This window comes from Delphinus delphis, chromosome 9 (assembly GCF_949987515.2).
Source record: "Delphinus delphis chromosome 9, mDelDel1.2, whole genome shotgun sequence".
Classification (NCBI taxonomy): Eukaryota; Metazoa; Chordata; class Mammalia; order Artiodactyla; family Delphinidae; genus Delphinus; species Delphinus delphis.
The window spans coordinates 81,892,564-81,964,652 of record NC_082691.1 but is presented as its reverse complement, the minus strand read 5'-3'; the positions used below and the strand labels follow the sequence as shown (position 1 = coordinate 81,964,652).

Genomic DNA, 72,089 nt, shown 5'->3' with positions numbered 1-72,089 from the left:
TGACTCCTTCTTCAACCTTGAAAGCTTCTTATTATTCCTGTATCTACCTTGTAGGAGAAACTGGTTTTGAAAAATATTTTTGCCTTGAGGTTTTCCTAATAGCTTATACTCCAGTTACAGGAAAATTCTGTTTCTTCTTCTCTAGTCACAGGAAAATTCTGAATGGTTTTAATAAAACTTGTCTGCTTCAGAGATCATATTGCCTTTTCAAATTTAGCTTCAGAAAATATTTGAAGACTGAGGATTACCAGATTCTATTATTTTGTTTGCATCCAGAATGAATATTTAAATTACTTAATACCTACCATTTTAATACTATTCCCTAATTCTTAGTAACTAAATTTTTCACTAGATGTTGTTTTAAAATACTATAAGAATTAATTGATTTGCATTATACCAAGCATTTGTGTAAGACTGAGCCCTCGCTATGTAACAATTTATTTTTCTGTATTTCAAGCATCCCCACACGGTTAATGCCATCTGTTGTAACTACCAGGATGCTAACGGGCTTCTTCCTCAGTCTTTATTTACTATCTAAAATGAACACTTGCAAATGTGTAAAATTTATAAACAGAAACAGGAGACTCTATGCAGGATGTGCAAAAAGGGAAATCTCTTTTGCTCTCGTCTTCTTTTACGCACGATGTGCCTACTGTGTGGTATTCCGGAGCTCCGGGAACTCTGTGGATAGACCCTTTGGCGATTAAGCAGTAATGTGATGATGAAGCTCATCATAATAACCCTGAACTACTAGGGTTGCTGATTCAACAAAGAAAAATTATATTTTGTTTGGTACTGGGTTAATGTCAAAGGTATTTACTTGAATTCTAGTGTTTGGAAATTTAATTATCTGCAAAATATGTACAGTTACTATTAATCGGGAGACCTGCTTAAACAGAGCACTGATTAGCCACCATCTGATCATATCTGATGAAGAGAATGAGGAAAAAAATGGGTATGATACAAGATTCACAGATGGATTCTTTTCATATACCTGTGAGTCCAAAGATCTGCATCTTATGAGAGAGAGAACACTCCTTCTGTTTACATAACAAATGTGTGTTCTAGCTGCAGTCATATCTATATTCCTCAGGCAATCAGCTGGGATTCATGTTCTGCCTTTGAATACCATTTATTATTTTCCTCCTTTCACTGCCATTGCTCCTCTGCCTGCCTCAAAGTAGAGGAAGGAGGCCGGCAGCTGGGAAAAGGAGTCCTTGCCCCAGCTCTGCCAACAACTAGCTCTATTACCTCCAGCAAGTGACTTTACCTTATACTTTACTTACACTTCAATATCCTCATGTAAAAGTGTGTTGGACTAGACCACTGTGTGGTTTAACTTTTTGAAAAGCAGTCGTATCCTTAAAAAACCTTACCTGAAAAAACTACACTCAATGCCTGAATGGAAGGCAGATAACAGGAAAACTGCTCTAGGTTCTAGACTAAGTCTGGAGTCCTGCCCTCTCAGCAGCACATAAGGTACATCTGCAAAGCCCTAAAAACATAATTTTAGAACTAGACTAGATTTTCTCCAAGGTCTTTTTCATTCTTAAATATTATGATTCAGGATAACATGCAGAACAGTTATTAAACACTTGAAAAGGAAAGTGGTTGCAGTTAATGATGAAAACTGAATTTTACATTCACTGTATATTTCTTTTAGTTATACCTTGACAATACTTCTTGGAACACATAATTGAAAATTACTTGGTCTCTATTACCACTGGTTTTGGACTCAGTTGTGTTATCAAATGCTCTTTATTTTGGGGTTAAAATAATATCATTTCTATGTATTATTGAATAATATATTCTATTTTTTCATCTGTTAAGTGAGGAAAAGTGGATTAGATGTCTTCGAAGGTCTTTTCAAAGACTAGTAGTCAATTTTTCTCTGAATCGATGATAAATTTGGCCAAATTTAAGTACAGATTAATCGACTAAGGATTTTTCAATTAAAGTGAATTCAATTAAATCCATATTTAAATAAAATTCAACTACAATGAATTTTAGTAAGAACTTTAGTCTTCCTATAGCCAACAATTTGCCCAATCCTCTTTCTTTACCAAGTCTGTTTTACGACATTAGACCAACCAAACTTCAGCTATTTCATTCATCTCCATACTCTAGACTCTTTCCACTGATAAAACCTACCTGTTCTCGCAAGAATATTCTTTTTAAAGTAGTCCCATTCTAAAATCTCAGAAGGGCCCTCTATATTACCATTGCAGCTGATTGCAAAAGGAACCACAAAAGTAACCCTTCTCTGTGATCGCGTTTCTTGAAATATGACTTTGTAATCATTCTTAGCAAGAGGTTAGTGTCTACAACCTGATCCCTTAATTCTGGGCTGGTCTTGCAAGAGATTTGTGTCTATAGAATGTAGCGGATGTGATGTTGTGCCAATTTCAAGCCTAGGCTTCCAAGATGTCTTGTTTGTTTCTGCTCTCTCTTGCAACTCTGCCACCTCCACATGATCAAATCTGGACTAGCCTGATGGATAAGGAAACACACATGCCCCAGTTACCCTTGTCTTCCCAACTAACAGGTAGCCAATATTTGTGAATGAGGCCATTCAAACCAGGGAAGCCCAGCCTACCTGTCAGCTCATTACAGATGCATGAATAAGTCAAGCCACGATCAGCCAACACCACCCACTTTACCTGATTCATGAGCAACTACAAATGGTTGTTATTTTATGCCAATAAGTTTGGAGTGATTTTTTTTATTTAGCAATAGCTAAAACCCACTTCCACTGCCCAATTTTCTGTACTAAACAACTTTTGTCTGGACTAATATAAAAATATTCTCTTGCTCTGTCTCTAGTCTTCATATTCTCCATTGCATTGTCCCTCAGCAGTCTTCAAAATGCTGTATTCGTATTGATGGGAAGGGCAAGGATTTACCAAGAAAAAGGCCAGATAATTTTAAGGGAATCATTTTCCACATCCTCTAATTCCATGGGTTCCTCTTCCCAAAACTGACCTGCCTGAGAATGCTCCTGTGATCAAGGCATCATGCTGGTTTTTCTTTCCCATGTCCTCTTCACAAGATGCCAATTCAAAACGTTGGTCTTGAGAAAAGGTCTTTATGAGCTGCCATATTTTTTTCAAAATACTTTTTAGGCAATATTTACACAAAAATGTTTTAAAACCACTGCATCGGGCTTCCCTGGTGGTGCAGTGGTTGAGAGTCCGCCTGCCGATGCAGGGGACGTGGGTTCGTGCTCCGGTCCGGGAAGATCCCACATGCTGCAGAGCGGCTGGGCCCGTGAGTCATGGCCGCTGAGCCTGCGCATCGGAGCCTGTGCTCCGCAACGGTAGAGGCCACAACAGTGAGAGGCCTGTGTACTGCAAAAACAAACAAACAAAAAAACAAACAAAACAAAAAACCCACTGCATCATTGCCAACTGTACTTCTTGGCATGCAAACATGACCACTTTTCTCTCTAGTTTAAAATACTTCAACAGCTTCTCATTATTCATAGAATAAAATCCAAAATCCTTGGCTTGGTGCTCAAGACCCTCCAAGACTTAGCTCAACCTAATTTTCTGGTTTTACTTGCCTTCAGGAAACCTTGTTTTAGTTACACTGCACCACTTGGACCAAGGTGCCTCCTGAAGTTGGCTGCTATTGGAGTTAGGCTCGTCCTATCCTCCCAAAGAGACAGGGTGATGGAGCATCATCTTCCTTGATGATCAGGTTTCAAAGGGATCACTCCCATGTCCTTGAGAAAGGCAGTCCTGGGTTGTAAAACTGACAGGAGGCTTTAAAAAGCTTATATCTCAAAGGGGCAGAATTTACAAGTACAGTTTTCCAAAGTAAATGCTCTAAGGAAAGGGAGGCCAGGGACCTGGAAGTAGGAAGAAGCCGTCTAAAGTTTGGTCAAGCTGAGGGAAACGTTAAGTCTACCTTGGTCAGTATAAAATAGTATTTTGAAATGTGACACCATACCAAGTTATCTAACAAAGCTTTAGAGCTGGTTCTTACACTAAACTCTCTTTGGGAAAGGCTAAGAATTTCAGATGTCATCTACTCCAAATTTTCTCCCAGTGTAGGAATTCCTTCTTGGTTGACTCTGAGAGTCAGTCATTCACAAAATTCTTTATCAGCTCTGACAATTAAAGTGATTATCTCACAAAGCAGTTATTCTATCTTTGCACGGTTCTAACTTTAAAAATAATATTTCAGTATTGCTTTCTAATTGTAATACAAAGGCTTCTCACTAGAACCTTCTAAGTTGACTATTCCATGAGAAATTAGACAAAAATAATGTAGTTAAGAAATCCAAGCTTCTATTTTCAGAATAAAATCAATATATTACCAGATACTAGTTTTCTTAATTTGGGAGCATATGTGAAGCTTATTTTTGTCAAAAAATAATCTGGTGATAGATATTTTAGAGGCATGTGAAGCAACTGTGGATAAACGCTAGCTTTTATAATGCTTTAATATTTGATAATATATGAAACACCAACAATTAGCATAGAAGTGTCAAAATATTTGATAGAAATGTGGAATCATCATAGTCATCAGTGAAGTAACTTGCTGATGTTCGTTACACCTTAGTTTCCTTCATACATTTTTAGGCAGAAAAGCAAAGGCATCTAGAGAAATGTGCCAGGCTATAAAAATATGTTGCTGTTTTAATGTGCCTGAAACCTCTGTTTGAAACGCAGTTAAATTTGCCTGTCTATGAAGCATTCTTTTTCTTACCTCTGTTTGCCTCCTTGAAAAGACTTAGTAATGGTTATAAATATTAACTAAGGTCAGCTCCCCCTTCTCCATCGCTAATTAGCTGGAATTCCTAAGACTAGGTAGATAGCTATAAGCTCCCTTGACCTACCTGGGCGTCCCTTGACCACAGTAGGTATCACATTGAAACCAAGTGCCATATACTTTGGTAGAGTGAATGATAAGTAATGCAGGATGGGATGCTATGGTTAACTGGTAAGTAATGCAGGATGGGATGCTATGGTTAACTGGTAAGTAATGCAGGATGGGATGCTATGGTTAACTGGTAAAGTGAAAGTTACTGATAGGAAATTGATCTTTGAAAATTCTCTAAACCTTCAAAGACTGAAAGATAGTTCCATTTCTTCATTTGAGTACCAGGCCAATCAACTTATTTATGTTTATAAGTCCTAATTTATGAAAAATACCTTAGATTTGCGAATCGTATGTTCAACATACTGAGATAACTGAAGGAATATCAGAGTTATGTTCTTCATCTCAGTAACTCTCAGGTATAACTGGGAGATGATGACTATCCACATTAATTAAATTATAATTTTCTCTCAGCCTCTCTCTGTCTCTTTCTCATACACACACACACACACACACACACGCATTAGAATTCACTTCTTCTAGGCTATGAGAATTGAACCCAAGATAATTCCCTCTCCTTGTATTAAATTATGCTGAAACCAAGCAAAAATAATTTAGCCAATTGCTCCAGGAAATACCTGTTTCTAGAAGATAAGAGTAAGAACCAACTAAATGGATTACTTACCAAGTCTAACAGCTTCCTGATCAAGACTTGCCTCTATATGCCCAGCAATCCAAGGTTAGTCGTAAATGCTACCAAATTCTAACTAATTTCTAGTTTTGCAAGACCCCTTTAAGATCACCCAGTTCAGTCCCTAGAACTCTATAAATCCCTTGCCTTAATTTCCCTTTTGAGACTATTAAGACTCTGTCAAGGTTGTGTTCTCCCTTACTGTAGTAAATCTAGTAAAATTAACTTGATCAACCAATTTCTCAGGACTTCCGCAGTGGTTCAGTTGTTAAGAATCCGCCTGTAAATGCAGGGGATACAGGTGCAATCCCTGGTTCGGGAAGATACCACATGCCGCGGAGCAACTAAGCCTGTGTGCCACAACTACTGAGCCTGTGCTCTGGAGTCTGCGAACCACAAATACTGAGCCCGTGTGCCACAACTACTGAAGCCCACGTGCCTAGAGCCTGTGCTCTGCAACAAGAGAAGCCACCGCAATGAGAAGCACACTGCAACGAAGAGTAGCCCCCGCTCACCGCAACTAGAGAAAGCCCACACGCAGCAATGAAGACCCAATGCAGCCAAAAATAAATAAATTTATAAAAAAAATAAAAAATAAAAATAAATTTCTTAAAAAAACAAACAAACAGATGTCTCTGGTAGCCTTTTTGAGGAGTCAACTATTGAGAACCAACTGTTTACATGATGTGTCTCTACCACATTAGAATAACTGAAATTCCAACCTCTCTTATTTTCCAAATATTTGTACCTAAGTATGTGGTATACCTTCTCCTAACTCTCCATGGTCTATTTTCATTCAAATTGGCTTCTGATTTTTTTTTTTCAATTAACACCAATGTACACTGAAAACTCCTGAGACCCAAAACATTCTGATGAGGCCCAGACTCCTAGCTACCTATCTCTCCACTCCTTCACTCTCCCCTCTGATGAGCCCTGCTCCATGATGCTGCTATCCACTATACCTCAAAAATGCACCTTTCTTAGAAATTCCAGTTAGGGGCTCTGTCTGCCAGACCAGATCCAATAATTTAAGCCCATTTGTCATGGCTTTCCGGTGCAATTGTAGGGACAGTGTCCTTAACCACAACCCACTGATATCAGATGTTTTCCCTCTGTCTATATCTTAATTACTGAAGACCTAATTTTCAGCATTATTTATTATATGGATATGGTAGAGTTATTATAAATACAGATTGAATGGCATATTTGTATCAATAACCTGATACTACTAGTCTTATAAAATAAAGAACTACAGAACTTCTCCAAGCCTGTTTCCTCAGTTACGAAAGAAAAGAAATATTGTCAAACAGATTAAATGATATTCTACACGTGAGTGTATTTTACAAATATAAAGTATCGAAGATGCACTGTTTAGGTAGGAGCCTATCCGTGGGCTAGAATGCTTTGTTTGCTACAAAAGCACAAACAAAATTAATAACCCTGTGCATTTGGATTAATAAACTACCTAGATAACATGAGCTACCTTCTTCGCTGCAGACAGAATATGGGTATGTTCATACTTGATAACCTAAAGGAAAAACTTGAGTGTTCAATAACCATCTATTCAAATCTTCTCATCTAGGACCCTATTCCGCATTCTCCTGGCTCTTGCTTCTGACCTTTTGGCCACTGCCATGCTCATTAGCATCAGAGTATAAGCAAGAGGGAGGGATGTGAGCTGAGATAAAACTCCATTCTGCATGTGACTTCTTGTTAGCAACTCTGTAAAATATTTGCTAGCGAAAAGGCTTTACTTTTGCATTTACCCTCTCCTCATTCAGGAGAGGGCTCAGAAAGGCATAGACCATAAATACTGAACTTTATGGTCTGTGTACTACGATATCAAATGGCTTCAAAGGGATAGCTATGCCAAAATGTGTTATAACTAGCATCATTAATTTCTGCCATTGGGGCTATAATTTTGACTGTTAAATCTTTGCCATTTACATGTACATAAGATAATATATATTTATGCATTATACATAAACAAAAATATGTGTATACTTCATACGTATATACTTCAAAGAAATGGAGCTGTAAGGTTAATTGTTCTAAGAGTATATGGTGCTTTTTTTGCTTTGTTTTTTCTTTTTTTTTTTTTGGTCTTAAGAGTAACAAAGATACTTAGCAGTCACTGTAGCTTAAAAAAAAAAGAAAAGAAAAGAAAAGAAAGAAGGAGAGAAATATGTAGGCTTACCGTTTCATTTCAGGCTGACCTGACCCTGACTTTCAAATTGAAATGGATAAAGACAGAAAATGGAAAAGCCCTAGACATGGTAGGGACTTCTTAAAAAAGTTTTTAAATTCTCCATCTTCAAGTAGCTAAAAGAGGATTTACAGTAAATAAGAGTTTTGATTCAGCCATTAATATCAAATGAAGCATCTTGGGAGGTTTACATAGCTGGAGGCATTATTCAGAGACAGAGCTCCTCACTGTTCCCTCAGGGCACACACTGTTAGCAATCAGAGGCAGTTAACAAGTTCTATGCTGTGTTCTCCCCTGGTTGCAGCTAGGGAAACTTAACAGAAGCTCTTCAAGAATCCCTTGATTAGAATTCTTCACCATAGTCCAGCTTGGAGGACAAAGGGCAAATTCACCTGTGACCAGGGCTATACACAAGAAAAAGTTTAGTGATTAAAAAAAAAAAATCTAAACCTATGTCTAAACCTAATCCCACAGAAACCCAGAGATTTACTAGTACACACCTCACATTCCTTTATTCTTTTTGGTTACGCAAAAGAAAAGAGGCTCACTGAAAACAAACCTCCTCCACATCATTTTATTCATTTCGATAATATACAGTGTATAGTTATAACAATCAATTAACTGTAAATATTATAACTGCATAAGCGGTGCTTTAAGACTAGTAAATTTATTTTAGTGATTCAACAGTGAAGAAAGGTATACACATTCTCTGTCATGATGAGGGTCTCTTGGGCAATACTAGGAGGTCAGCACTTACTTTAAGGTCAAGGCAGCTTGAATGGAAGTGATTCTACACCTCCAGGATCTATCAGGAGTGAACCCATGCTCCGGCTGCCCTTACCTGCCCTTCTTTGTTCTGAGAAGCTGCCAAGATGTTTGCACTATGTAATACTCAATGGGAGAAATCTAAACCAGGCTTTCAGAGACAAAGCAAGCAACTGAATTAAAATATACCATAAAGGAAATAAATGAGTCAAGCCACAGACTGGAAAAAAGATTCACATTACATTTATCTGACAAAGGATTTGTACTTAGTCTATATAATGAAATCTTACAGAACAACATTAAAAAGAAAAACTACCCTCAAAGACAGGCACAAGATTTGTACAGATGTTTCAAAAAAAGAAGATAAATAAAAAGCAATAAGCACGTGAAAAATATTAATCATTATTAATTAGAGAAAGCAAATTAAAATACACAAGTATGGCTAAAATTAAAGACTGCCAATAACAAATGTTGGTAAAAAATGGAATGGCTAGAATACCCATACATTGCTAGGAGCATAAGACAGTATGTATCATTTTGGAAAGCTGGAAATTTCTTATAAATGAAACACATTTCTATGATATAATGCTTACATATCTACTTCTATATATTTATTAAAGAGAAATGATAATATATGTTCTCAAAAAGTCATATTAGCCTTATTTATAGTAGCCCCAAATTGGACATAAATATCCATCAATTAGAAATTAAATCAACAAACTGTGTTATATTCATACAATGAAATGATACTTAGCAATGAAAAGGAATGTATTACAGATGCACATAGCAACATGGATGAATTTCAATAACACTATCTTGAATGAATAGGAGTGGAATATGAATATACACACTAACAGTTATAGTTCAAAAACATGGTGCTAAGTGAAGCCTGAAAGTGGTTGCCTCTGGAAGGGGGTAAATGTCCCAGAAAGGAGCATGAGTGAAATCTCTAAAATGATGGAAATGTTCTATATTCTGCATTGGATAATTTAAAACTTATTGAACTAATAATCAAGGTTTTTACATTTTATCATATATGCATTTTACAAAAAGAAAGATGAAAGAAAAAAATGATAGAAAATCTAAACAATGGCAGGAAAAAAAACACCCTTTGGCACATTTGCTATGTATTAAAATGTGTCCTCCCCAAATTCATTTGTTGAAGCCCTAACACCCAATGAAATTGCATTTGGAGACAAGACCTATAAAGAAGTAACTAAAGTAAGATCATAAGGGTGGACCCCTGATCTGATGCAATTAGTGTCCTTATAAGAAGAGACACCAGGGAGTCTAATATCTCTCACTCTCATCACACATGCACAAAGAAGAGGTCACTGAGTACGAAAGGTCATGGTGGCTGCCTGCAAGCAAAGAGGAGAGAACTCCGAATGACAGCTACTTGGTTAGCACCTTGATCTTGGACTTCCCAGACTGCAGAACTGTAAGAAATAAATTGCTGCTGTTTAAGCTGCCCATTGTGTGGTATTTTGTTATGGCAGCCTGAGCAGACTAAGACACCACCAACCTTACTTTTAGGAACTTGTTATAACTGACACATCCAATCATACAAAATATATCCACACATATACATGATGGTATTTATTGAGGCATTTTTAAAATAATCGCAAAATAGTGGAAATAACCTAAATGTCTAGACATAAAAATAACTGATTGAACTATTTCACTTTCATGTAATACAGTGCAATACAGCTATTAATAAACTGATGTTATTTCCAGTGTGTAGGTGTGCAGAAATGTGCTTGTGTTTGAAAAAACAAAAGATGAATAAACGAATAAAGTTTGTTGGCAACAGAGTGGAACACAGGAAGAGTGTGGAAGAGACATAGGGAGGAGTGACAATACACTGTGTATATATGTGTATATTTCTGAATAGTTATGTCTTCTCAAGCCACCATTTTGCTAAAGTTTTACTTAGTTTAGAAATAAACATAATCAACAGGGATGGTAACAAATATACATTTAAAACAAACAGATAAAACATGAAACTAACTGTATATCCACTTGATAACACAACCACATGTCAGAACAAAATAACCTATTCCAAGTAATTGCAGTATAAGCTCGGTCTAAAGACAAAAAAAAGTAGAAAAACATCTTGAAGTGTACTTAATGTCTTTGCTGTTATCCAGCATTCTAAAGCTGTGTGTGTATGTGTGTGTGTGTGTGTGTGTGTGTACCACTGGATTCAGCAAATGAGTAAATATATTGCTGCTCTTCAGAGTCAGGGTTTTCATTGTGGGAGGAGGGGGATATAACTAAGGAAAGAGGGAAGAAAAGAACGTACCCTGTTGTACTGGACTGAAATTTGAGGTATCAGGATGAACTAGTGATTTGAATATACATATACTAGCTCTGTTTTCTAGAATCTATGACACCCCTAGGCCAATGAGCACAGCTAGTTCCCAAATCTTGGTTTCTATCAACATAATTCCCTTACAGGATGATTCTAGGGTTGGGGAAGGGGAAGGGGAAGGGGAAGGGTCTGGGAGATCTTTTTGTTCTATAAAGTAAGATATTGCTCACAAAATGATGGGGACATTTCAGAAGTACACAGGAGTCAAACTGTAGGAGTTCACACTGGCAAAATTAAAAAAAAAATATACACACATACAAAGAGAGGAAGAACATCAAAATGAGTAGTACAATAATGGATTGAAATATGTTGAATTAAAATACAATCCAGGAATCTATAGTGTTACTTTAAAAATGCTGTACACATATACACATATATACACACTTAAGTGGAGGAATGAGAAAAGCTCTTCCTTACAGTAAAATGCAAAATAAGAAATGTAGAAGGAATAACAGAGTGAGAAAAACACCATTTTGCAACTTCTGTATTAACAATTGATTCAAGTAAAAATCACACGTGGTTTCTAAAGATTCTGACACCAATTCCAATGTGTGTAGGTGTGTTCTTCCCCACACCATCAAGCAGTTTTTCTGGTACCAGATTTGTATCCTACAACTCAACACAATTCTTATACTATTTGCCCAGACATAGCAACAGAACCCACAGGTTAAGGGCTCAGTTCTACAAGATTACCCTCCACTTCAGATATCAATTCCAAGTCCAGGGTGATACCTGTGCTTCTAACCAACTGGCTATGAATCAGAGGTTCCCACAGCCTCTTCTTTGGGTTCTATTAATTTGCTAGAGCAGCTCACAGGACTCAGGAAACCAGTTTACTGACTAGATTAACAGTTTATTACAAAGGATATGAAAGGATATGAATCAACAGTCAGATGGAAGAGATGCATAAAGCAAGGTATGTGGGAAAGGATAGGGAGCCTCCTTTCCCTCTCCAAGCATGATGCTCCTTCCAAATCTCCAGAACTAATATGCTATTTTTAGTGTTTTTCTCTCATTATTGTATTGCCTTTTCTGGAATTCCACATGAAATATGTACTCTTTTGTATGTGATGTCTTTGACTTAGCAACATCACTATCTTAACAGTATTGAGTCTTCCCATGCATAAACACAATACAGCTCACCATTTACTGGTTGGCCAAAAAGTTCATTCGGGTTTTCCATAGATGTTACGGAAAAACCCAAACAAACTTTATGACCAACCCAATATTTAGATCTTCTTTAATTTCTCTTTGCAATCTTTTGTAGTGAGCAGACCATTCACATCTATCATTAAATATATTCATAAATATTTTGATGTTATTATATATAAATGAGGATGTTTTAACAATTCATCTTCTAATTGCCCATTGCTAGTATAGAAATATAATTAATTTTTATACTGACCTTATATCCTGCATCCTTACTAAATTCACTTATTAGTTCCAGTAATTTGTGGCCTTTTGTAGATCCTTTTGGGTTTTCTATACGTGATCATGTCATCTGAAAATAACGACTGTTTAAATTCTTTCTTCCCAATCATTTTTCATTTCATTTCATTTTCTTGCCTTATTGCACTGGCTATGATATTAAATAGAGTAAATAAGAATAGACATTGTTGCCTTGTTCTTGAAGTTAGGTAGAAAGAATTTAGTCTTTCATTGTTGAATATGATGTTAGTATTTAACAGAGATAAAGATGAGGAAGATTAGTTCTATATCTAGTTTGTTACTGTTAAATTGTAGAGATTCTTAATTCTTTTGCTCTGAAGAGTATGTTACTGTTTCTGACACAATGAGTTTAATATTTCTTTAAGCCAATTTAAATAGGAGTTTTCTTTATTTAGAGGTGATAGGTTCTCGCTGATGTTACACATTTACTATAAACAAGTGGGCATAAATAATGTGGATTCTAGAAGAGAAAAATGTTTGAATCACTAAAGAACATACACTTATAACTTAACCAAGTTAGTTAATCCTTAGAGAAAACATACTTTTGGCTCACCCTTGTTTTTTTTTGTGTGTGTGTATGTGTGTGTACCTGTAGGTACGTGTGTTGAGAAAATGGGTTTGTGGGAGAAAGGAAAGGACAGTATCATTCTGAGTGTCATGAAAATTCAAGACTGGAAACAGAATTTTAAAAAGCACTTTAATATATACACATATGTTAATATATACTTATGTCTACTAGTTATATATAATTTGTTACATGAAATTATATATACATATGTATAACGTGTATAATAATGTACTTGTGCTATATATTTCTAATGTGTATAGCACTAGTGTTTATAATGTACATAATTCAAATATTAATCTATAAAAACTTTTAGAATGTATATATACTAGGTAGATTAATATAATAAAAACATGAAAAGGTGTAATGGAATACATAATTTGATTTTAGCCATATGTTTCCTCATTCTGTAAATATTGGAGGTATTGGCACAATGTAAAGGCCCCCAAATATGTTGATGTTTGAAAGGGGTTCCAATTAAGGTGAATGATACTTTGGAAAGCACAAGATTAAGCCTTTCTGGTTGTATTGTCTGGCTCTGGCAATACCATCCCCATACTCTCTCATATATAAATAACTAGATAAGCTCTTAAGTAGAATTGAAGCAATTATCAGCCTGTGAATAAATGCGACAGGTGTAGAAGAGGATAAAAAAGGGACAAGGTGCCCAGGCTTGTTTTAAAAGGCGACAGAAGAGAGGAAAGAGCATGGATTTTGCAGTCTGACCTAGCAACTTAGGACAAGAAATTTCTCTCTCCAACTTACAGCTTCTTTACGTTACATAATAGCATTTAAAATACTTATCTCCTAAAGGTATGCAAATTAAAATGGATTATATTATTACCAAATTATATTTAATTAGTGATAGTTATTTTATGACTCTAATAATAGGCAATCTACATTACAAATTAACAAAATAAAATTACAAGAAACAATGAAATATATTAAAAGAAGTTAGAGATGATAAAAAGCAGTTAGTTTCAAAGAGAACAAAATGGGATTTGTATCTAAATTAGGCTACTTAGATGGAGGCCTTGCTAAAATCTCAGACTTAGTGTATAAAGGACTTAAAGATTTCAATAATGATAATATAAGAACAGCCATAATAATTTTATTATGTATTATATAAACAAAAACAGTAAGCATCCATGTTATTAGTTTGGAATTTAGCTATTCATTGCTTTATTAACATGCCTTTGCATCAATTATTTTTTTAATAATGCAATAAAATATAATAAATATATGTGGTTTATGCTTAGCAACATCCCACAGTCTCTGTGCATAAAATATATGTTAAGATCATTAATTTCAAGTCGAGTCCCAGTGGGTTATCCCTATGGTTCATGCCACCAGACAGGTGTAAGCATGAAGTATGGAGAAATTCATATCAGTGCAACTCCATCAGGGAGAAGGGATGATCAGAAACCAGGGTGGAAATCTGCCTCTAGGAACAGATCTGGAATAACCAACCCAAATTCAAAAACACAGCCAAAAAAGAGCAGAGACAGGCAGTTCAGCACACAGAGAGCTGTGATATGAAAAGTAGGTAAGAAGGGTTTAGTAGGCAATCTGGGTGACAGCTGAAAGTTTGACAGTTTTGTGGATAGTAATCATCTTACACAAATTTTCCCATGAGGATTTCTCTGCCAATGGTAAGTCTAAGGTCAGAAGTAGATAGAAAGCAAATTTAAATCAGAATCCAAATTACAGAGAAGGAACATGACAGAAGCTAGTGGTGACTCCAGGTTCTAAACCAATAGGCTATGGTGGATGATAAAAAGTAAAGACAAAGGTAATTTCAAGGAGAATTAGACACCCTGTGAAATGTGGTTAAAGATAGACACATTATAACCTGTGTGGCTGGCGTCAAAAGAAGGGTGAGCGCAGGAAGTACTGAATCTCAAGTAGGCACACTTAACTTTCTCTAGGCAAAGATGTGGACCATTCTTATAGGGGTGGATCTAGTTCATAGTTACATGTGTGAACACTTTCAGAAGAAAGTCATGATTCTATGGATGCTGGAAGAATATTCTCTGTTGAAGTTATACACTCCAGTTCTGTAGAATAGACATGTAGTAGATACATCACCTTTATTGCTCCGTTATAGTTTTCAAAGTGACAAGACAGTAGTATCCTCGACCCAAGAGAAATAATTTAATGCATTCCAATTTATGGATAAAGAGATAGAGAAAATTTAGAAGTTCTCTAGAAATACTTTAAGAGAGAAAATACTACCTTCTCATATCGATTCAAGTTTATGAACAGTGGAATATTGCCATAATTAATGAGGAAGTTTTAGAATTATTTTTTTAAAGCTACATGTCATTTACATGTATTTATAGTTTGTTACTTTTAAGGGACGCATCAAACATATGGATCACAGCTGAGTAATTGAGGACTAGGTCTCAAGGATAGACACTGTTTTACATTGATGAGGTGTATAGATTATTTTTAGACTTCATGAAGAGCAGCAGATAAGCTTTCATTCATCTGATGACAAAACAAGGAGATACATTTGGGTATTCTAACTTTGCATAAAGTGTGTGATCAATCCATTTCAGTGGAAAACATCAATTAAAACTGTGATTACAATCACAGTTGCTACAATGATGAAGGGGGTTCCATAAGAGATCTTTCTCAGGTATACAGCATGTTATGACATTTTGTGGAATAGGTATTTACTTGCTTTCTCAGCTTAAAAATTTAGATTACTCATCCATAACCCATTACACCACTGAAGATGGAGATTTATGTCTCAGAGCAATGCATGTTTTCTGGCAACAGACTGAAGAGTGACAGCAGCCTAGTAGACATTTTCACAGAAATGGTAACACAGAAATGGATTGCAAAGCACTTCTCAAATATGCAAAAAGCAATCTTCATAAGCTTACAAACAAGACAAACCTACAAATTCTGGAATCGCGTATAAAAATAACAGATCATGATAGAAATCACAGCTGTGTTTGATGGTTACAATTTTTTCTTATATCTGGATAAACATGAAAAATACCTTAACCTTGATTCTACCCATTTTTGGTAAATTTTAAGTGAAGAGACAGATGGTAGTCAAGAATGATATATCGAGGGGCGGAGCCTTGGGCCCTCCAGGATCGTGATGAGTTGCAGCGGGGATAGGGAAGGATGGGGGGCTCAGCTGCTTCTTACAGACACTAGGGAATGAAGTTGGACCTGGATCCAAAGCAGGCTCTCCATATCAACCAGGCCTGGAGGACAACAGCTGGCTGGAGGACCGAGCGGAGCAAAGAAGGCCGGCCACCCTGTGCCTTTGGATTGGAGAATTTAACCCATTTACAGGTAAGCCATGTGGCTGAAAGGGTCTTGGTGCTCCGGCCGGGTGTCAGGCCTGAGCCTCTGAGGTGGGAGAGCCAAGTTCAGGACATTGGATCACCAGAGACTTCCTGGCCCCGTGTAATATCAATCGGTGAGAGGTCTCCCAGAAGATATCTGTCTCAATGCTAAGACCCAGTGCCACTCAACAACCAGCAAGCTCCAGTGCTGGACATCCCATGCCAAACAACTAGCAAGACAGGAACACAAGCCCACTCATTAGCAGAGAGGCTGCCTAAAATCATAATACGGTCACAGGCACCCCAAAACACATCACCGGACGTGGTCCTGCCCAACAAAAAGACAAGATCCAGCTTCATCTACCAGAACACAGGCACCGGTCTCCTCCAGCAGGAAGCCTACACAACCCATGGAACCAACCTTACCACTGGGGGCAGACACCAAAAACTATGGAAACTACAAACCTGCAAAAGGAGACCCCAAACACAGTAGGTTAAGCTAAATGAGAAGACAGAGAAATACACAGCAGATGAAGGAGCAAGGTGAAAACCCACCAGACCAAACAAATGAAGAAGAAATAGGCAGTCTACCTGAAAAAGAATTCAGAGTAATGATAGTAAAGATGATCCAAAATCTTGGAAATAGAGTGGAGAAAACAGATGAAATGTTTAACAAGGACCTGGAAGAACTAAAGAGCAAACAAACAATGATGAACAACACAATAAATGAAATTAAAAATTCTCTAGAAGGAATGAATAGCAGAATAACTGAGGCAGAAGAACAGATAAGTGACCTGGAAGATAAATAGTGGAAATAACTACCACAGAGAGGAATCAAGAAAAAAGAATGAAAAGAATTGAGGACAGTCTCAGAGACCTCTGGGACAACATTAAATGCACCAACATTCCAATTATAGTGGTCTGGAAGAAGAAGAGAAAAAGAAAGTGACTGAGAAAATATTTGAAGAGATTATAGTTGAACACTTCCCTAATATGGGAAAGGAAACAGTCAGTCAAGTCCAGGAAGTGCAGAGAGTCGCATAAAGGATAAATCCAAGGAGAAACATGCCAAGACACATATTAAACTATCAAAAATTAAATACAAAGAAAAAATATTAAAAGCAGCAAGGGAAAAGTGACAAATAACATACAAGGGAATCCCCAAAACGGTTAACAGCTGATCTTTCAGCAAAAACTCTGAAAGCTAGAAGGAAGTGGCAGGACATATTTAAAGTGATGGAAGGGAAAAACCTACAACCAAGATTACTCTACCCAGCAAGGATCTCATTCAGATTCGACAGAGAAATTAAAACCTTTACAGACAAGCAAAAGCTAAGAGAATTCAGCACCACCAAACCAGCTTTACAACAAATGCTAAAGAAACTTCTTTAGGCAGGAAACACACAAAAAAAGGAAAAGACCTACAAAAACAAACCAAAACAATGAAAAAATGGTAATAGGAACATACATATTGGTAACTGCCTTGAATGTAAATGGATTAAATGCTCCAACCAAAAGATACAGACTGGCTGAATGGATACAAAAACAAGACCCGTATATATGCTGTCTACAAGAGACCCACTTCAGGCCTAGGGACACATACAGACTGAAAGTGAGGGGATGGAAAAAGATATTCCATGCAAATGGAAATCAAAAGAAAGCTGAAGTTATTGGTGATGAAGGGAGAAGAAAATAAAAGCTAGACAAGAAGAGAAATATTTTCCTTAGTCATACCTTGGTAGATTTTCTCTAGTTTATAACGTGGTAAATATGGAAATGTGGTAAATTATATCGGCCTCTCACTATGTATTATTTATGACTTGTTGCATATAAACAATTGCTTAGATTAACTATATTTAATTAATGTTATATTTAGTAATATAGATTTTATCATTCTGTATTAACCTCATTTGTTTAAATATGTTTCCACATCTATAGATATGACTGATTCAAAGTTTAGTCTCCAGTTAAACCTTGCTCTATTAGTTTCCAAGTCCTCTGAAATTTTTCTCAAAAAGATTCATAGAGTGGATAGAAATGCTAAAGTTGGGAGTTAAAGCCACAAAAAGAGTACAGGTTAATACTGACATGTTCTCATTTTCTCCCAACAATTAGGGTTATGAGGTCCTACTTGCCACGGCAGCACAACATTCTGTGTATCTTGGTGGAAAGTCTTACACATTCCACAAGCTGCTCTGCCCTGCACTACCTCATCTAGTCTCTCTCATCTTAGGCTGTGACTTACTTGTTCTTGTCCACATGAGGCTCTTTGATCTTAAGGGCTACATTACACCCGTTTTTGTAACCCTGAGAACTGTATAACTTGTGGCTTAATTGAGTTCTTATTTAACTGAGACATTTTAATATTAAAAGTATAATTTAAAAATCAAGAAGCTTGGAGATGTTAGGTAGGGCATACGAGTGCTAATTTTTTCCATCTTTTATACCAGGAATTGTTCAACACTGTCCAAAAATTTTTAATGTAGTCAAAAGTAATTTTTACTTATGCTAAAAATGAGTTCAGCAAAAGTGATTTTCAAAAAAGAAGTCCAAGAATAATTCAACACATATTTACAAAGAGCCTCTTCACCATGGTCTGAACTGCATGACTGAGGGCTTTATAAACTGATAATGCAGGAGACACTGTGACAAAGTGGGTGTGGTGTAAACACTGCAGATGACTCTTGCCCTCTGCTCAGTTTTAGTCATACATTTTGATCATCATAGGAGAAAAGTGGAAAAATCCCCTTGTAACTTGATTTTTCATTTTATTGAAAATGACCTTGTGAGGATATCATATTATTCATATTGGGAAGAAAAGGCTTCTTTTCCATGTCAAAGGAGCTTAGAAAGCATGAAATTTTGTCTATGCTTTAAAGGTCTGCTTTTGTTTGGTTCATGCAAGAGCTGCACAGCTGTTTCAACTGAACCTGGATATGGAGTTTGCTGGAAAAATTCCACTTGCTAAATCAAAACAGGGTGATATTATTTCTCTGCAATTATATAACAATTGGAGATACAGAGATTTCTCTCAGCTTCAGGAGAACTGGCTCTGATGCACTAAAACCCACGAGCCAGTTCTGCAGGGTTTTGGCGTGATGTTAACCTACAAAGACATTTGTCCTACATCTTGCCTCCCACCCTGGATCTCATCACAGCCTTTGGATTCAAGCTACCAAAATGTTCATTATCTTAAGGGAGATATAGTAAGTACAATGAAAAATATGTCCTACTGATGTCTTAAATTTTATTCTAATGTCTCTTGAGATAAAGAAAATCTTTCTGTGCCGAATTTTATATATACTCTTCCAGAAACACTGTGGTATGGTATAAATTATCAGATAAATTTGATTAGTTCATTTGCAAAAGACAAGTAGATCCAGACTGGTTTTGTTTTGTTTTTTTACCAATTATGACTTTTCCAATAAGACTTTTAGGTAAATGGTTATTCATCCTATGTTTTTACTCTTTTATTCACAATTATATATTTATTATAAAATCTAAATATACCTTACTTTTTCACAAGATGCACTTGACTATTCTAACTCTGTATTCTTACAAGAGGATAAAAATTTGTATAAAAATAGGTATATGAAACAACATAAGTCTTCAAATTCAGGAAATACTTTAAAAAAAGTACCTTTTGACATTATTTGGAATTCTCATTTATTTTTTAGTAGAATTTTTGAAGTGTATTTACTTGTTTAAATGGAGAATCAAAAAATGAGAGAGAAATTGGACACAAGTCATTTTTTTTTCTCCCTGTGCCATGCTTTTATTTAGGACCTTTCATATTGTGCCTCTCAGAGAGTTTAATTCTGCAGAGATCAAGCCTCCAAACGTTTATTTAGGAAGAAGTCTAAGCTACTTTGAAAATAATCTTCTGTGTGCATTGGGACTGCATGCCTGATGTGAGATTGTTCCACTGGCCAGTAAGAAATATTTCAAGTCAGAGATGACTGTACCTTCCCCAGCCTTATGTCACTTTTGGGCCCCATCCTATACTCATAGGAAAATCTTAAAGTTTATGGTTGTCTATTTCTGTCACTTGGCAAGTGTGAAGAGTTAGGGTGTGCAGGGAAAGGTGAGGAATAAAGGTTATAATTAAGAAGTTGAAAAATCCAGGAAAATGTCTTGCCAGTGTTTTTATCCTAAAACATTTTTATTTTTCAAATGGACTTAGGTAAGACCTTTGTACTTGGCATTATATGCACCAACCTCTGATTTATTTCAAATTAGAAATACCAGTTAGAAAAATGTACAACCCAAGTTTTCATTTTTAATGATGTGCATATTTGTTAGGAGATGAAATTATATTGTTTTAGATAGCAGTTTTGAGATACCAGTGAGGAAAGTGTCAATTGTTTCAGTTAGATCTAGAATAGAGTAGTTGTAACAGGTATAAGATTGAAACTTCTGGTGCTATGTTACCTTCTTCAACTTTCATATCTCCAGCCTTCTTCAATTTCATTTTAGTTTATGCAAGTTCAGGATACAGCTTCCACAGCCTAATTTCCAAATTGCCCTCTATATGACTGGTGAACACTAGTGATTGGGTTAAATCCAGCATTACAACAAGCTCAGGGATTACAAATGAAGAAGTGTAGACAATTATGGAAGAACTGGGGAAGATATTTCAAGCATCCCTAACTTGAAAGTACTGAGTATTTGTTGTACTAGTAAGAAGAAGATCCATTACTCTTTACTATTTTAGGGGTTTTAGCATCTAAGTGTGGTTGTGTTTTGTCTTTCCCTAATTGAGGTAACTGCAATATATGTGGATGAATTATTTTTTATAACATTTCTCTTTGAACCAGAGAATATAAGGTAATCAGGCATCCCTGACTCCAGTCTTCTAGGGTATGGCCTGTGAGGATAAAGTCCAAAGGTGCCAGAAGTTTAATAACTCTTAAATAATTAGTATTGAGACATTTTATATATTTGAATGAAAATTTTGAGTATGGAGAACATAAAGGTAATACATCATTTGTTATTACTATCTATATCTATGCAAGATAAAATAAAATAGGTGGATATCCTGTAATTAAGAATGGTATTCTTTTTAATGATGTAGGATTATAGTGTTTTGATAATAAAATCAATATTTTATATATTATAAAAACGTAAATAGCAATAACAGTTGATTTATCAAAATAGGTTTCTTCTATTGATGGCGCATAAAAAGGAAATCTTTTAAAATGAAAAAATAGTTCAACACATTATAATTCTTCTGGTGTTCTCTTATTACTGAGACTCAAGAAAGAAAGGTGTATTATCAATTAAAGAATACATATTCTTTTCCTTTCAGTGCATTTGTAATTATATAAAACTACTGGTTCATTTTTGGCTTCCAAATGTGTAAATTTATCAGTGATAATTATCCTTAACATAATACAGCCTACTTATTATGATCAAAATATGACTCCTAAAGACACCTTTGTAATGAGGGTAGAGTGCGTTAACTCTTTTACAAAGCTGTCTTAAACCTGAAAGACATTAAAGCCAATACAAAGTAAAATTAAGGGCTAGATAATCAGAAAAAAAAAGAGCATTACTAACGTTGCCCAAATAGCAATTGTGAGCATTCCACTGAGGCTGTGTATCAAGTAAGAGCCTGTTCTTTATATCACTTCACTTTCAACAATGGATCTTACTAAATAAAATATGTTCATGATAGTTCCCTATAAAATCCTGCAGAGAATTTTTTCTGCATCACATCAAATATTCTATTACAGAACCATAAATATTATTTTCATGAACCGTATATCTGACCTTGAAAATAAGGTCAGAATTCAAAGTTATTATATTTTAATATCCTGAAAGAATGCCATGAAAATATATAGTCTCTTGTTACTGCCTGATTGTTAAATCTGATAGGGAAGTCATGAAAATAAATGTTGTATTGCATCACCAGAGCTTAAATGAATTTGCACGGGTCTAAAAAGAACCCCTCAGAAGTCAAAATGAAATGCAGTGAATAGCATGAGAGATTCTCTTTGGTTTGCTTCTGATTTTTATTTGTTTTCACAAGAATGGGTGTTTGTGGGGCAATTCCTGGGCATATTTCATATAAGGCACTGCTTGTGTTTGTGTAGAATAGAAATTAATGGAACAATAGAAAGAAAGAATATGGGTCACTGATTTGGTCTCAACTGTGTTAAGAGTCATAAGACTATTAATTGTGTGGTATACGTCTACATGTGTGCATATTACGTAGATTTTTGAAAAAAAAAATCTACATGGTTCCAATATGTTTTTTTCTTTGATCACACTATTTGTAAAATCTTATCATATATGATACTACTTTATGTTACGTCCCACTTTAAATAAGTGCAACCATATGAGATCTCCGTAGACTATAAAGAAGATGCAAAGTCCTCTTCTCAAAAATCTTCAGAAAACATAACATCATGGAAGTGGCCATTGTTATATCTTAGGCCTACCTCAAGATTAAAGGATTCTCTAATCCAATCACATGTACATAGATAAAATGCATAACATGTGCAAGTTATATGTAAGTTATGAATCATAATCATGACTAATGATAAAACAAACATCAACTTTAGAAATAAAACATTACTCTTTGGTGAAGATACTGATTTCTTCCCTAATTCCATTCTCATGCTTTCCCCTCAGAGGTACTCATGATTCTGAATTGTTTCCTTGTTTACTGCTGTGATTATCAGTTGTCACAATACATATATCCCTAAACAATATTTCGTGCAGTTTTACCTATTTTTAAACCTGATTTTAACATGGCATTATACATGTTATTAAGCAATTTATTTTTGTTCAGCCCACAGTACTTTTGTGAAATCTGTATATGTTGCTGAACAGCTTTTGGTCAATCTTCATCAGTGCTATATAATTATATTCCATTGTATGACTATGCTATGTTATATTTTATACATTATTCTATGATGGGTATTCGGGAGGTTTCCAGGTTTTTGATATTACAAACAATACCACTGTGAATATCTTCATACCTGTCTGTACGGGCACAGGTGTGGAAGTTTTTTCTAAGGTCCATACCTGTTCCATTTTAAAAGATAATGTCAAATTGCTTTCACTGTGTGCACATAGCATTTTTCCCCTCACCAGGAATGCTTACCAGGTCTTACAGCTTTATATCTTAGCCAATGTTTGGTATCGCATGCATGGGTAATAATACTAGATCCATTAAAAGTGCAATGCAACAATACAGAAAGTTGATTTATAGGGTTTCATATTCTACAATGTAACTCACATTTAAGAAACTATCACTTGAAAAGGCTATAAAATATTCCTCACAATTCAAAATACTTGCCTGTGTAAGACTAGATTTTCTTCATAAGCATATAACAACAAATTAAATACAGAAGTAGACATAAAAATCCAGCTACCTATTAAGTCAGACATTAAAAAGATTTGCAAAATGTAAAATAACGCTATTCTTCTCATAGAATTTTGTTTTGAAATATATAGTTTTTTCATGAAATCTTTTTTATGTTAAAGGGTAGTAGACTTATTTTTTGAAAGACAGTGAAATATATTTTTATTTCTGTTCATAATCTCTGTACATTATGTATATTTTAATTAATAAACTATTTCAGAACACTGTTTATAGAAAAAACTGTTTTCTAATAAATTAATATATATTTAAATTTCTTACAGTATTAATTTATAATAAAATATCAATAGATATAACTCATGAAAACAAAAGCTATTTTGCATCCTCAATAATTTTTCGTTTTCCTTTGTTTTTTGTCAGCTTTATTAAGATATATTTTACAAAACTAAAATTTATCAATTTTAGCCATATAATTCAGTGATTTTGCCAAATGTGTACTGTTGTGTAACTATCACCACAATCATAACACAGAACATTTCCATCACTCCCAGAAGTTCCTTAATCTCCTCTGTAACAGGATAGATAGTTTTGCCTTTTCTAGGATTCCATATCTTTTGCACTCTTTGCATCTGGTCTCCTTTCACTTAGAATGTTTTTGAAATTCATCCATGTCGTTGCATCTATTTGTAGTTTGTTCTTTTTCTTGCTGAGTAATGTACTATTGTTTAGCTATAACATAACCTGATTACACATATATCAGACGATGAACATTTCAGTTCTTTCTAGTTTTTTGGCTCTTAAGACTATAGTTTCTAGAAGTATTCATGTGCACATCTTTGTGTGAATATATATCTTCCTTTTGGGTAAAAAACCTAACAGTGGAGTTTCTGGGACATATGGTAAATGAAATGATAACATTATAAGAAATTCCCAAAATGTTTTCCAGAGTGATTTACCATTTTGCATTCTAACTAGCAATGGATGAGCTTCAGTTCAAAACATCTTTCTCCAACACTTGGTTTTGTCAGTCTTTTTCATTTTAGTCATTCTAGTGTATATTTAATAGCATTTTTAATTTCAAATTTACATTTTCCTGACGACTAATTACGTTGAGTATCTTTTCGTGTGTTTATTTGCCATTTCTCTTTGTGGTCTGGTGAAATAGCGCTATAAATCAAAGTTTTTATTGGACATTCTTGAGTTTTAAGGGTTATTTATATATTTTGGATGTAAGTCCTTCACTGGATATATGGTTTGTAAATACTTTCTCCCAGTCTATTCCATTTTTTTAACAGTATCTTTAGAAGGACACAAGTTTTAAATTTTGATGAAGCCTAAGTTACTTTTTGTGTCCTACTCAGGAAATCTTTGCTCACTCAAAGCCACTTAGACTTTCTTCAGTGTTCTCTTCCAGAAGTTGTGTTGTTTTCCCTGTTACGTTTAGGTCCTTGACACATTTAGCGTTAACTTTTAAACACTATGTGTGATAAGGCTGAGAATTTATGTTTCTGCATTATTCAGTTATTCCACCACGGCTTTTTGAAAAGACTGTTCTTCCCCATTGAACTGCCTCAGCACCTTTTGTTGAAAATCGATCGGTCATATATGTGTGTGTCTATTTATGGATTCTTTATTCGGTTCCATTGATCTACATGTTTTCTTGACATCAAACTACATTGTCTTGATTATTATAGTTTTTAGTATAAGCTTTAAAATCACAGAGTATAAAATTTCCAACTTTGTTGCTGTTTTTCACACTTGGTCTGTTTTAGATCCACTGCATTTACATGTAAAATCTTAGTTTGCGAGTTCCTACAAAAAAGTTATTTTAATTGGAATTTACTTAATCTATAATTAATTTTGGGAACAACTATCATTTTAACAATATTGAGTCTTAGATCCATGTTTGTTATTATTTCTATGTTTATTTGTGGTTTTTAAGATTTCTTTGTATATTTTATTGAACAAGTCAGGCATATATTTTGTTAAATTTACCCCTTTAAAATTTTTCTATTTTAATGACATTTAAATGATACTTAAAATGTTTTAATTTATAATTTTTTGTTGCTGCAATATGGGAATTCAATAGATTTTATACATATATTGAACTTGTATCCTATAAAATTGTTAAGTACATTTTTTTAGATTTTGTAACATTTCATAGATGTAGGATTTTCTATATAGACATTCATGTCATCTGTACACAAAGACAGTTTATGTATCTTTTTTCAGTTAAATGTCTTATTCCTTTTTCTTGTATTATTTCCAGTGCCAGGACCTTCAACACAATGTTGAAGAGGTGGTGAGAGTAAACACTCTTGCCTTTTTTCTGATCTTAGGGGAAAGGCTTTAGTTCTTCACCACTGAGGATAATTCTTTCCGTGTTGGTTTTTGCAGATGCCTGGGAAAGAGCCTGCATTAGTATCTCTGTGGTACTGAGTCACTGGCTGGGAGTGGACCGTGAAAAATCTAGTCTCTGTCTCAATGAGATGATGGATTTCAGAGGCAGAAGCTGGGGCCATCATCAGTCCATCATGATCCCTGCAGTCAGGGATCTGAGAGCTGCAATCTGACCGTCACCTCAGATGGAAAATTTTGGGGAGGTACTTAGCATTCTATGATCTAATTTATATTTAAAAATCAGGACTCTGTGGAGAACAGATTATAGAAAGGCTACTGGGAGGTGAGGACATCATTCGGTTGCTGCAGGTGAGAGATAGTGATAACCTGAATTAATAATAATGGTGGATGTTGTAAGATTCGGGATAATTGTGAAGGTAAGGCTGAAAGGATTTCCTGATGCACTGGATGGAGGATAACAGAGAAAGTAGAAGGTCAAAGTTAAATCCTTTTTTTTTTTTTTTTTAACTTGAGGTGGAGGACACTGGAGGATAAGTAGGTTTGGGGGCAACAAATCAACAGTTCGGCCTTGTACATGTAAGTTTTAAATGCTTATTAGAGATCTAAGTGGGGCTATTTGAAGGCAATTGCGTACATCGGCGAGAGTACACATCTAAGCCTCGTGGGCCTATCACAAATGAACGAACAATAATAGAGGATGTACAGCATTATGCCCTCCTGAGACCAGGGTAAGCACAGAAATGTCACCTCACAAGTGTGGATTCCAGTTTAACTTACTCTATTTTACTGAATACTAGTTTCATAACATTAATGTGCAGAAAAACTGAATGCAAAAAGTGACATTTAAATAATATGCACAACCCCCAATTTTACAATGACCACTGTGTGAGGAGTTTGGCGAAATGTTTTTAAAATAAAAACAATTTTTTTATTTCCTTTGGCCATGCTCTGGTTTGAAACAGTAATGAAAAGCTATATAATTGTATTAACTATCTCAGGGTGGGATTTAAACTAATTTTAAAAAGTCCAGAAAAATCTGGATATTGCCTTGGCTACATTATCTCACTTGATATTTCAGCTGTAAAATGTTTTACTTGCTCAATATTAAATTCAAGAATGCAAGGATCACATGGTATTTAGTTCAAGGGAAGACCCCATGGTATTGTGAAATGCACTCTCCTGCTTCAGAACAGCAGCAAAATGTTTTGTTGTAGCAAGTTCAGAAAAATAAACTCAAAGGGTACTTTAAATTCCCCTTTAAGCATGGCAGGATGGAATCAACAGCTTCACAAATGTAGGAATTGATGTAAATATGGAGATTTAAAGGCCACCATAGCACAGTTAAAAATTTAAATTAATGTCTAACTCACTTATTTAATGACAAATCACTTAGTAGATTGGGCAAATTTCCATGTGGCAGGTAAGAATACAAGACATTTCTTTCTTAACAGTATGCTAATTATTCTAAAACATTATGCACCACATTGCGTGGGAACACAAAGCAAGACTATTTTCTCCAAAAAAAATTCAAATCCTGTAAGTTAGTGTTAGTCTAAGCCTAAAATATACTGCATTCTCATTTCCTTTGCTTAGTTCTACTTCAAGTTCACGTAGTTGAGTGCTGATGGATAAAATGTAGATGATTCCACCAAAACATTACTTTTATTGCCATGTATGATGAGACCATCATTTTTGTTGAAACACTGGAGTATTTAATGGATGCGGACAGTGGTAAAGCTTCATCACCCTAATATTATTTTAGGAAATCCAATTCATTTTAGGTACTTTCACATCTGTGATATCATTTTCACCCTTATAATAGACATCTGTGTTAATATTATTCAAGTTGTTAAAACCTATACTCATGTAATGAGAAAACTGAGACCCAAGTAGTTGAAGTAACTTTCTGAGGACATACTTCTATCCAAGAGTTGAATCAGTGTCAAAGCCAGAACTTACTATTTCAAGTATGGCTCTGATTCCACTACACCACTTCCAACACTTCTACAGGGAAAATTTTCCGTATTGTTATTAAGGTATAATTTTTATACAGTACATTTTTTTTAGTGTACGGTTCTGTTAAGTTTTGACAAACTAATGCATTCAAGTACCCAGCACTATAATCCACATGTAGAATAGTTTCATCATGTCTCCAAATTTCCCTCTGCCCTTTGTATACAATCGTGCTTTCCATTCCCAGTCCATGGCGACTGCTGATCTGTCTTCTGTCCTTACAGTTTTACCTTTTCTAGAATGTTGTATACATTAACCATATAGTATACAGCCTTTTGAAGCTGGCTTCTTTCACTTAACACGGCAGATCTGATATTCACCGATGTTACTGGTATAACATTAGTGCATTCTGTGTTATTGCTGAGAAGTATTTCATCACTGAGTGTTTATCCATTCCTAAATTGAGGTACGACACTAGGAACATTCACATAATGTTTTGTGTAAAGAAATTTTTCTTCTCACTTGGGTAAAGATCTAGGAATGGAATTTCTGGATCAGATGATAAGTGTAGGTTTAACCTCATAAAAGACTGAGAAACTGTTATTCAAAGTAACTATACCACTTTATCTTCCCATCAATGATGTATGTGAGTTCTAATTACTCTGCATCGTCACTAGCACTTGGTTCGGTCACTTTATTTTTAAAGACATTCTGAAAGGTGTGGGGTAGCGTCTCCTGAATTTAATTAGTTACAATAAAATTTTAATTGGCTTCCTGAAAGAGGCTGTGGGTAGTCCATATATGGAATTCTTACACTGAAATCTTTCATTTTAGTTTTGGAAAGTTTGGTTAAATGCCATGTTAATCAGTGATTGAATACTGGGATTAAGTTTGTATTCCATCTTCTTCCCTGTTGCTATGGGTGTGTCATACATAAAATGGTTACCACACTGAAGAAGGGGAGAAAAAGGGTGGGACTTTCATAATAAACAACTTATATAACTGGATTTTGAATATTCGGGAAGTTGTCAAAGGGACTGTAGATTTTCTTTATATACATGACACATATAAATATAACTTACTCAAATAAGAATAGTTTTCCCTGACAATGAGGGAACATACTTAGGGAACAGATCTTAGAAAAGACTTCATAGGTAGACACATAAAAGAACAAACACCCACTAAAAGTTTCTCTTCTTATGAACTTTAAAAAGAAGATTTTTCTTTACATTAAAATCTACTAAGTTCTACTATTTGGGAATGGATTACCAAAATTTATGGTTGTATTAAAGGCTTGCAAATCTTGAGAGACATCTTAATGAAAGCATAGCTCATTATAATCCCCCAGAAGAGAATACAAAGAGAAAAACACTTTTAAAATTATCTTATAAAGAATTTCTTTAGGATCCATGGGGAAAAGTTTATAGAAAATGCAGTACAAATGCTATTAGCCACCTATTGAATTTTTAGTCTTGCATCTGTTTTGTAGTGAATACACACCAATAATGTAAGCATAACCCAAATCACTGTGCTTAAAGTACGTCTTATACATATAAAGCATAAGTGTATGTAAATTATACTCGAGTTGACCATTTTTTGAAATATTTATGTATGAAGTGGCGTACAAAGGTACCAGAACAAAACAGGTAAAGAGGTGGAAAGTCAGATTTTAAACAAATGCTTATTTTAAATTTAGTAAGAGAATTAATACAAAAATGATTTCACCAAAATTTAGTAAAATATGACCGCCCAAAAAAAAAAAAAAATATGACCGCCCACTCTCATAACAAAAACTGTATAGGTGATTTAAGACAATGTGTCACTCCTTTTGTTTCTAGAAAGTGCCAGGGTATGTATCTATGGGTAGGTTTGCTTTTAGTTGATTGCTTGAATCAGTGTTTAAAATTTTTCTTAAAAGAGTTATTATACGGGTGCACTCATAACTTTTATACTCAGTTCTATTCCAGTTAGTGCAATTGTGAAGGGGATAGCAGAGGGGAGGTGGTTTATCCTCCTGTAACAGAAGGGCTTGTACTAGAAGGCAGGTAATTTGACTTGCGTTTGTAGTTAAGAGTTTTGCTAAATTGTGTGAATCATCTAAGAATGGACTACATCTGTGTTTCTCTGATATCAGTTATTCACATATCATCTTCAAGATTTTCGTCATATCTATGTGCCATTTTTGCTATTACTTAATGAATATTATTTTGTCAACAGTTTCGAAAACTTATATTCTAACTTTCTCCTCATCCCAAATAGTAGTAGCTATGAAATCATGAAATTTGACTCATATTTTTCTCTAATTTGGATTAAAATAAACACATTTTGCTTATATAAAATGTGTTTGCCTATGAACAAACTAATCTCCCATATCACTAGTAATACAGCACGAAATTTGTTTCAACGCTAGTATCTTTCCAAATTACGTTAAAACCTAATTGATATTATAAGATATTTAAGATTTAACTATGTAGTCTGTTATTTCAAGGAGTAAGTTATTTTTATGTGTTCAAAATAAGAGTCATAATAGAAAATAAAGTTTATATGTTTTTTATGTTCACATGAAATTACATGTGTGCAATAAAACTTTTTATTACACACGTTTTTTTACAACCTGAAAAGATGCTTAGGTGAGTGAAGAACAATTTTCCCAAATAAAGAATGGTTTTATAGGGTAACATTATATTGGTATTTCAATTTATTAAGATAAAACTTATGTTTGACACATTCTTGGAGAACGAGGGATTCCCAATTTTGATGAATTTTATTAATTAAAGATTCTCCATATTTTATGTATATTCAAAATCATGATTATGAGTACTCAAACTATTAATGTAACATACAGATTTCTAAATATGATCATGAGCATTTTTACTTAACACCTAGTTTTAATTACTTTTATTTAGAATGCAATATTCTTTTGTAAAGCTTGTATTTTAATGAGAACTTCAAACTCTGTGAAATCTTAGGTAATCATTTTTTTTTCCAAATCGCCACATAAAAGCTAGAACTGTCAAGGGGAGAAAAGATCATGAAAAACGTTCAGACATCCCTGGGAAGACCTGATTTTAATGCCTTAATAAACAATTGAGTATAACATAGTAGCCTTCAAATTTTACTTAGCACCACACTTCTAGTGCCATAGCTCCATGTGACCCTATAAAAATGCTGTCGATAGCTCTGTTTACTAGAATTTATTGCTACCACGATGGAAAGCCACAACGCTATGAAACGAGAAATGCAGCAATATGCAACCTCAAGCCCAATAACGTGGCTATATTTTGAAATCATTAAAATGAAGATGAGGTTACAAGCTAAAGACTGATTTTGTGATTGCTATTAAGATATCGAGTAGTTCTTAAAATATACATCTGGTGAGTGTGTATAAATAACTTGCATATTAGTGTCTTTTAAAACTGCTCTGATGGGAAGGGTGTTTTCTTCACCTGGTGATTTCCCAGGTATTTTAAAAATATTCTGTGATTCATCAAGTGATCAGATAAATCTCTGGTTTGCACTATTATGATTATGAATATATAGCCTTCTACATTTTTTTCACTAATTTTCAGGTGTTACTTATACGAGATACTTTAAATGTTTTGAACTGAGTAATGTTCCCTTTATAACTTTTGGCATATATCATGCATCTGCTTCAGGTTATTGTGGGGCATTTCGTATCACTGAAATTTATTGTTCGAGGCAAACTTCTTTAATGGTGTATATTCAGATGCACATGGTTAATATGTATATAATCTCTTTGATAGCTAAAATTCTTGATTTGTATTAACTGATTCTATCAAGATGTGAATTAAAACGTCTTTGTATCTATGAACATGTTCATTATCCACAGGACAAAGTACAGGCTTTATCTAGTTTACAGAAATACAAATCCATTGAATCATATTAAAATCTAAAATTTCAGAAGGGAATTTATTTTTTAGGATATATATTTCACACACTTCACACTTGATAGCCACCCTCTGTCTATTTAAAAAGGTTGAGACTTTATCCACCTCTGCTTCCTGCCTTTACTTAGTGCACATTAGTGGCACTAAATGGGCAAAGAGTGCCCTTCACAGACCACTTGGCTCACCTCCATTGCTCTATGCCCATTGATCCATATAAGTTATATTTTTACAAAATGTTACGGAGAGGTTTATTATTTGATTTTCCTTACACTAGTTAGAATTGATGATATCATTCTGGGGACATCCTGACATTTTATTTCTCTTTTCACTCTAAATTGTCTCCACCACACCCACGGCTTCAACTACTATCTATATTAACCAAGGGCTTTCAAAAGTAAAATGTTCTTTTCTGACAGTGCTTAAGCTACAGACTCTCTATTCTGCACTTCTCCTTTGGAGCAACTTAAACTTAGTATTTTTCTAAACCCACCACCTTCTCTCCTCAGCCTAATCTACTGCTGCTCCCCTGTTCTCTTTCTGAATTAATGGTATCCCGCTGCCCTTGAATCCTTTCTCTTTCCTGCACTAATGCAAAAGTCTTCCATTGGTTTCTCTGGTTTGTTTTGCGTTCTTCAATTCCTTTACCTATACTACAATTGGAATGTGATCTATCTAAAACACAAATCTTAACCCACCGCTTACTACTTTAGGAAAATCACGACATTTTCAAACATCTATGGATTAAGTCCAACCTGGGCAATACTGGACACTCCCTTTCCCTGTTTCTCTTACCAGCTCCCTCTGCTTCTGGCTAGGCTCAGTCATTGGGAAACACTGGTTGGGGGGCGGGTGGGGGGGGTAGGGGCATGACTTGGAGGCATGTTGGAAGAAGAGGAGAAGTCAGGAGATAAATACCTCTTCTTTTGTCTTTAAAATGACTGCAACTCCTTTGTGGTGTCAGCTGCCAATGTGATAGCCCTGACTTTGCTGTGGCAGGGGTCCCTCCTCTATTGGACCTCCAGCCCTAGGATAGTAATGATTTCTTTCAATGGCTAATCTCTGGACTACATCCCATTTGTTTTCTGTCCTCTCCTCTCCTCAATCACCTTTTGAATTAATTTGTTATCCCTCAATTTAACTAACTGGAATGAACGCCCTTTCACGGACTGAAACCTGCTTAATAAAATCTTTGGGCATCTCTCAAACTTATCTCAGTGGTTAAAAAGGATATGGCGTCTTGAGAGCCATATGTTCCTCTTCTTTATAATCATTAGTGATCTTGGACAGAGGAAACTCTCGGAGTCTATTTTTCCTCATCTCAGTGTCTGGGAATTGTAATATCTGCCTCACAGGTTGGTGTGAGGATTAAAATAGAATTAGATAATTTGAGAATATGCTTTCAGCACAGTACCTGGCACCTGGTAAACACTCACTACCTGTCAGCTGTTGGTTCATGAGGGCAAAAATGGAATCAGTGATATTTCGCACTAAAGTCCTAGTGCCTAGCTGCATATACCTAATAAATACTCAATAAATTTGTTCAATGAATCATCAACCTCTATATTTAAAAGATGCCCCTGTCCCTCCATCCTCAATGACTTTGTCTGAGGCCATCGTGTTCTCCTACCTGAATGACTGCAATGACTTCTCTACTGCTTTTCCCGCTTCCCATCTTTGAGTCCCCTCCCATCAATTAGAATAATCTTTCAAGTTAACAGATACCATCTATATATTTTAAACATTTTCTGAGCACCTTCAAGATGAAGTGTGAACTTCTCAGCATGACTTATGTCCATTTTTTCTTCTGAATTCTTATCATAATGCTAGGCTCACATTTTTTTCCACCTTCTCCCTTGCTTTATGCTTTACATGCAATTTCTCCTGTGAACTGTACATCCTTTTGCTATTATTTTATTTGTACTTGCTAATTGTTCTCCCAGTGACACTCTTCTTAGTTTGCAAGTAATCCTAACTTTGCTTTTACTCAATAACTCAGCTCAGTATATGACTTTCTACAGACGTTCCTTGAATCCCCTCCATGTGCCCCCAATGTTGTCATTTCCTGATTACATGCAAATCTCCCCCAGTTGACGGTATGCCCCTTTTATCTAGGTGTTTAGTATATTGGCTGGCATATAGCTGTCACGTGATAAATGTTTGCTTAATAAGGAATCAAGAAAGGGCTGAGACTGGGCTCTTATATAATGCCAAAAGATGCCTCTTTTCTAAGTAAATCAGTCTGTTAATCCACCTCTGAAATGGGTTATTCAACCAAATCTTCTCCCTTACTTAATCATATGGAATCTTTTGCTGAAATTCAGATAAACTGTTTTTACCACAGTTCTTTGATATATTAATCTAGAAACCCTGGCAAAAAATGGTAATAAACCTCTTCTTGTTACTTGTTCCTAGTGAATACATTCTTTGGTCTTCATGAATTTTACTGCATTCAAAGTGCTCACAAACTATCCTTTTACTACTTCACTTTAAAATCTTAGTTTCAAAAAAAAAAAAATCTTAGTTTCAATTATACAAGATGAGTAAGTCTTAAGGAACTGCTGTACAACACTCTGTGTATAGTTAACAATACTGTATTGTGCACTTAAAAATTTTTAAGAGGGTAGATCTCTCAAGTGTTTTTACCCCAATAAAAAATAAAATTAAAAAAATACAAAATTAGCACCAAATTTCATTAGCTTTTTTTTACCCCATCTTCTTATTCCTTCTGTAATTTAAATTTTCTCGATTTCTTTGAGAAAGTTTGTGATTTCTTAAGAGTAACTGACATCTCCTCATCTGTGTCTTACCACAATGCCTTGGAGTAAATTTGCCTTGGCAGTGAAAGTTAAACTCATTTATAGCAGGGAAGTGGTCTTACAAAATTTCTTTGCTTTTTTGGATTTCAGTTATTTTTAATCAATGTTGATTTACACTTTAGTCCAAAGTTCAAGTCCTTCACAGAGAAGACTGATTCTAAACCTTGTGTTGTAGAAATGATGCATCCTGACTTCTTTCCCTGCCTGTGATACACACACACACACACACTCTTGACTCATTTAACCTTAATATTGGAGAAGAGTAGTGGAAGACAACTTCTCAAATATTTTTCCTCATTAATGGCAATTCTAAAAATTATCAAAGGAGCAGAGTGTCAGTTTTTCCTTTGATTTTCCTTCAGTTTCAAGGCACTTATGAAAAGAGCTAACAGACTGCTGAGCTAAGAAGTACTCACTGATCAAGAATTTCAGTGCAAGATCTTGATGACCTAAAATATGTAAGATATTTTTTACACCTATGTAGAAGAAATGAATTTTGCTTCTAGATATCACGTGTGTGTGAACTGAATAGCTGCGAAAAATCTCATATCTTTCCTAGAGTGATTACATGCCTTAAAGAATGAAGATGTGAAGGAATTACAGGAAAATAAATATAAACAATACTATTGTCTTATATACTCTGGGAACTGCAAAATTTTGGGCATTCCGTAAATATTGTCGACTGACTAGAGAGTGAATTTCTATCAGTGCCTGGCAACACAGTCCAGCTCGTTTGATTCACTGAACTATATAAAAAGATTACATTTGAATCTTTTTTATTATACTTAATGCTTTGTTTTTTGTAAGCACCTCAAAGTTTTGCTATAAATAAATTTTTGGCTATAAATTTTTTCCAGGGAAAAATAACCAGCTCTATTTAATTTTCACTAGAGATAAATAATACCACAAAGCTAATTAAAATAAAATTGAATCAAAAAGGTTTTTAATGAATTAAAACTTAGTATAAAAGTGAATGATTCCCTGTTTGTTTTTTTATATTTTTTTTGCACATGAAAAACCTGTATGTGCTTCAATTTCAGTAATCAATGGAATCAATGTTTGTTTTATTGTCATATGTGTACCTCATGGTTGTGTCATATTTAAGTTGGCAACTTTATTCTATGTTATTAAGGCAGCGTTACAGTTAAAAAGTAACTATCTGAGACTCATGGATCAATACTTTAAGTTGCCTTTGAATTGCATAGTGTCTAGAATGTGGGGATCATTAGAGAATCACCGATCTCTTTATATGAGTAATAGACAATGGAAGGCATAAATTTTAAATTATATAAATACTAAATATTTAGATAATTATTGCTCATTCATAAAATTCATTTTGTGTCTTCTAACAATCCTCATACTAGGACATGTATAATAATTATTAAGATTTTAATTTTTAATATTCAGATAAATTACAGTAAGTCTATACCTTATTTGTTAATTTTCCTGATTAAGAAATGTTTATTCAATGTAGAAAATATGGATTACTGAAAAAGTATTTAAAAAATGAAATCACCAGTAATCCCACTCTTTAAAACTGATTTACAGGTTTAAAATATGTGTTTACTTATACATATATACACATGCACGCAGATATTATTTATATTGTAAAACTTTTTTAGGGACTTGACGTTTGAAGGTTTATATAATTATTATTTAGATATGTCTAATTAATTTTACCAATAATTTATTGAGTAACAATTAGGTACCTTGACATAAAGTAGCTCCAAAGGATGTCAAAAGTCGTAACTTAAAAAGGTTTCCAAAGTCTAATGTTTTTTTAATGCTCTGGGGATAAATACAGTTAAATAGTGTTTCTCTGAAAAACTTCCCAGAGGTGTTAATATGCTACTACACATTGCGAATTTCCAAAGGAGACATAATGCAGTGTTTCCCAACTTATTTTATCATGGAAGCCTGCTCTTTTTCTCCAGGATCATCTGATGTAGGCTTCTGGCCAGTTCTTCAAAGAGAGGTTAGATCCTGAGAGTAAATTGTTTAAATAATTGATTTAAGTGTTAGTGTGTTGTTCAGGCATTCTGAAATATAGTTTATCTTTCCTGGATAGACCAATATTTCGACTTGTGGTTGTAGATTTGGCTTTGGTTTAATTTTAGTCACATCTTTTTTTTTTTTTTTTTTTTTGCGGTATGCGGGCCTCTCACTGTTGTGGCCTCCTCTCCTGTTGCGGAGCACAGGCTCCGGACGCACAGGCTCAGCGCCCATGGCTCACGGGCCCAGCTGCTCCGCGGCATGTGGGATCTTCCCAGACCGGGTCACGAACCCGTGTCCCCTGCATCGGCAGGCGGACTCTCAACCACTGTGCCACCAGGGAGCCCAGAATTTTAGTCACACCTTAACCACTAGTATTAACCCAGTATTGCTCCTGATATGTATTATGAAAAAAAATAAATGTATGTTGATTATGTAAATATATAATAATAGTTATGATTATGAAGAGAATAATAATAATTATGGTGATAAGTAGTAGTAGGAGGAGGTTATCCTTCATTTAATTCACAAATACTACAGTAGGAATCATATATAATGTTATTTAATCTTCTAAATCACTACCCCCTTGGCATAGGTATATTTTCCCAACATACATATACAAAAACCAAGCAGCAATATGCTTAAGTGGCTCCAAGTTACATGGACAGTAGCAAGGTTTCATACATATAATACGGCTGATTCTATAATTTCTGAGTATTTTTAGCTGCTATTTAATCATTATTCGATATATGAATAAATAGAAGGAACGTATATAGAGAGGTTCCCCAGCTATCCAAAAGTAGAGAGTTCCTATGAAACCTTTTTCCTATTAGTTACTATTACTGACTAGTAGATACGTAAAGTTATTCATCTATTATTTAATCATTATTTATCATTTATTACAATCTTAGTCCTTACTGTGCCCTAGGGACAATGTCCTTTAATTTTAAACACATGTACAATAATTAACTGTAATTTCCATAAATACTTTAATTTCTACTGCTATTATTTATGCTAAAGGCACTACAGCAATATAAAAAAATGTACTTCTAGAGAGACCCTATTCACTGGAAATAAATAGGAGAAGGGCACAGCACCATATACTTGAAATGAGAAAAGGCTTTATATTCAGTAAAAAAAAAAAAAAAAAAAAAAATCTCTAAAGAGGGTTGGAACTAATAAATAGCTGCGGAACATTTGGTCAATATCAAAAAGCATAAAGGAGAAAATTACATGCTGGGATCCAGGGTCAGTCAATAATAGTTCAAATTCCAAGCCAACTATTTACTTGCTCTGTAATTTTGGCAAGGTTTTTGGTCTTTCTGGGCCGAAGATGAAAATTAAATGAGTTAACACAGGTAAAATGCTTAGAAGACTACCTGGTAAACAGTAAAATTCTATTTTAGTTACGAGGATCCAAAGATCATTACTTTCCTTCTAAAATGTATCTTAATTCTTGCCCTTCCTCCCTCCCTTTTCTCTAACTTCTTTCCTTTTTGGTCTCTCTCTCCTCACCTTTTATCTATAATGATATTTTGTAGTTCGCTTTTTTCAGACTGCTTATATAAAGTTTACATACATTCTTTAAAAAATCCTCTTGCGAATAAATAATTTTACATGATTTTAATTTTTAGTAAATGAGTAATATTTTAATTATAGATTAAATATAACTTAATTTATTAACTTAATTAACTTAAGTTATTCAGTTCCCCTCCTCCTCATTCCATTGTTGGACATTAGCTTTTCCTCTTAATTTTTAATTACTTTAAACAATGCTGCAGTAAGTACCTCTGTACATGAATCATCAATACTTCTGTAGCATAATTCTGATGTGGAACTACCATTTCAAATATAGTTTGAAATTTGAGGCTTTCAATGTAAAATACCAAATTGTCTTCCTGGAATGTTACTGATTTGTACATCCACTGACAGTGTATGTGCGTCCTACTGCTAGTCGAATATTGTGACATTGGAGAGAAACTGAATATATAATCAGACAATGGCCAGACCATAAATAAAAATAGAATTCTGACCCACAACCTGCAGGAATCATCCTAGGAAGCCAAGCTACTATCTGTAAGTCAGACATGTTAGAAAGTCAGACCTCTATCTCTGAAAGCCAGTCTAGGAAGCCAAACAACAGCCCTGTAACAACTGGCCCTGAATGACCGGGACTTGAAGAATAACCGACAACTTTTCTAACTTTTGTCCCTGCTTCGAACTTAGAACCAACCAGAGAAAGCCAAATATCCACCCATAGCCTATCACGTAGGAAGACCCACTTCTAGTTAGCCTGCCCACAATTCCCCCATGCTAATAACCTCCAACGGGGCATACCTGAAGTCTTCTCTTTTGTCTACTGTAAAGCTCTCCCACTCTTCTGCCTGCCTTTGAGGCTCTGTCAAATGAAAGTGGCAGTGGCTGGATCCCTTCCTCCCTCCCTCCTTCCCCTTTTCTTTTCTTTGTGCCTCCTTCTCTCCCTCCCTTCTTTCCTTCCTTCGTCCTTTTCAGTGAATTCCAAAGTATACCTAACCAACCAGATTGAAGGACCACTGCCCTGCGGGTCCGAGTAGTATAGGGGAGACAAAACAAAGTCACAGTTCTACTCCAGTTATAGATCCAAAGTGCCTCCTTAACCGAAATTCTATCAGTTTGTGTTGCCCATACTGAAAACCATTTGGCTAGGGCAATAAAAAAGCTAAACTACATATAAAGCCATATTTCTCAATACCTCTCTGTTGCCTAATAGCTTAACACCATGATTTTTTTTTTTTTTGTAGATTTAGGGGTTTCTCTGGATTAATATTTTATTAACCAGTTTCACCTGTGCTTCTGTGATTACAAAAGTCATATATTTTCTCTGTAAAATGCCCATAGTTTACCGAAAAGCATTAAAAAAAAAACTTGTAATTCTATCATTCAGAGATAACAACTGGTAACACTTTGTTTTATAGCCTTTCGGACTTTTTCTATGCACATACATACATATATGTATATTACAAAAATTGAATAATACTGTAATAATGCTATTTTCACTTGATCATCTTTCTATATCAAAACTATCATCTTCATGAATGGTCCCAATGAATCCTATTTTATGGACATGGCCCAGTATCATTAATGTGGACCCATCAAGTGATGGTGGCTGACTTCCTTGTTACAGAAAGCTCTGAATAAGTAAACTTTGCTGTTCTAATTTGTGCGATCTTTGTTTATTTCCACACTCGGTATAATTACTTTCATTTTTACTCTCTAAACAAAACAATGGCATTTATTTGATTAAACTGATATTTTTTATTTAAGAGTGAATGAGTATTTTTCATGCCATTATACCCTTTTATATTGATTTAACGTTTTCTTATTAATTTTTATTTCAACTGCATTAAATTAATACATTATAATTTTAACCTATATTTTGGAACTATTTTTTCACTGATACAAAGGAGACTTGTTTTATTTTGCTTATTCATTTTTAATATGCATTATATTTTTAGTAATATTTTTGGGATTCCTAGGCAGAAAATTCTATCACCTGCAAATAGTTGTGTTTATCATATCCTTTAAGATACATTGGTTTCTTATCTTTATTCTTGTTATATTATTGTCTAGGTCTTCCAGAAAAGTGTTTTAAAAGTTGTACTAGCAGCATTCTTATCTTGTCTCTCACCTAACAGAAATATCTTCAGAAAGTCACTGATGACTTTTGTGACATTTATCTACAGTTACTTTGAGATACATGCTGAGAAAGTACCCTTCTAGTCCTAGTTTGTTAAGAGCTATTATCAGAAATTATATGTTTATCAACTATTTTGGTACCTATGGATAGGACAAATTCATCCTTTGACCTACTGAAGTTGTAAAATATAATAATGGATTTCTTAATTTAAACTCCTTTGGTTCTTAAACCCTATTTGGTCCTTATCTGATGAATATGGTGCTAAATAAAAGTACACAGCCTTGGAAATTTTATTATGTGCTTATTTTCCTCTAAAATTTAAAAACATGATATACAAGTCCAAGCAGCCCCTTTCAGTATTTCTCTTCCAAATCTAGTGTCCATTTGTCTCTCTTTCAACAGGAGTTATAGAATTTCAAGGAACAGTGGCAACGTTTGGACAAAGTTTCACAGAAGTTGTCGATTTGTACTGGCTGTTCAATGAAATGATGGATATTCACAGAAAGAAGGGGGGAGAAGATGGCATGAAATCCTAAAGGGTAATTTAGGGATAAAAAATAGCAAAGGATGTAAGCAAAGACAGAACTCTGTTTTATATGTTCCATGAGCAACGAATAGATCTTTCAAAGAGGTCTAATCTAAGAGAAATTTATGAGAGATATAATTGGAAGAACAGATGGATATCATACTGAGTATGGTGTTAAATACGGAGGAGTCTGACTTTTATACAGTAAGTGGTTTCTGAGCCAGGGATTGATACACAAAACAATATTTGAGGATTAGAACTCCTGTGGTTGTGTATGGGCTGAACTATAGGAACATCATCTAAAAGGAGGGAGATCAGTAAGAAAGTCACTGCAAATGAGGGTGATTTTTACATCTTTGCTGTATATGGAAAATCTGATTAAAAACTTATCTTTTTCCTCAATAATATAGTTGTTTATAATTAAAATTTGTGCATCTTGGATAGTGGTTTCCTAATTTTACCCTTGAGTTCTTTCAAAACTCTTGGGTAAATGTCAATCGGCCTGTCAATTTATCTACATAAACAGGCACTCCTAACAGGAGCCTTTAATTTTTTATCCGAATGTATGATGCCACAGAAATAACCTAACAGCTTACTTGCCACAGAGGAAATAGGGGTTGCCAGTGTATTATAAATGAAATTAAAGACATTTCACATGATTATATAGCCAGAATTTTCACTTTATGGTAAATGAGATTCTTTTGATAATGCTTTTCATGCTAAATATCTAAATATAGGAAAATCAAACATGATTTTAGTTAACAGCTCGTGAATGCTTCTACTGTATGTATATTAGCACAGTGTGAAGCCATTCCTCAGAGAAGAATAGGCTTTAGGGTGATTGTCTTATCAGAGACATACTTTTCTTTGTGACTTTTCTCCTAACAGATATAGTTCCTTATTTTGAGAATGAAATGTATTTAATAAAAATTTTCTCTATAGAGCTTGTGTTGAGACTGTAGGCAATGTAGATCAGAATCTCTCCCTTACATTTAAGAATAAACAATCAGAACAGAAGAGAACACTTATGATATACTCAAGGAAAGACTGTGTAAGCCACACATTTTATATCAAGTCAAGTAGTGCTTACTGGATGAAAGCTACAACCAAAGAATTTTGAACATGTAAGAACTCACGGGGTATTGTTCACATGAGTTCTTCTTAGGAAACAACTAGATGATAAACTTCAAGCAAAAAGTTACTGAGGGGAGTCTCAGCAAAAGATCCAGATATATTTTACTGCAAATCTGAAACAAAGGTGCATGTAATAGTAACAGAATATAATGTAGATGTTATATATCCAGCAAGTATAGAAATAGCATAAATAATAATAATGGGAGTTGGCAGATGGAGTCAGGGGAATAAGGTAGTCAGTAGAATAATCTAGCTGATTGCCTCATATGTGATAACTCACAAATCTCATTGTAGAGATATAAGCACATTAACAGTACAAAGGTAAAGATGAAATAAAATAATACTATTGATTAAATTGGATGTGAAAAGGGGGAAAGGGAGGAAAAAGGCAAAATCAATAATTATTTATAGAATAGGCAAGACATAGATATTGTTTAAAAGGAAAGGGCTCAACTATTATATTAAAACAACCACTAGAACAAAAATATGAAATTTCTTATATATATGAAGACTTATGCAAAACAAAAACTTAAAAGGAAAACATAACATCAAAAAATGTTAGTGATAAGAAGAAAACTGTCAGTAATATTAATAAATGTATGTGTTAAACTTGCCTATTAAAAGAAAAATAATTTTCAAGGTTGATAACAAAGCAAACCAATTCTACGTGGCTTATATACCTAGATCAAAGTGATTCCCCAAGATGGAAAATGGAAAGTTAGAAAAAAGCATCAACTGAAACAACAATAATGGCAATCTATAAAGATGGAATCTTACCCAAAATACTCAAATGGGAAAAATAGTGTAGATACCATCACTTATGCTTTTTCAGCTCTTGTAAGAGGACAAAAATGTGATAGATTCAGAGTGATGTCTCACTCGGGAAGTGCCACAGGAGTTTAATAAAACTTCAGATTGATGTTATAACAGCTGATTCTTCAGGTTATTAAAGATTGAATAGGCCTTTTGGAATGTCTTCCAAAATACATGCATATTGAAGAAAATGTAGAAAATACATTTAAAAAGAAGAATATAAAATCACTCATGGTCACTTTAGCAATAAATAGTATTAATTCTTAAGATATTATTTGTGATAATTTTTAGGTTATTATAAATATAAAATATATATAGAAAACATACAAAACATACATACATCACATGTATGTTTTTTTAAAAAATTAGATAATGTTGAATATACAGTTCTGTATTTTACTTTTCTAATAAGGTAATAAACTGGACATTTTCTATTGCTCTCTAAACTTTATATTTTATAGATGTATCATACTACCCTATTGTGAAACATTTATTTAAGATGTAATTTTTTACTTTTATAATATTGTTGGAATAAAGAGGCGCTTATATGAATCTGCATCTTTGATTACACCTTTAGAATAAATTACTAGAAATAGGATTTGTATATCAAGGTACGTAGAGATTTTAAAGGCATCTTTTTTTGATGGAAAGACTTTACTAATTTCCACTGTCACACACAGTGTATACTTGCATATCTTATCTACTATTTTTTTTACATTAAGTTTAAGTATTTAAGAAGAGAGAATTTCTGGGGTGGACGAAATGGGTGAAGGGGGTCAACTGTAAGGTAATTAGACTTGTGGTGATGATTGCTTTGTAGTGTGTACAGGTGTCAAATTACAATGCTGTACACCTGACACTAACACATGTTTAAAAAAGAGATAATGTCATTCATTTTGAAATTTTAAATATATTTTACTTCCATTAACTGCATCTTTTCTTTACTAGTGAGAATGAATATTTTTCATAGTATTAATTATAATTGATTTTTATTATTCATGGTAGTTAATTCTACAAAGTTGTTGTGAACACTGAAATAGTGAATACTGAACCATTGCTCCCAGCGGGAATACAGAATTAGGTTCATGGAAGCCTGAGTTCCAAACATTTTCATCAACTGATCATTATACAATATTTGTAATGTATGCTTCTCTTTAAAGACACTCTTTAAAATATATATTGTTGGTTCGTTAACACTGTACTCAAAATGGCCAATAGCACTGTAACTCACGACTGAATGAAGCTTATTTAACACATGTATTCTCTCTGTATAAGGCACATAGGTCTTCCTGTACTTAGAAACACTAGATAGCATTTCAGCACTTGGGAGCCATTTTACATAGTGAAATCACGAACAAAAAGCATAAAAATGTGAAAAATGTGGCACTAAATAGACCATGGAAAGGATACTTGTTTACAGTATGAGAGCTGCAACAAGAAGGTAGAGGTCAGCTTGTTTGACCTCAGCTAGGAATGTGTGCATTCGGTCACTCAAATTTTTCACTGTTCTGCATATTCCATAAAAGACTGCAAAAGTGGGCTTCCCTGGTGGCACAGTGGCTAAGAATCCGCCTGCCAACGCAGGGGACACGGGTTCGAGCCCTGGTCTAGGAAGATCCCACATGCCGTGGAGCAACTAAGCCCACAAGCCACAACTACTGAGCCCGTGTGCTCCAACTACTGAAGCTTGTGTGCCTAGAGCCCGTGCTCTGCAGCAAGAGAAGCCACCTCAATGAGAAGCCCGCGCACCACAACGAAGAGTAGCCCCCACTCGACGCAACTAGAGAAAGCCCATGGACAGCAACGAAGACCCAACGCAGCCAAAATAAATAAAATAAAATAAATAAATTTATTAAAAAAAAGACTGCAAAAGTGCCACAAATATTGACTTTACGGTTACAAATAAATTTTAGCAAGTAGGTGAATTCACAAATATGGAATTGACAAGTCATAATTAACCAGTTTTCATAATATTTTTCTTCTTTTCCAAATTATTTATGGGTCTGACCATGTTAAATTGGGAATATTGTCATCCTTCTGTATCTGCAGGGTAATAATTTGAGGACCCCCAAGGAAACCAAAATCCTTGAACGCTCAAACCCCTTACAGTTAGTCGGTCCTCCCTATCCTCAGGTTCAAAATCTAGGTGATGTGGAGGGCAGACTGTATTGACGTCATTCATTTATATAAGCCCTTTGCCTATTAAGAAAGCTAACCTTTTGTTATATTTATTTTAAAGTTATTGTCCCCTAGTGTTTTCATTGCCTTTTAGTACTTTCTCACAGTGTTTCTTGATACCCAGCCATTATAACTTTCATGGATTATTGTTCTATTCTTTTACCACTTTTTCAATTGCTATTGTGCTTTAAAAGATCCTAACCATCCTAGGAGTAAATAAATGGGCCCTTACATCATCTTCTAATTGGACGGTTTCTTTTTTGTTCGATTTCATAATTGATATGGATTTTGTCATTGTAAGGTATGAGACGGAAATCTATAATTTTGCTTCTTCTAACATAATTTAACCTATTGTCTCAGTGCCACTAATTCGATAACACTTTTGCCATACGGATTTATGAAGCTACAATATCTTCTGTGCATTTGCTTTCTTTTGCTGCTATAGGAAATTACCACATATTTAGTGGATTAAATTAACACACACTTATTATCTTACAATTCTGTGAATCAGAAGTCCAATATAGGTCTCATTGGGCTAACACTAAAGTATCTGCGAGGCTGCATTCATTTCTGAGAATAGTCTGTTTTCTTGCCTTTTCCAGCTTCTAGAGGATGCCTGCGTTTCTTGATTCGTGGCCCCTTTCCTCCATCTTCAAAGCAGTCAAGGTTGAATCAAATCTTCCTCATGTTGCATTGATCTGACCCTTCCATCACTGATTCTCTTTCTCTCCAGAGCCAGGAAAGCGTCTGTGCTTTTAAGGACTCCTGTGTTTAGATTGAGTCCACCTGAATAATCCAGGATAATTTCCCCATCTCAAGGTTCATAATCTTAATTACACTTGCTAAATCTCTTCTGCAACATAAGGTAACATGTTCATCCATCCTAGGAAGAAGTACACAGACATTTTTTGGACGGGGGACATCATTTTGCTTACTACATTCTGGTAAGTTTTTTTTTGCATACCATGTTCTATCGCTGAGGCTTTCACTCTATTCTACTGGTCTGGTAGGTCTACTCCTGCTATAATATGTTGAATTTTGATGATTTATATTACACTTTAATCTGGCAGGCCTTAGTGTATCATCTTAGCTTTTATTTTTCAAAATGTTCTCATGTATTTATTTTAGAAACTGTTTTACAACTAATTAAGTTCAAGAAACATTCTTTATATATTTAATTTGAATTGCATAGATCCTGTAAATTAGTACAAGGGGAACTAACATCCCTCCTACACACATCTCCATTCAATCTTTATAAAAATGTGGGTATAAAATTTTTAAATTTCCATCAAATATGTTCCAAATATTTCTTACTGAGCTTATTCCCACTTATTTATTGTTGTTGATGTTGCATATGGGGATATGGAGACTATTTTCTAGTCTCCTAGATATGTAAGAAAATGTTGATTTTTGAATGTTTGAATTATCTCATTAGTTCTCATAGATTCCAATTAGTCTATTATATCACCAAACATTTGTTCATAATGCTAAGTATTTAGGTTGACATGTCATATACAAACAATATTTCATTTTTTCTAACTTTAGATGGTTAGATAACTTTAGTTATCATGTGTAGTTTTATATACTTACATCCTAAACCTGTTGTGCATCCAACTCAAAACAATCTATCTAAATAAATACGATGTAAACCCTTCTCAACCAAAAATGGTAAGCCGAATTATGGATACTTTAACACTTTTAGCATCTGAGAATATATTATAAAAATAAATAGCAAGAACATTAATAAATAATACAATTGATGTCAGGTATAACATGTCTATAAATGCCTATCTGATGATTTTTCTCTGTCAATGCTCTCTTGCTAACGATTACTGGTTGAACAGGTAGTGCTTATTAATCACTGCATTGAGGGAGAACACATTCCTTGGGGAACCACTGGTTATCTTATTAAGAGGGTGTTAAAGAGGAGTTATTGTAGGATTTGGGCCTGTGTTGGTGATTTGGGGAAGGCTTTAAGGAAATGGGGTTTTACTCTGAATCGGATCATGTCAGGAAGCAGGGGTAATTCTACGATTGATCACTTTAACAAATCTTTTCTAGAGGGAGGAAAGAACAGAGTGAGACTAAAGTTGTAACTGGTAAAGAAGTAGCAATCACTCATCTTTGCCAAGATAGGAGGATATCGCTGTTTTTTGTCGTATGAAAATTGCTCAAGTTTTTTTCTGTGTTTAGATGTGATTTCTGAGGGGTCCTGTTTCTGTCTAATTCCATGATCACGGAGTGGCCTTGTCTGATGTTGATGTTTTATAAAGTTGTTTATCCTCACTCGGAGTACATGAAAGTCTGTCTGTGAGTGTCCAGACAGCTTCCAGATGTTAGAGGCTACTTTTCTCTCTCATCACTGTATAGACCAAGATACAACAACATTACCAGTCCCAAAGGGTTTGGTGTTAATTATGTCTGAGAGTGTTTCATTGTTATTTTTGTGTGTCTGAGTTTATCCATTTTAATTTCTTTTGTTCTGTACTATAGTTAATTATGGTAAATATATCCCTGAGATGTTTTTAATAATCACAGATTTAGAATGCCACACAAATTTGGAATTTTTTTTCTCTTGTATTCCACTAAGTGCAACCATTTGTAAATTCACTCTTGAAGTTCCCAAATTCTGGATTCAGAAAGACAGTCTGAATTTCTTACCTCTGTGTGTGTGCATGTATGTGCATTACTAAATAAATAAGATAATTTAGATTGATGGTAGCTAAGTCTTTGACATATATAAGTAGTTATTGTGCAAGTCAATTATATATACATTTACATAAATTAATTATATATAGACACATAAACATATTTCTTATCATATAGCAGATTTAATATGGCTAATGTGATATATATTTTGAATTAAGTAACATGTACCCTGCAATAAAACAGAATAAGAAAGTTTCCTCTCCTTTCAGCTCTTACAGAAGAATTTTTATCATGATGAGTTATATAAAGAATGTTTTAATAACCCACTCTTAATTTCAATGGAAACAAGTCACAGGAATTTTCCTACATAACTAAAATAGCCACTTAGATTTTTGCTTTTTTTAAATAAATGGATTGAAAATGGAAAACTGATCTAGCTAAACTACAATAATATTTACTAAATTATTAGACTTGGTAAGTCTAGTAATTACTAGACTTATGTCAACTGGGATCAAGTAGTCACTTTAAAATTTCGTAGGGCAGAAAAAAATAGCTACATGTTTTTCTGGCCATTTGCTATAGACTTGACACACTGGGCTGGATCAATTTTCTCTTGTTGCTCTCCCTTGTTATTTTTTTCTTTCCAACTAATTTATTTTTTCCTCACATGATGATGCACATCTCTTTTGGAGTCATGATACATATGCTTAACTCCTGTATTGCATATATAAGGAAAAAGGCACATCTGTATAGTTTCTGGTCATTTATGCTTATCATTTGGATACGATTAAACTGGTCTGAAGGAAAATTTCTTTTATTTTTATATAAAAATATATCTATGATTTTGGACTCATGTCTGTAAATTATTTGTTCATTTAATTCACCATAAGTTTTTAAAAAGTGCATCACTTACATATTTCTCTTTAACATTACCTAGGAAATGCACCATATAAAGAATCAGAAACAGTCCATTAAATAAAAACTTACCGGAGGTTTATGTTGCTAATTAGAATTGGACTAGCTCCACCCCAATCATTTCAAATTTGTCAACTCATTCAAAGGAAATGTTATCTTTAGAACAAGGGTGCAAAATGTGGAATATTTTAATCTTTTTGAGTTTTCATTGTGTTCTTGTTCAGAACATATGGGCTTCTTATGCATAATGGGAAACTAAAAAACTAAGGTCTCCCAGACTGTATATGACAAGTTCGACTAGCAGCTAGATCTCTTGTATCCTCTTCAAACAGACAAAGGACACTCAGTGTGCTAATCTATGAAGTAGTGGGGGAGCCATGGTAGCAGTCAAAACATGGAGAGAGTAACATGATCTTTATAAAAAAAAAATTCAAATTATAGTCCTAACTGGTTCCACGCAGGTTTTCTCAAAACGACTGCTGTCTCTTTAGTTTTGAGATCATCCGTCCATGCACAATCATCAACACTAAAAAGAATACATTTCATTACCCTTCCTTCTCAGAATCTCTATTCTCTGTCCTTCCAGAAATCTCCCCATCTCCCAGCTGTGGGGATTTTGGTAGATATGAATTCATGCAACTTAAATTCTCTTAAAAACTCTTTTTTTAGAAAAGAAAGAACAAGTGCAAGAGCCAAAGACAAAGAGAGAGAGCGAGTGAGAGTTTCCTCATAAAACCCCAGAAATATCAATTTTAGAATTGTACCTACATTCCATTCAATTTATTTTGAGGGAATGACTCATTTGTTCACATGACATTCCTAAGATGAAGAGAAAATGTGTTTTGTTACCTTTGGTTGTAGACAGGAGTGGGCATTGTGCGGTAACAGCTGGGATTGTGTAGAGTTTAAATACGATTTTATGATTGCCATGCCCATTTTTAGAGAAACTAAATAAAGATTTAATTCTTCAATATTAAAATGTGCTAAAATATCTTGATATTTATTCTTTGGCTACTTTTTCAAGCATCTTAAAGCATGCTTCATATACAGTATTAGACTAAGTGATTATTCAGATATAATTATCTCTTAATTCACTTGTCTATTTATATATTTATGGAGTTCGTTTCCAAGCAATCTTCAAGTAATATTTTTTTCCTTTAAACTGTGTGAGGTATTTGACTGGAAGTTTTCATTCTTAGGTTTTTTGCCATAATTGTTTAGCAAATGGTCTAGCGTCATCATCGTCATCACATTATTAGTAGCAGTAGTAGTAGTAACAGTGATACAAAAACTAGCATTGTTATTTTGTGGTTTACAAAGAAGTTCATAATTGCCCTGTGAAAAATGTAAAATCCAATATTCATTAACATTTATTTTTTAAAGTTTCATGTAATTTCATTAATTTAAAATCTTATATTAATGGAACATAGTCAGTTTAAGGAAGTTTAATGTACAGCAATTTAAGGACAAAAACCAGGACCCAATTCTGTTTGCTTTTAGTATTTTTCCTATGACTAGCTGATTTTTACTTAGTTGCAATTACATGTTATACACATTTTTTAAATTCTGCCTTTTTAATTTATCATTATTTAAAAATCCTGCTCTCAAATCTCGAAAAGACCCTTTTAAGAAAGAAAGAATGCCATGATGATTAAGCATATTAAAGAAAACATTTCAACTAATCAACTCTTAAGGAATCATAAATTAATATATGATTTGGAACATTTCTTGCCTGTCAATTCTGTAAAACGATTTTTAAAGATAATTCCTAACGGTGGACAAAATGCAGAGAAACACGCTTTCTCACACATCAGTAAAGAGAAGGAGAATAAATGGTCACAACAGTTTGGGAAAGCACTGTGAAAATATGTTACAAGACTGTAAATACATTCATATTATTTAGCCCAATAATTTGACTCCCGGGAAACAAACTCAAGGAAACAAGAAAAAGACAGGCAAAAAAATATATGTTTCAGTATCTTTTTAAAAAAGCATAAAAATTAGGAAATGGTGTAGATGCTGAATAAGATAAATATGATTAAATTACTTGCAGTCTGTTGCCTTGATTCAGTGTTACGCATTGATATAAAATGCTCACCAACGATATATTAAAATTATTTCTCTGTACTTCTCTTATACAGGCTCTCTTCCATGTTTTTGCTTGGTCCTCGATTTGGCTAATGTTAAAAACATCCAGAAGTAGAGAGTCTCTCTGCCTCTAATTGCTAAATGAAAGTCTAGGGCTTTAACTAGAAAAACTCAACTTGTTTCTTCCTAAGCTAGTCTACCGTGTCAAGGAGGGGTGAGGTCTCAATCCCAGGAGCTTGTGAAAGATCAATACCTCCACAATGCAGGCTGGTGTATAATGGAGCCAGAGTATAATGAACGCTGATGATGCGAGCAACTATAGTTTTAGAAGAGAACTGGTGTTATGTAGGAGTCTAACTGCCACGTAGATGATCTTGTTTTATTTGGAAATTAAGGTATTTTTCTAGATTTTAACAATGTGGGAAGAAATAGAAAATATATAATTTGAAAATAAAATTGTAAAATTTATGTGAAAAGAATGGGTGTGGGAGTGGTATATGGTCCCTAGAGAGGCTGAGGAATATGAACATGGGGACTCCATTTAATGAAATCACCAGCATAGTAGTCATAGCCCTTGGCTGTGTATATTGGCATGTCATATACAACTGTGCAGCAAATGCACGGCTGGAAACTGCTTCCCATTATCTGGAAGAGAAGCAATCATCAGGAGAGCACATGGCAAAAATATGTGAAAATGGCAACACAGAGGCATAATTAAAGAACATTCCAGAAAATCTCTGAAACATTCTTACTAAACAGGATATTTCCTGTTTAAAACTATTTTCAAACTTTATGTAGATGAACTCTAATATTTTAAACATCATATACAGAATAACAGTAGAAAAATAGCTTTTTAAAATGGAGCTAAACCAAACACAAGGCATAAAGTTATACATGTCTGTATTTCAATTTTTGCACATATATGAAGTGTCTGGATTTGTATATTCTCCATTAGAAGGCCTTAAAGTCAAGATACAAATATATACTTGTTTAAAAATAACTTAATTTTTATAGGGCACATCACAAACTCCAGCTCTGTAGCCATGTTGGGTCTGTGATCTAGAGTCTGTGGGGCTTTGTCCTAGCTCTGCCCCAGGAATGTTTATGATTTTGGCAAGCTGACTTATTTCATTGTGTCTCTGTTTCGTATAGGTAAACTGATACAGCTGGACTGGATTATGTCTAAAATTTTCTCTGGTTCTACATGGCTATTGCTCAATAATTCTACTAAACACATAGTTCTTCCAGTAGAGCGTGCACATTTTATTCTGAAGTGTGTACCCATAAATACATGATAATTGATTTAACAAATATTGAGTTTCTAGTCAGCTGGGGCACTAGGGATGCAGTGGTCAACAAGAAATATGGACTCTATTTCTTTATTAGTGTACTATTTGAGGTATAAGAAGGCGGTAAATTTATTTTTTTCTCCAATTTCTATCTTTAACCCTAGAAGAACAAGTTCAGCCTCCTACCCCTGGCATGTATGTATGTGTTATGTATGTATGTACGTGTGTGTGCATGTATACATGGGTGGTGGTCAGGAACTACTTCTTAAGGAATCATTTCGGCTTAATATCCCAGTGGAAGGTAGCAGCATGAAAAATCATTTTAGGTTCATAAATTGGAAGCCCTCAGGCCCCATGCAGAATATAGATATGTTTTCTCTGATCCCACCATGCTTTAAAACATTTTTATTAACGGACAATATAAAGTTGGAAGATTTTAAGTAATAAAATATATTTCCAGTTTCTTTCATAAGCTAGAAGACTCAGCCAGTGTAACAGCATGACCTAATAGCTAGAACTGGGTACACTAGAGGTGGTACGGCAAAGCCCCAATCATTAAGTTCCCCATCACTCACTAACGGATTATACTGGGTCCGCTCTGCTTAAAAGATCTGTCTCTCATTGTCATTTGAGATTTGAATGCTAGCCTACAGGTCTGAGAAACTGCAAGTTCCTTAATATGTTAGGGCTCAGTTCAGTTAGGGATCTGATTTATAAACGTCAGAACCTAGTCTAACAAAATTTAGCAAAAACTATTTGATAACAGAGAGTAGATAGTTTTCATAAACTGTAGGAGAAGCCAAAAATCTGGCTTGGAAGCTATGCCACCAAGAACAACAGCCAGATCATACCTGTAGGCTGATCACGGGAGCTGTTCTCCTCCTTCTGCATGGGCTCCACATCTGACGCTGTGTCATGAGGCCTGCAGTGGTGTCGCTGGGCTTCTGGCACTACTGCAGAGAGCTTTTAATTTTTTGATAGCACACCACCACCCTCTCCAGCCATACTGAATCTGCTCAAGGCCACCATCCTCCTGTTACGTTCTTCTGAGTGATGCTTTGAAGGATTCTAAGCCACACACAAACCTATATTGTATCTCTAAGCAAGGCTGGAGAGGCAAATTCAGACTTCTACCTTGCTGAGGTAGGATGAACAAAACGGAAAATCAACAAAATATTGAAAGTGTCTTCAAAAGATACTTGGCATTTAAGGATTAAGGACTTGTAATAAGTGTGTATATGTCTAAAGGTATAGAGTGAGCTGCCCTGGTAAAGATGAAATTTGAAACCACTTCTCCTGTGCCCGAATCCACTATTTATCCATGCCTCTAGTCTATACTTACAGAAAACTCTAATCCCAAGGGAACAGTCTGAAATGGTAGAACTTCCGGGTACTGTAGGGAGCTTTTTAATTTTTAAAATCTCCATTTAAAAACCAATATTTCTCAAAACATGCACATATTAACCATCCAATGTTTCCTGCATATAAACTCAGATAAGACAAGAAGACACCTGACACTGTTGGAAAACAAACCCCTAATGCATTACTATTAGGTCAGGGAAGGCACGTAATGGTAACAAGGAATGAAGTTATCTTCCTCTCTGTAGCACGGATATCTTATCCCAGGATTTATACTTCACGAGGCCCCCAAATATGTCCTCTGAGTATTACACAGCGTCATTTAATTTCACACTGAGGTCTTAGTTTTTCCGTTAGAAAATGAATTATTCTGATAAGTAAAAATAACAATGTACTTTAACTTTCTGTACCTATGATGATGGGGTAGATAGCACAGGATATAAAACTGTTGAAAGTAAGAATGTGTGTGTGCATTTTGAATGAGTGAATGCTTTTAATAACCGGCTTTCAGATCATCTGAACAGTTACAGAAGGCTGAGCTGAGATAGCTTCCACATCCTCAATCGTATTTCTTTTTCACCTTGTAATGAGATAACTAAAATGTCCTCCTTCTTTTGCCAAGATAAGTAGAGGTATCAATTATCTGAAATGTGATTTAATCTCTTTTGTGTGTCAGGCCAAGAGAAAAGAAGGGATGCAGACAGGAAAAAAACAGTCATAATCAAGAAATCATCAATAATTACATCCAGAGGTCTAGTCTAAGTAGCTCATTCACACGTTTGTTTGCCTTCGTCCAACTATATGACTTACAAAAGTGGTGCTTAAATGGGTGAATAAATGATCTTTTCACAAGCCGGAAGAAATGCGGCTTACTATCTGATCACTGGTCACTGCTCAGTGAAGGCCAAGGAAATGAGGGAGGGGGCAGAACAGCGGCTCAGAGAAGCGGATCTGGAATAAAAGTGAGATTGTGAGACAGGAAAGAGCACCCAGGAGGGCCAATTGAGTGTCGGAGACCAGTCACTTCCTTGGCCTTATTTCATTACAAAATGTGTTGTAGGAGAGAAATGACTGAAAATGAATAGCCTCCCTTCTGTGCGTATTCGGGCAACCAGCCCCACTTAGAAGTGTGTTTTCTTTTTCATTTCATGCACAGAGAATTTGTGAAGATAAGGATTCTTTAAGATATCACAGTCCTAATTCTTAGAATTATACCATTTTGAAATAAGCACATTGAGATAATAGCAGAGCACCTTAATCTTTCTTCTCTTTTCTCTTTTTCTCTCTCTTCCTCTACCTCCTATTCTTGCTTCTTCTTAGTCTGTCTGTTTCTCTCTCTTGCGCTCTCGCTCTCGCTCTCTCTCTCTCTCTCTCTCTCTCACACACACACACACACACACACACACACACACACACACACACACACACACACACACACACACACCCCTCAAGCATGCACCTAGACGCAACTAGCACTGCATAACAACAGAAATTGACAAATTGACGCTGGCTCTTTCGAATAAAAAGAGCATACTTAAATGCTTAAAGATGCCAGCGTACTTTATAACGTCTAGTACTGCTCACGGCGACTCTGACTGTAGTTAAGTATATTGTAAGACTGCCTCCTGCAAAAAAAAAAAAAAAAAAAAAATAACCCCTAAGTTGTTTATCATCTATTGAGAAATCTATACCTTTTATTTTCTATCCTGAAAATCTCTCTTTAAATTACCAGAGTGGCCCTTCATGGTGTATTCTGTTATTTAGTAGATAAACCTATGATGATCTTACAATATCAGAGCTGGGGTAAGAAAGCCTGCATAGACCATTTGCATAAGAGATAGAAAATAATTCCCTTTATTTTTGGAATAGTATGATGATATTTCCATAGTAAGCGAAAAAAAATGTACACCTGTGTATTTTTGCCCGGTTTAAAACCTGGTCTCATAATCTCTAAACTTTTTGTATCTGGTAATGGAGGCTGGGGTTGGCAGTGGGCACAAGGGAAATGCTGACACCAGAGGACAGTGGACAAAGGAAAGCATCCCTGGAGTCACGGTTGAGTGCACACAGGCACAGCAGGGTTGCTGAGCTTATGCCTTTTTCTGGAGCTGCACCTTTCTTTACCTCTGTAGCATTTCCTGTTATTCACCAAGTCACCCTTAAGAACACTCTTCTTGCTGGATGCAGTGCTTAGTTAGGTTCTCTCTATACTGTTCTGATTTCTTCATCTCCTTTTTACCTCCCAAGCCACTGTTTCTTACCTCCACTGAGGTCATTTTCCTTCTCTCTGTGGACATTTTATTGATGTTGTAATTGTACAGGCTTAGTTACCACCTCTCTTTAAATTCCTAATCGGTACTTTCATTCCCAACCTCCCTCCCAAGCTCAAGCCATACATTTCAAACTTAGAGTTCAGTTGTAAAGTAACTCCTCCTGTGGCTTCTGCATTTTGTTATTACTCTTGACCTTGAAAACTCAAATTATTCATTCATTATTCCTTCACCCTTAGCACTAACCCCTAAATCCAGTGAGTTGCAAGTCTTGTTTTATTCATTTTTAATATTTATGCCAGAAATCTCTTTGTGATTTCTATTGTTCTCATTCTAGTTTAAGTCTCTCATTTCCTGACACCTGGATTATTGTTAACTGGTCTCGCCTTCTGTCCATTTCACTGTTTAGTCCAACCTTCAGGAAATGACCACAATACTCTTTCTTAAGTTACCATTCTGATTACGTACTCAATCTTATTTTATAAATCATCAGTAATTCTTTGTTTTACAAAAATATTTATCTAGACTCATCAAGTTGTTGAAAAATCTGATGTTAAAATGGACTGTCTTATAAGACTACATTTCAAGTCTCCTGTACCAAAATTATACTACTTGGTTTTCCCTGAACATGCTAAATGCTTTGATCTGTGCTGTGTCCTCTGGTTGACACGACCTTCATCCTTGTATTGTTAAAATAATACATACTGTTCAAGGATATGTTCAAATGCCATGAAGCTTCCAGGAGTACTTCTTTAACTCTGCTTATCCTTTCTATCCTGTCTCATGTCCTTTTATTTCTCTTTCTCTATCAGTGTATCCATGCCATTTTACCTACTAGACTATAAGCTTCTGCAGGAGAGTAACTATATCATCATGTCCAAACCTTTTCCTAGTAATTTTCAATAAGTATTTGATGAGTAGATTAATAAAAAATAACATAACGAATTTCCATATTAAAAATGAAGTTGTAACAGAACATCTCTTAAAATCTCCACAAGTGTGGAGAACTGATATCTAGAAATCACTCTTGATCCAAATGACCATCATCCTTAGCTCTTTACCCACTGCCTCTGTCCTAGACCAGGTTTGAGGTTTCTCCTCATCCCCTTACACAAGCAAATAGGACAATTTCATGTCTCAGTTCTGGCCAGTACTTTCCAATTAAACTATAGTAATCCCTGATGCTGTCAAGTACGATCTAATTTGCACCTCCTCAATTACAAATGTTACCTGCTTTGGGACCCTAAAAGGGAAGAAAACTGTTATTTTTTTAGCAGCTACTCTATGCCAAACATTTCACATATCAGTTGACCTTAAATTTCCACTGCTATGTTATTATTATAAGATGACATAATAAAAAGATGCAAATCTTTCAAGTGATTCCTGAATTTTTTTTAAAATCTCTAAATGCTGTGATTTCCCAAGACAACTTACTGTGAATACTGTTTCCCCAAGATGTTGTTCTTGAGTGATTGAGACAGACACAGTTGATTAGAGCTTTACCGAATAAGATTAGTTATATAAAATTAATGTATTTTAAATGAGTAGTAAGTTCTAGTGTTCTAGTAAACCCAAGCATGTGTGTTCAATTCAGGTGGAAGATGACATAAGGAATCTGAAAACAAATATGAGGCTATATTTCTATTTTTTAAATTTCTTTATCTTGAAAAATTCCTTTAGTATAGTTAGGAGGACATCCCTGAGTGTCCTTGATGTAATAATTCAGGATCAGTTATGATTGGGTGACTCTGAAATGCACATTTCATAAATAAGAAGCCTGCTTTGGTGAGGTGTCATGCAGCTTCTGAGTCCAAAAGAGAAAGCTACCAACAGCAAGGTCTTTATGAACAGACTGAATCAGTAAGACAGATTTGTACTCAGCATGGAAAGAACTTTAGGTCGCCAATGCTTATTTTCCATCATTCTTATTATATCCAGAAGTCAGTAATACCATCTATAGCCCCGTCTTTACATAGAAAAGATATAATTTATCCGTATCATTCATCAGCAGCCTCATCATTATCTCTAGCTCATTCCACAACAGATTATTTCTCTGTCCAAACACTCTGTGAATGTTACAGCAATAATTTAACATACAACTGAAGGAGTTCTCAGTCTTGTCAGTTACTTCTGATTGCCATTTCTCTTAATAATTCAGCGTTTTCTGTCTAAATCAATTCCATTCTTAGGAAGTCTGTTTATCGAATTTTATACTTGTTTATCCCCCTCTAGTTCTGACTTCAGTGTTACTTTATTTATAGAGTAATATTTCAATTTAATAAATAGGTTATATACAAATAAGACAGTTCCATAATATTTGTGGACTACAGTTCTTATTTTCATGCTATACGAAGTACCCAACACATATTTTTTGTATGGTTTTACTTAGTTTGACATTTTACACTTCAAAATGTGCCCATTAACAGATAAATTTAAAAGCAGCATTCTTAAACTTTGGGGATAATATGAAGAGAAAAATGCTATCACTTTTGCTGGAATTGAAGTTTAGACTCAGTATAACCACTACAATCTAGGTAAATATCAAGTTGACAACACGATGGTAGTTCTATCATGAGACCATTGACATAAGACTCCATGAAGTACCATATACCTCCCAGACTTGTTTCTGAGTCTAGTACTGACATTTATTTTTAGGTGTTCTAGATTAAATATGTAAAACTGGGAAAGAAGCATGATCAAAGCCCAACCAGCAGAAGAAGTCACAACCTGGGATCATGAATGAAGAAAACAGTCTGGATATCAGGATTTTACAAATATCAGGCACTGGGATTTGAAGCTGTTTCTGCATCTCCCTGATCCCAGCATACTCACAAATAAACAGGCAAAGATCACAAATAAATGGGTAAGTGCATTAAAGTATCAACAGTGCTGCAAAAGTCAGAGACTAACATAACTATGCCAAGGAGAGGAAATAAGTTTTATTTATATATATATATGTTATATATGACTATATATGTTATATATGGCACATATATGTTATATACGACATATATATGTCCTAAAATAGAAGGTAATTCCTCATTCTTAAGCAATTGATATGAAGAGAAAAGTTGTAGTGAACTAGGGGCTTGAGAACGTTTTTAAGTGGGCAAGATGAACTTCCGCTGGTATTCCACTCTTTCTGATTGACTACAAATCCCTCTCCAAGGAAGCAGGCCCATTAAGAATATAAAGCACTCCAGTTCTACTCATAGGTAGGTAATACTCATGCGATTTTTATTTTTTATGATCGATTTCGTATTACAGATTTTGACCACCTCCTGATAATTGGACCCTGGCTAGGTGCAGCCTACATAGATAGATAGGCAGGAAAGACAATGTGATTGAGAACTAGGGAGCAACCTATAAGAAAACAATTGGGGAGAAGAATTGCAAAAAGCATTCTAAATGGTAGAAATTTAATCGACCTATCATGGTCTATGAACTTTTTATTTTTCTAAATTATGTAGTAGAGCATGATTGTGTGGGGATAGAACAAGGGTGGAGTATGTATTTAGTGCAAAGAAGATTTGATATGCTGTGCCAACTCGTATGAATAGTAATATGATGAACCCTAACTAAACTGGAATTTCAATGGATGCAGAAGAGACTGCTTATTCATACAGTCATTAAAAATATCTATTAAACATCTCAATGCCAAGCTGTGTATCAGACATTAGAGAGCTAACAAGAAAAAGACACAATGCCTGTTCTCAGAGAACACACATTGTGGTAGGTAAAGAGGAACAGTAATATTTACCAATTTAGTATTTAACCGCTTATGATAAAAGTCTTATGTTCTAGGTTATGGGAGAGCTTGTGAAGAATAACTCAGTTTGCCTAGAAGCGTTATGAAAGATCTCAAGAGAAAAATATTTGGGTTGAAACTTATGAGGAAAATAAAAATATGTATGTGTGTAAGGCAACTCATTTTCTGAGAGGGTGTTACAATTTGGGTTCTCTGTAAAGCCAACTCTAAAACAGATACTAGCTTGCAGAATGTTTATTAATGGGGTGCTCTTGGGATCAAACCCTATGAAAGCAAAGGAAGGGAGCAGGACAGAGTAAAGGATGAAGTCCAAGTGTGATGGAGGTCCAATTATAGACTTAGCCTACTCCATGGGGAGCTCTGGAACTAGAATGGACGGTCAGGGTTGTTCTGAGCTAGGCTTTATACCTCGTGTCAATCAATCATTACATGAGTGCCACCCCATGAGGGGGCGGCCCCCCATAGGAGAGGCAGCTGAATTGGGACTGACAACTAAATGATGCTGCCAACCACACTCCCAGCAGTTGAGTTGCTGGTCCTACGTTGAAGAGGAATTGGAGCATATCACAATGACCATCACAGAGGTGATATGAGTGGAGACTTGAGCATGGTGGAGAAGGTTTGGAAGATGTTAATCGGAAAACCTGGATGAAATACACATTATAGAAGTGTCTGGGAAAATTGAGGGTGCAGTAGAGGTTGGTTACTATGCTGGAGATGTCAAGTCCTGTCACCCCTCTGGGACAGCACCAGTGATCTGAGGAATTCTAAGTAGCAGACCTTGGGAAATGGTGCAGGTTTGTGAACAAGGAAATTCAGCAGAAATTGGAGGAGACATAAATGTGTCTTTAGCTGAGGGGCAATGACCCCTACAAGTTCTTGTGAAAAGCAAGACAATTCAATTTCCATGGTAACTATATTGCTAGAAACATACAATGGAGGTAGTAGGCAGAGTGATGACTCCTATAGAGACCTATATCCTAATTTCCAGAATGTTACCTTAGATGGCAAAAGGAACTTTGCAGATATGACTAAAGGTATAGACCTTGAGATAGGGAGGTGATCTTTCATTATATGGGTGAGCCCAGAGTGATTACAAGGGTTCTTAAAAAGGGGAGAAGAATGCAGGAGAGAAGGTCAGAGTGATGCAATGTGAAAAAGACTGGAACTGTCAATGCTGGCTTTGAAGATATAAGGAGGCTGTTAGCCAAGGAATACAGGCGATCTCTAAAAGCCAAAAAAAGTGAAGAAACAGATCCTACCCAGAATATACTAAAAGGAATGTAGCCTTGCCAACACTTTTATATTAGCCAGATGAGACCCTTGTCATACGTTTGACCTACAGCATTGTAAGATAGAAAATTTGTGTTGTTTTAAGCCATTAAAACAATTGTTGGTAATTCAACATTATAAAAATATGGTAAAACAACATTGTGGTAACTCATTACAGCAACAATAGAAAATTAATACAGAAGATATATGTTAGAAATTAGGTCTTAAATTCAGCACACAAGGCAAAATTCAATAAGTCAACACTGACTTTGACAACAACTTATATGGCTTATATAGTAAACATAATCTGATTTATATGATCCTATAAATTAATCTTCATCTATAAATACATACTATATAAAATAATGTACAGCATAAACATTATATGTAATATATACATAAAAATACATATGCAAAAAAGTTAGGGTACTTTTTAAAATCACATACATAATCAAAATTACATGAACTAATTGCATATATGATGTTCCAATCTACTTAGATAAAAGGAGATAAGAAAGACAAGAATATTATTGGAAGTGAGGTTCAAATACTCCCTTTGATACAGGTGAACGAGGCAGGAGATTACTTACTAGAAAGAAGTTAAAACATCAGAGTAGGAGAAGCAATTTGGACTTAATTCTGATCTCGTGGATTACTGATGAAAGGGTCGTATACTCTTCCTGTCTGGGAACAGGATTGCTTATAGCATTTGGCGCAGGGTCAAAATTCTGGGAAAGATTAAATACTCCATGGGATTTAGAGGCATGGCGCTATTTTCTATTTCAGGATCCTAGGAAAGACTTAAACTGCGTTCAGTACTTTAGTAAGTAATATACTAAAACTTCAGTAAAGTAATATCTTTGCTAATAACATAAGTTAATAGCATGAGATTATGTTAGCTAATAACACAATATCTTAGCTAATAATAACGTTATTAGCTAATAACAATAGCTAATAACATGAGATTAAAATTTGTAATTAACGCTATAACAAACCTATATTCTTATAAATTTTATAATATAAATTTGGAAATAAACTTAATTCCACTCTATAGGGACCATGATTACAGTGGCTAAAAATGAGTCACCCACATAGTTTCGTTAACAGACAGCAGGTTTCTCCCCGTTTTGTATCTCGAGAACGCAGAATAAACCGAGACTCTTTTTAATGCAATAAGAAGAGCCCCATGCTTGAGCAGCTTCGCAAGTGCAAGAAAACAAAGAGTTCTGATTTTCCCCTTTTGGGAAACAGATCCATTTCATTCCATGAACTTTTCAGTGATGTAGAAAGATGAAAAAAAGACCTCATCTGCTTATCCTTGCAAATCCAACGCCAGACTAACAAGGTAGGGATGGGGGAAGGGAAGGAGGGAAAAGAATGCAACACTAGTATCTTTGGTTTGTTTGGGATTTTAATGTCATAACAGAGACGAGGCAAATATTCCTGGAGCTTAACTGTGTAATCCTACATGTGGTATATCGGAACGAATATATGGATTTTTGCACCATGACTGAGTAGTGCTTCGGTTTTTACGTATTAAGGGACCAGAGGTGGGCATCACAAAGATGCCATTTAATAGCTAAGAAGATACAAACATAGTAAAATAAAAGTCCTTGGAATAAAGGAAACAATCGCGGGTCATTACTCAAGACTGATTGCGGATCCACGACTCCAAACGGCATTCATGGATCCTTACAATTCACATTGCTGCAGAAAATACCCATTCCATCTCTTGGCTTCTCTGACCCTTCCCTCATGCCTGGCCAGCACATTAAAACTGCAGACACTTTTTATCTATGTTATTAGACACCCAATAAATATTTACACAGTGAATAAAGAAAAGAGTAAGTGAATGAATGACTTTACATATAATTTGTGCTTGGCATGACAAAGATGCTAAACTGTTCCAATGGTCATCTGACTGTAAAAATCCTCCACTTTTGACATCTCTCTCTGGTGATAAGTCTGTGTTGAGGGATTGTGTCCAGTACTAATTAAGGGTACGCCCCTCTTAAATGCTAATTTTTCAAAAAGTGATTCTTTCTTGGCTTACAGAACAGCTCACTTAAATCTTCTAAATTGGTTTGCTGGGGAAATGGCCCTGACCTCCTTCCCCCTTAGATACAGGCTCATGTTCTATGTTTCTTAAACTAAGGCTATGCTCACACCAGAGTAATTAACTAAGTAATTGTCCTAATGGGATTTAACCTTACTCTCGGTCTTCATTGGATGATTGCTCCAGTGTGAATATAATCTAATAAGTTCCCTAAGAAGGACTTAATCTTTACTTCCTAAAACCAAAGTCTACTGTGCTTTCCCTATATTTAATTTTCCTTATTAGAGATGTAATCAATGTTAAAAATAAAACACTCAAAATAGAAATATATGTTCCGGAAATAAGAGCTCCACTGATGACACCCTGCAGAGATATTTACCATTAAAAGTTTACAGAGCTTTCTAGAATTTCTTCTCTCTCCTTACACACATATATACACATATACATATATGTACACACACAAATATACATCATATGTAAAGATATACATATATATATATGTACATGCATACATACACAGGCATGCACACATAACAGACGTCTCTCCAAGTACCACTTGGTCCCATGGAAGATAGTCAAGTATTGGCATAAGTATTTAGCCAAAACCAAGACCAAAGCCAAATATCATCACTGTAGAGTGAACTTCTATAATACAAGAATAAATTTTACTTAAGATAATTATTTTAACTTTATTACTAAAAATTTTAGTTATATACATTCAAATGTTTAAATTATAATGCTGGAACAATAAATTCTCAGCACTATTTTATACAAGAGTGACCCCGTGGTCCTTATATCTTATTGATACATTTACAAAATAAAATAGAGGCTCAGTTTTACCAGATATTAGTACAAGTGAAAGATTTTAGTAGAGTGGGGTTAATTTTATTTTTTTCTAATACTGGTTTTCTTTTCTTAAAACTCTTCACATTATTACTGCTGTTATTATGATGTTGGTATTCACGATTTTGGAGATTTTCTTCCTTATAACTAATACCTTAAATTGAATTCAACAACTAGATATTAAATGCAGTTTGTAAGTGTTAACATATTTCATATTATAGCATTGATGTAAACACATTTAGCATTTCAACAAAATAGAATTATGATATTTAATACCTGTTTTTCAGGACTGCATTATTATTGAAATAATTTAAATAGATTTATTGACTTGACAGGGATATTGTGTTCTTTCTAAAATTACCTAGTACAGGTGCTTTTGTATTATTCATACTAACAGTCAATCTATTTCATTATTTAACTCTTTAAGTTATTAACAACCATTTTATACAAATTAACAGCTTTTAAAATTATTAAGCTATTGAAACATTTTGCTTTTTCAATATTAAATGTACAACTAAACTCAATTATTTTGTATATTTTAACATATAAATTACCTAGATTTTTTACTCTAAGATAGTCCAGAATACTTATATTTTAAAAATAACATTTGTTGCTACTTCCCTAAATTCCAATATATCTCTATTTGTATAGATGTATTGTAGATATCATATGTATATATTTTGATATATTTAGATATACATCCTGTTTACATATTTTATATAATACATAAAGTAATGTTGTTTTTTATTTAGGAACTAATAGTTATCTTCCATCTTAGTACAGACAGTTTATCTGTATTGGATATAAGATACTTTTTAGAACCTCCTCTGACAGACATGTAAGTTGTTTGCAATGTTTACCTATTGCAAACCCCAGTGCCTTGATTGTTCCTTGTAGTGAACATTGTTTTTTGCCCATCAAACATCCATTCTTCCATCTGCCTTCCTAAGAGAATCATAATTACGTTCAGAAATCCACTTCTCTCCTTTAAGACCCTCTGTCTCAGCTAAAGGCGACTATATTCATAGCCTGAGTGCATATAATTGGTCTAAAAGTAATCCTGATCACTTTGGTAGTGACTGGCTAAGCACTGGACCCATTTGGGCATGCAGAGATGCTAAGAGCAATTTCCTGAGAAAGTTCTTTGACATCCTCTGGGATACTTCCAGAAACCACTGTCCGTCTTTCTCTTTTTCTTTGGACTTTCCTATCATTGATATGAGGCTCAGGACTGCTATAACCTCACAGGGAGGGGATCTTAGACAAGAGACAACGCAAGGTGGAGCCACAGGATATCTCAACGAGGACACCTGCACTACCTCTGAATCTCCAATCATGTGAGCAAGTTAATTTCCTTTCTGTTTAAACCAGCTTGAGTGGGGTGTTCTGTTATTAATAGATAAAAACAAAGACATATTCTTTGATTAACTATGTGAGGTGTAGGATCAGGAAAACTTGAGAATAGGGAGTTAGTTTTTTCTTCATTGCTAAATACCTAGCACTTACTAGGCTAGGTTATCTGGTGCGTAGCAAGTACGTGATGCATGAATGTATAAATTCCTACTCTACTCATGAAAGTCTTGAAGCAAAGCCCACAGAAAATTTAAAGTAAACATTATATTTCCTTCTTTCAATATTTTAATTCTTAGAATGGCTTTAAGAATCGAATATGCGTGTATACTTAGTGCATAGGTAAATATTTTTCTTGAAAGTTTACAAATGATAGCTTCCTAGGTTTTTGCACAGTACAAATATTTTCTTTAATGAAGAAATACCATGTCAACAAATGTGATGAATTAGTGATAGAAAAAGATGTATACCAACAGAAATGGATCATAATGTAACACATTACGTAAATCCTTGACATTTTTGTCCCACATATTTTATGTGTCTGTAAAAATTGCCCCCAATATGTGGGAATATATTAGCCTTTAGAGTTCAAATCATTTATGCATAGTTTTTAAAGAAAAATGTTATCATTTATAGACTCCCTCAAAAGAAAAAATCACAGAAGTAATCATAATCACATTGTTTATATGATTGTTATTTCTCCAACCAGTATCATAAAATCCCTTGAACTTTAGCTAGTCATCAGTGTTTTCCTTTAGAACTTCACAGTTGAGAGACAAATAAGATTCTTCACAGTTATTTTGGCTTTATGTTTACTATTCCTGTGCTTATCTTCCCAATGCTAGGAAAAGTTTAATTAGATCATTCCCCTGGCTGATAACCTCTAAAGGAAACTTTACAGTCATTATCAGTTCTACCCTCCTTTTTTTCCATATGTAATCTCTCTGATGTGGGGCTGCAACTTACAATTTATGATGAGTGATCATTTAATTGTTAGTGTTTTACTCTTATACCGGCATAAAATAATTTTTAAAGCTCCCCAATAATTCTGAAGTATAGCCATGTTTGAGAACTAATGTTTAGAGTCAAAAGCTGAAGTCCTCCCCTACCCAAATTTTGAACATTCAAATTATCTTTAATCGCAAAACTAATCTAATGCAAGAAACTACCTTCCAAATTAGCGAAAAACTCTTATAATCAAAAGTGTATTATTTGCTAATTCAAAGAAAATTTTACCACTCTTTAATTCACTGCACACACCTTGAGCATAATCTGTTTTGTTGCCTGAAATGATATAGGGGATATATGTTTAAAATTATAACCAAAAATTACTGAATTGTGGATTATCATGGAAATGTTTACTTAAAATTCTGTCAAATGACAAAGAAAAAATGAATGAAAACACTTGCTTCTTTGGTATCTTGCATTCCGTTCCAGCAGTTGTCTTAATTGGTCCTTCCTGTCTGAATGTTAGTTTTGATCAGTCCTGACCTGTCCTATCCACCTTAGTTCAGCTCTTTTTCTGAGTTTGGGAGGGCAGTTCACTCTATCCTATGAGCCTTGAGGAGACTTCAAATAATTGGTTGTATGTTTTCAAGGTTTTGTCTCTGGGTGATAAAATAGGGGGAAGAGACATTTTCTCAGAGTTGGTCTGTCTTAGCAGGAGCTGTAGATAACTGAGAATGACAGCAGCTGGGCTACTGCTCTAATGGTGTGGATTCAAGCATAGCACTAACAAGATGTACCAACAACGGGGGAAAATAATCACAGGAGAATGCAGAGGTTTACAAATGCTGCTCCGACTGTGCTCAGATTTTGTCATTTCAAAGTGGGGACCCATAATGCTAATGTGTTCCCAGAAGAGTACACTAAGTTTAGGATGGTTGGGAAGCTCAGGGTACACTAGTAGTTGGTGATGGTGGCTAAGCTGGTAATTCTTAGTAATTTACTGCCTGAGTGATAGGGCTCAGAAATGAATGACAAGGCAACACTGACAGGTTAAAACTAAATCAATGTATATATTTTGGACACTGGCAAAATGATAATTATACAATTATAGAGTAAAAAGAGGGATACTGTTGCAGTGATATGACCTCATGAGCGACTTCCCTATACTAGAGGGCATTTACATGGACCACATTTAAGCCTGCAATGTCGTTAGTAATTGCAATTTGTAGTTTCTAACCATTTCTGCCCTTCCCACCCTCTTCATCATTTATATTTAATTACGAAGAATGTTCTAAAAATATTCAAGAAAATCAACCTATGTTTAATTTAAAATTCTACACTGTTACTGCTCCCCACTGCACGAATCACACAAGGTCATTGACGGAATTACCTGCTGACTGTCATAGACTTATCATTGTCTTTTTCTATTTCTCAGGAAACAACTTACTCAGCAACCTGCTTTTCTTTCTCGTCCTAGCAGTTGGTTTAAAAAGAACTTCGTTTTTCATAAATTCAGTTTTCATTTGATCATTACAATAGCATTGGTGTGAGACAGAAATATGTGCTTCTCAAAAAATGCTCCTCACTGGGCTTCCCTGGTGGTGCAGTGGTTGAGAGACCACCTGCCGATGCAGGGGACACTGGTTCGTGTCCCGGTCCAGGAAGATACCACATGCCGCGAAGCGGCTGGGCCCATGCGCCATGGCTGCTGAGCCTGCGCGTCTGGAGCCTGTGCTCCGCAATGGGAGAGGCCACAACAGTGAGAGGCCCGCATACCGCAAAAAAAAAAAAAAAAAATGCTCCTCGTACACATCACTACTCTTTTATATGCAAATGAATACATGGGTAAGTGAATGAATGAATGAATGAGTGCTAGCAGTGAGATTTCCTACTGAGGCTTCTCACATTCCTTAGAATTTTCATTTAAATCCACTGTGTGAAGGGAGTAATTTTTATGTTCAATTATCAGTTCTCTTTCCACAATACTAAAAAATTGGAAAATTTGGCAACTAACAGAATTTAGTGTGACATATTTTCCTTACTCCTCATAAAGTGGTAACATAAAATAATAAATACTAATGGTGACAGCAGCCAAGATTCTGGTGGCACTTTAGATACCCATAAGATGCATCAATTTTTTCTCCTATTTTTTTTTAACATCTTTATTGGAGTATAATTGCTTTACAATGGTGTGTTAGTTTCTGCTTTATAACAAAGTGAATCAGTTATAGATATGCATATGTTCCCATATCTCTTCCCTCTTGCGTCTCCCTCCCTCCCACCCTCCCTATCCCACCCCTCTAGGTGGTCACAAAGCACCGAGCTGATCTCCCTGTGCTATGCGGCTGCTTCCCACTAGCTATCTATTTTACGTTTGGTAGTGTATATATGTCCATGCCACTCTCTCGCGTTGTCACAGCTTACCCTTCCCCCTCCCCATATCCTCAAGTCCATTCTCTAGTAGGTCTGTGTCATACCCTGAGAAAACCATAATTCAAAAAGAGTCATGTACCAAAATGTTCATTGCAGCTCTATTTACAATAGCCAGGAGATGGAAACAACCTAAGTGCCCATCATCGGATGAATGGATAAAGAAGATGTGGCACATATATACAATGGAATATTACTCAGCCATAAAAAGAAACGAAATTGAGCTATTTGTAATGCAGTGGATGGACCTAGATTCTGTCATGCAGAGTGAAGTAAGTCAGAAAGACAAAGACAAATACCATATGCTAACACATATATATGGAATTTAAGGGAAAAAAAAGTCTCCTATTCTTTGATACTTACAAAGACCCAAGATATTTTCTCAATCTTATGTAAATTGCTCTGCAAACACAGCCTCAAACTGGTTTTATATACTTGCAAAGCATCACCACCTTTGAGTCTCCCTGTTTCATAAAGCTGGCCCCACCACTGAATACAATAGTAGTAGCTTTTACTAACTGTTTAATTGTTTCAGATATAGATGATCCCATTTCATTGTCACAACAACTCGATGAGACAGGCACTATCATTATTTCCCCACCTTACAACTTAGGAAGTTGCAGTTTACAAATACCAAGACACTTGATCAAAACCACACAGCTAGCAAAGAAGTCAGAATTTGAACTCAGAGGCTTTTTTTTTTTTTTTTTTTTTTTTGTGGTACGCGCGCCTCTCACTGTTGTGGCCTCTCCCGTTGCGGTGCACAGGTTCCGGACGTGCAGGCTCAGTGGCCATGGCTCACGGGCCCAGCCGCTCCGCAGCATGTGGCATCTTCCCGGACCGGGGCACGAACCCGTGTCCCCTGCATCGGCAGGCGGACTCTCAAGCACTGTGCCACCAGGGAAGCCCCAGAGGCTTACTTTTAACCAGCATATTATACTGACACTGGCAATAGATCTATCATAAGCACTTCTAATATTTTCTCAATTGTCCTTTTCTGAGGTAAGTAGAAATACATTGAGCTCTTATTGAAAGCAGGCATATGAAATATTCATTTTCCATCAGCTATTAGCCATTATGAAATATTATGAATTTCTTATGAAAAGCAGTTTCTTTTCTGAAATGGGTTAATAAAACTCTCATTCAATTCCATGTTCTTAGAGCTTAGCACAGTGCCTGGAATGTGCTAAATACCTTATAACTGTTTATTGTTCAACTGCTGAGTTTAAGATTATGTAAGATAGGGATAGCAATATATTCAGCTTTGCATTCCTTGATTAATTCATAAAATATTTATTGAGAGCTGGATACTGGCTGGATAATGGGCAATGCGTTTGGTATATTATCACAGAAAAATCAATCTTCTGTACCAAGGAGAGAGAAAAGGTGTCTTATTTTTCTAAGTATTTTATAACTGACTGAATATTATTTGTACCTAGCAGAGGGGAGTGAAGATATTCCTTCCAAGATTTATCCTATACTTATATGAACCCAAATTTAACATACTTCTCAGGAGCCACCTGACTACTTGCAGTTTGTTAGTTTTTAGAGCATCTGGAGCTGGAAGGGCAAGTGTCCCCCTGAGAACCATTCACTTTGAAAGTTTAAAGATCACTGTGAGTTTACAGATAATTAGTGGTTCTTTTCTTGGCCAAACACACTCTTTTAAGCTGCATTTAAAGACCCAGTGAATCTTCCACAGTACTAGAAGATTCACTGGTTTGATAAAATACTCCATTTGCTACATCATACTCAGTTTAGTGATTTCTGGAAATTATTAGGCTAATAAATTTCAGATGCAAGTTGTGATATCCTAATTCTATTTGTCTTAAAAAGCAGGTGGTAAAATAAGATGTACAAATTTATAAGCTCTATTCTCACCTAAAAGAAGCTTTTAAGGATATAGGTTCATTTAGTTTCTCATTTCACTACTTATTTACTGGTATCATTTTTCTAAGAAAAGATCACAAAAGTAAGTCACCTCTGGATTAAAACAGTGAAATAGAATGTGTAGAGTTGGACTTCCCTGGTGGCGCAGTGGTTGAGAGTCCGCCTGCCAATGCAGGGGACACGGGTTCGTGCCCCGGTCCAGGATGATCCCACATGCCGCGGAGCAACTAAGCCTGTGCGCCACAACTACTGAGCCTGTGTGCTGCAACTACTGAAGCCCACGCACCTAGAGCCTGTGTTCCGCAACGAAGAGTAGCCCCGGCTCACCGCAGCTAGAGAAAAGACAGTGCACAGCAATGAAGACCTGATGCAGCCAAAAATAAATAAATAAATTTACTTTTTAAAAAAGTCTATTAAAAAATGTGTAGAGTCAAAGGTGTCACACTTTCAAAGGTTTTTAAAAATATTTTAAAATTCTCATTCTGCTTGAAGTTGAATGTCATAAATCACCTTTCTTTCTTCTTGAATGTGAATTATCTTGGAGAGTTAAGGTTTCATTTCTACTTAGATCTATTACCTCACTACTGCTTGGTGATTCCTGGCATCTTGTGCCTGAGGCTTTTTTTTTTTTTTTTTTGAGGCTGTTTTATTATCTTCATAATCGACCTATAATTTTTACATTTAGGAACACAATGATGTCAGGGATGCTGGAGTTACTGAGTACATAGAGTACCTGAGGGAAAAGCTCTAGTCTGTATGACTTAAAGAACTAGGTATACTGTCCATTCATATCACATTTACCCTAAAATGTTCCCTGTGCTTCCCCTTGTCTAACAATTTCCCTGTGCTTCCCCTTGTCAAACAATTTCCCTGTGCTTCCCCTTGTCAAACAATTTCCCTTACCCTATCACTTAGGAACCACTGATCTGTTTTCCATCCCTATATTTCTGCCTTTTCCAAATGTGGTATGAATGGAATTATACAGTATGTAGCTTTGGGGGGTTGGTTTCTTTCACTTAGTAAAATGCATTTTACATTCTTCCCTAATTTTTGCTTGAATTCATACCTTACAAATTCATAGTATGTTATCTTGTGGATATACCACAGTCTATTTATAGATTGACCTATCGTAGATCCCTTGGTTTCTTTTGTTTTTTGTTGATTATGAATAAAGCTGATATAAACATTCTCGAGCAGGTTTTTGTTTGGACATAGGTTTTCAAATCAGCTGGGTAAATTCTTTGGAATACAATTGCTGTACTGTATGGTAAATCTATGTTTAACTTTATAAGAAATTGCAAAACTATCTTCCAAAGTAGCTGTACAATTTTGTATTTCTACCAGCAATGAATGAGAGTTCCTATAACAGGTACTAGAACATACATTCTAGACTTTCCTTTTCAGGCATTACAGTTGATGAGAAGGACCAGTAATGCAAGCTGACATAAGGAATAAAAATCAGGTCAAACTCTCGGGGGGTATAAGAAATTGGGGATATAGGACAATCTGTGTTAAACATATAGATGCTCATTTCATTGACACATGCATAATACCATTTTTATTTATAAGTATTACATAATGAGTCAAGTTCAGTTGACAGTTTCTCCATGAAGAGATATCACTATCATTGTTTTTATTTTCTCCTAGATATTTTGACTGTGGACATACAACAGGATTACTGTAAGCTTAAAAGTCTAAATAACTTAGCAAAATTTAAAGATAATTAACATATTACTATATATTAAAGATAAGACCATTTTAAACATGCATGATACTAAAATTTTCTTTAGATCATGACTAATATAAATTAGATTATGATATGAGCACTTGGATTTGTATCAGTCAAATCTAAGATCTAATGACAACTTTCTGTAGTTTTTTTTCTTTTATTCCACTCTCACTTTTAGTCAACGGCTCTAATATGGTTACTTTACTCCATCAGAAGAGAAAAGCTGCAATATATATGAATTAAAATGTGTAATAATGTATTTTTTGTTAAGGATATTGCTGATTAAGCTAAACTTCTATTTGTTTTAATCCTTATTGTTTATAAATTTCTATAAGCATCTGTTTATTTCCCTATCTTGTAGGT

At 35.0% G+C, this 72,089-nt stretch overlaps 1 long non-coding RNA gene across 1 annotated transcript; it reads left to right on the top strand.

Moving 5' to 3' along the window:
• Positions 1-19,324: 19,324 nt before the first annotated feature.
• LOC132430738 (uncharacterized) lies at positions 19,325-45,784 on the top strand. The gene is made up of 3 exons (XR_009520555.1): positions 19,325-19,388; positions 25,910-26,115; positions 45,757-45,784. It is a non-coding gene; the product is annotated as an uncharacterized lncRNA (long non-coding RNA).
• Positions 45,785-72,089: the final 26,305 nt, after the last annotated feature.